This window comes from Rhopalosiphum maidis, chromosome 1, assembly GCF_003676215.2.
Source record: "Rhopalosiphum maidis isolate BTI-1 chromosome 1, ASM367621v3, whole genome shotgun sequence".
In the NCBI taxonomy this organism is placed as follows: Eukaryota; Metazoa; Arthropoda; class Insecta; order Hemiptera; family Aphididae; genus Rhopalosiphum; species Rhopalosiphum maidis.
Window position 1 is genome coordinate 44263923 of NC_040877.1, and position 72089 is coordinate 44336011.

The window sequence follows — 72089 nt, forward strand, 5'->3', positions numbered from 1 at the left end:
ATTAATATCCTATTATTTGTAGTTTTTAAAACTATTTTATATTAATGAAAATGTATTTGAATATTCATCAATACTTTTGTTATTCAACAATTTTTGAGGCGAGTGAAGTTACTTACAATCCTTGACCCTCTCCGGGATACGCCACTGATGAGACCTATATACTTTACTTATAATATATTATATTATTTTTCTCCTGCATATAGTCCGCATCTGCCATCATCAGTCGGTAAACAATGGTATATATTATCAGTGTACACTTTATATAAATACATATATATATATATATATATATGCATGTGCGTGTGTACATATATATATACGCACATAAACATGTATATTCATAGATATATACATACATAATATATATACGTCATAAAGGTATCTATAAAAAAAGAGGGTGTGCAGACAAACAAATATATATTATATTATAATACATAGAAATTTCAAAACTGTTTTATCAGAATATTTATTGATCGATCAGCAAGATACTTGAAAAGGAAAAAAACCACATATTTATATGTACTATGAATTCAATGAAAATATATGAATAAGATTATGAGGCGGACCAAGACTCTGGGCGTATGTAATTTGCACTAAAAAGTAAAAACAGCCTAAAGAAAAAATTATATACGTAATTTGCGCCACATGCCCACAATAGGTAAAAACGTGCGTCGAATAAAAGTAAAATATTTTAAATAGGTAAGCACAAAATTAAAATATAAATATAACATATTCATTATCTAAAGTCTCAACACTGGTTGGCTCATCTTTCACACAAGCATAGTTTATGCTGCATAGATACTACTGTATTGATATTGCTAAATATATATATATTTTTAATATTATAAAATATTATTAAATACCTTCACTATTACTTATACTTATTGTAAAAAACATTACAGATTGTAAAATTCAGAAAATAATATATTTATAAATCTCGTAATGCTTCTCCATAATTATTGTATTAGCGTCGTTCAGACATAACATAACTTAATATTATATTATTATATAGCATATACGAAAACAAAATCAAATCGGGTAAAACTAATTTTACCAAAACTCAAATTTGTATTTTCAAAGGATATTAATATTTAGTGATACCTACCTTAGGGCTTAGAGTAATAAATGCATAATTTGAAGATTTTTAAAGGACTATATAGTAGCCTCATATTAGTGTTCGAAAGTAAAATATCAATAAAATATACAAAAACGACTAAAATTGGCAAATAAAAATGTTAAATAAACAAAAAAATATTTTCAAAATTAAAAAAAAATTATTTTTAAATATGTACCTACTAATAATTATTTATTAACATTTTTGTATAAAATACTTAATTGTATGGAAATTTTACTATCGAATTCGAATAATTAATTAAAAGTTACAAAGAAAAATCTTGATGTGTGAATAACTAATTTTTGGCAATGTTAATCATTGAACTCAAAATATATTATCGGTACCTAAATAATAAATAGTATTAATAAAAACATATTTTCAATATTAGTAAAGTTATTTACTAAATTACTTAAATAATAAAATAAAAAATAAAATGCATGCTTATACAATTGATGAAATTTCAAATTGCAGATATTTATATTATAAATATGTAGTTATAACTATTTACATTTATTATACATTTGAGTAATGAGTAATGAAAATGGAATTTTTTTAACGTTATATTGTATAACTATATAAGTGTAGGTAGGAGATTAAGTTTATAATTTGTAAATTTTTTTTTTTTAATGGAGACTTTAACATCAAAAGTTATGTAACGATGGTTATACATATGTATTATATGATAAAGCATATTGATAAATCAATATTTTTTCCGCCTACCAAGTTAAATAAATTACTTTTATAGCAGTATAAAAATAAATAATATCATGAAATAAGGATTTATTTCAAAATATGAGTGAATTGTACTGTACGATCGAAAACACTTGTACACGATACGACCCTACCGACCTTGAATTATCGCCTAACAGTTTAACAATACTCGTACAACTCGTGTACATGTGTGTATGGGGATGGGCTGCAGTATATTATGGACACAATATGTATATTGTATATATAACAAAAGAAATTCCTTAGTGTTTGTCCGAAAATAATACTTATATATATATACAGCAATGCAGCATATAGGTAGACGGTACTAAACTGGTTAAACTGAAATCATATAAGAGCGTTTTCAAACACGAAAAAATACTTATCCACCCCATTGGATTACTATCATAACGTATTTTTTTACGTAATGGTTTATTAAGATACAATATATACTGGGCGATTCTTTTATCAAAAAACACTCATTATTTCAAAAAGTATTGATTTTTTTTCAATTTTTTTTTTTCAAAATTTTTGGTTTTATACTTTTCTAAAACTATGTACAATTTTATTTTTTTCACTCTTATATTTAATAGTGAAAATACTATCGAATTTTGATTTTCAAATGGTAACCTATATTTAAAATGACATAAAATAGTAGGGATATTTTTTTTTATGAATTCTAACGTTCAAATTATTATTTTTCGTTAATTCGTTAGCGAGATATAGCTTTTGAAAGTTATGCGGTTTTCGGTTTTTATAATTCTTTTTATTTCTGAAGAACAGTAGTCACACGGGTAATAAATAATAATAATAGGTACATTTTTTCACATGTAATAAATAAATGCATAAATATATACGTATTTCATAATAATATGTGCACTGCACGTAGGTCACTATTATAAATTATTCTGTATGATTTGTGAATTATGAAAGGCAAACACCTATAATAGGTACACTACCTGCCGAGTACTTATACAAGTTACTTAGTTACCTATACGTATATCATTATTTGCCACTGAACGAAAAATATTGGTAGATTTAATAAAATCATTATTAATCAACGGTCTATAAATGTTTTGTTAAATCTAGAGTTTTTATTTTGTTAATAGCACAAATAATGAATAATATTGTAGTTTAAATAAAAAAATTCGAAAAAAAATAGAAAAATTGTCGTGCGTGCAACTACACCCTCATGTTCCCCCCCCCAAAGATGCTACCACTGCCCTATACAATGATATCATTAAATTCAAATGTAATACATATACATCCATCAACTGTGGCTCAATTAACACCTAACGTAAAACAGAGTAATGCCTTTTTTATATAACAAAAAAATAAGTTTCCACTGCAACTTTTTTATTAAGTATACACTATTTTTATGTATGACCAGATATGAGCTTGTCTCTGAAATTAAAGTACTTATGTTATTTTAGTGGTTTATTTCTGCAGAGACGATTTTACACAATTTTATTTTATAAATAAATGTAGAAAAAATCGTAATCTGGCCCTTTTTGATTGACCCGTGCTGTAATGCTATAAATTAACATATTATATTTATATGTTAAATAATGTACTTTATTGTTATTAAGTAGTGTTATTCATAAGTCGTGAACAAGAACAAAACACATCTTGGTTGATGGTATCGTGTTGATTTTATTTTTGACAAACACTTAACAGATATAATTTAAAGATCCAATCAAAAAAACAAAACAAAAAATTTATTTCATTTTTCTGAAACATTTTCCAGGTTATTTGGTTGCGACGTACCTGCAGTACTTCCAAATGTTATCCAGTTTGTCTGTAGTTGATATGGTGCTTGGTGAAAACCCGGTCGCAGTTTCAGCCGCAGTCACAACACTAGTCGTAGGTTTAGCCGCAGCTCTAGCCGCAGCTCTAGCCTCACGACGTCTCACGCGTGCAGGTTGCAACTTGCGGTTTCGGCGGGCCTTCATTAAATCCGCACCCGCGGACTTACAATTTTTGCGAATGTTGCGATAGTTTGCACGCGATTTTTGGTATGGACGGTACAGAGTGTACGGACGGTATAGACGGAACGGTGTGGTCTGAAGAGGTTCGCTGGTCTTGATTTCAGTGGTTTCCATCCGAGAGCCTTCATTGGAAATAACACAGACACAACGAAAATATTATTATATTTTTGGTATTCACTAGTGTAGTTTGCTACGTATACCGGGCTTACCATTGTTAAAAATGTTGTGATAGTTTGCATGCGATTCTGGGTACGGACGGTACGGACTGTATGGAGGGTAAGGTATAGCCTGAAGAGGTTCGCTGCTTTTGATTTCAGTGGTTTCCATCCGAAAACCTTCTTTGGAAATAACACAGATACAACGAAAATATTATTATATTTTTGGTATTTGCTAGTGACGCTAGTATGTAGTTTATTAACTATACCGGAAAATATGGCACACCTGTCGTGTTTTTATTAGAATACATATTATTTGTATATTTTTATTTTTTATGTTACTAGAAAGTACCTACCTACGACTTTAGTCGTTAACTTAAATAACGTTAAAACCTACAATAATATCTACCAAGACGATGATACCTTATTTATTCAGGAATGGCGTAAAAACAACATAAGACGTATGAATATATATATTATATAATTAAATATTTAATAAGTATATTATTTTGAATCAAGAGAGCATGAATCTAATTTTTAGTAAATTTATATAGCATTCTATAGTACCTACCAGGTGTTTCATCGATTCCGCCAGACTTTTTTATACTAGGCCACTATAGAGGATAAGGCATATTGATTCCGCCAGGGAATAAAAAAATCTTCCCGAACAAAAATTATCGTTTTACAGATTATAATTTATGGTTATAATAGTATTATTATAACTTAACTTGCTCGCTAGTTGATGATAATCTAACGTGTAGAAACGTAGTTGTCCTACACTATTTTTTCTTGTATCATTATATTTCACAATAATGAATTTAGGAATTATAGCTGGTAAACGACAAAATAACTTGGTTATTAATAAAAATGAAAAGTTTTTTAAAACAAACTTTGTGAAGTATTTCTTTGCCTATAAGTGGAAATATATTAATAAAAATTGTAATGCAAAAGTTATGTTAGTTTGGTTTTGATATCATTAGAATATATAAGAAATAATAGGCACTTTAAAACTTTTAATTATATATAAAAATAATACAATATATCTACATGATAAAAATTGTTATCAAATTGAATTTGTCTTATTTTGTATTTATTATATTTTATTGTGTATTTATTTCATTATATATATTGTATTGTATTAGACTCTGAAAGGATTAATAAATGTATTGATTTTACAATGATGTGTGTTTTTTTTTTGTGTCTGTCATCACGTTTTGGAGTAGTAATAAATAATAATGCTTTGATTTTAACCTCAGCCCCCCTTTGAAAAGGAAAACTCATCTTGTTGATACTTTGGGGGGTCAAAAGTAAAAAATTTCCAGTAGTTTTCAAAAGTGTCAGGAAAAACCATGAAAAAATAACGGAAAATCGGGAATTTCAACGCATAACCACTTTTCGACAAAATCAAAAAATTGATTTTGCTGTATCTAAAAAACGAATCATTGTAAATACTTGAAATTTTCACCAAATGTTAATATTAGTGTTATCTATTTATTATTTAATTTTCAAATATTTAGAATTTTTTTAAACTATTTATAACTCGTTGAAATTTTCGATTTTTCTAAATTTTTTTTCTTGAAATGCCGATAAAAAAAATTTGGCATTCCAAAAAAACTTTAAAATTTAATACAAGGATTATTATAAATTGTATTTATCGTAGTAAAAAAAAGTCAAAAATTGTTAGTCACAATTTTCGTTTATAATAAGCATTTAAAGTTCAAATGTTTACAAAATATATCAAAATCGCGAAAATTCGCAAGGAATTTTTAAAATGAAAATTCATAAATTTTGAGTGATTTATACCTAATATTAAAAACTCAATACAAGGTTATTCATAAGTTTTCCTTCAAGTAACTGTAAAAAAAAAAATCCAGGTGTCAATATAGACAAACTTTTATGAGCGTATGAAATTTAGTTTTTTACGGAATCACGTAAAATAATGATATATTACGATTTAAATATAGGTATACCTATATATTATATATATAATATATATATTTATTATAATAATATAATATATCCTACTAATTATCATTGACTGAAAAATCATCTCCGTTCAGAATAGTTCTTCGTATACAATGATACCTGCTGTCATTGCATTCAAATTTAACACATCCATTATACTGACCAGTGACCTACTCTCCTCCATCTCTACTATACAGCACAGTGATACCTACTTACCCACCTTTTTTTTTGTATTGTTTTAAAGATGTAATTTAAGAAAAAAGTAAAAAAAAAAATTTTTTTATTAATTATTAATTAAATTGTAATATTAGGTATTACTGATATTAGGTATAAATTGGTAGGTGGTAGAATCAATAGGTCCCTACCAAAGCCGAAAAGAAAAAATTGTAAGTCATCAACATCCTATCTCTAGTGATTATTTATTTTATCATTGAACTCTCGTTATTTCACAATTAATTAACGTTTTTGAAATTTTTTTTTTACATAACTTCTATTCAAAATAAAATAAATTTTTTTTAAAAAAATTATAAATTTAAAATTTTTTCTTTATATACGTTATAATATTAGAACTTACTTTTTACAATAAAAACATGCATCTTTAAATTAAAATTCAAAAGCTGGATATTTTTTTAGAGTATTTTGAATTTTAATATACATAAAATTCAAAATTCAGATGATATTAGTTTATTCTACCCGCACCCGACTTACCGCTGTTGCTATCGTCTGCACATGATTCTGGTAATGGTATGTTCAGAAGAAATAATTCATCGCTGGTCTTGATTTCAGTGGTTTCCATCCGAGAGCCTTCATTGGAAATAACACAAATACAACGATAATATTATTATGTTTTTGGTATTCACTAGTGTAGTTTGCTATCTATACCGGAAAATATGGCATATCTGTCGTGTTTTTATTAGAATAGGTAAATGTTACTTGTATATTTTTATTTTATTATGTTACTAGAAAGTACCTGCGACTTGAGTCATTAAGATAAATAACGTTAAAACCTGGAATAATATCTATACCAAGACAATGATAGTTTATTTATTCAGGATTGGCGTAAAAAGTAAAAACAACATAAGACGTATGAATATATGTATATATTATATAATTAAATATTTAATAAGTATATATTATTCTGAATCAAGGGAGCATGAAATAAATTTTTAGTAAATTTATAATATTTTGTAGTACTTACCTACCAAAGGAAAAAATTGTAAAAGTCATTAACATTCTATACCTAGTGATTATTTATCATTGAACTCTCATTATTTCAAAATCTATTAACGTTTTTGAAAATTTTTTTTTACATTATACTTCTATTCAAAATAAAATAAAACTTTTTTAAGAAAATTATAAATTTTAATATTTTTTCGTTATAACGTTATAAGTATTTACTTTTTTAAAATAACAATATGCATCTTTAAATTCAAATTCTAAAGCTGGATATTTTTTAGAATATTTTGATATACATAAAATATAAAATTCAGATGATATTAGTTCATTCAACCCACACCCGACTTACCGTCATTGCCATTGTCTACACATGATTCTGCAGGTAATGGTATGTTCAGAAGAAATAATTCATCACTATTCTTGATTTCAGTGGTTTCCTTCGGAGAGACTTCATTGGAAATAACACATATACAACGATAATATTATTTAAAACGTTTAAAAAGTAATTTATTTAAGATGTATGTATATTATTATTATTATGTTATAGGTAGGTATTTGCGTGAAAAATTTAACTTTTCTGGTAATTGACGTCAATGGCCGGTGAATAATGTACATTTGAGTTAAAAACGTGTTTTTCACAACATTTTATAAACCTGTGTTAAGTAATTATACACTTGGAACGCAGTTTTTAAATTGTTGGATTTAGGGCTTCTACTTATTTTTTCTCAATTCGAGCAATTTAGGTCCAAAAAAGTAGGTGGCGGGTCAAAAAAGGTCCCAAAAGGTGAAAGACCATTGATTTATTATACTTTAAATATTTTTCAATTCTGGAGAAAGACATTAAACATTAAACTAGACTAATGAATGAGTATAATGGATCATAAATTCCTATGATTTAAAGTTTTTTAACTCGTCTATTTTTATTCAAATGTACAACACTATTTAATTTTTTTTTCATAGTAGCCTAGTTACCTATTATATTTTGAATATACAGTATAAAATCTCAGTAATCCGGCCGTTCAATAATCCGATACACCCAGTAACCGGCTATATTAGCTTATAGATACGTAACCGATATGTATTTATATATAAAGTTACTATCGTAAACGATAAACTAAGTAATAACAGATTAAATCCAAATAAACCTATTAGATATTTTAATTTTATTCAATTAACGTTGAAGTACAATAGAGTTATTAACTTTTTAATTTTTCAATAAGTAAAAATGCGTTTTTATGTGATACTATCATTAATCCACCGTTTTCGTTAATTCGGCAGTATATCATATCGTAGTCTGATAACTATCGGATTATCGAGATTTTACTGTAATTTTCAAATTATTTTAATCTAGGCATAATTATTAAATTTGACTTTTTTTTTTAGTTTTATATTTTTTTTTTGTGTCTAAACGCCATCTGATACATTATACATTTATTATTAAAGTAATAAATTAATTAATATTTATGAATTATTATTTTATTTTATTATTACTATTACACATTATCAAATTGTATGATTTATTTTAAAAACATGTATTTTCAGAAAAAAAATATTCTAAATTTCTATTTTTTTTTAAACAACGCTATATACAATTATATTTACAATTTAATTTACTAATATTATATTAAAAATTTATCAATAGTTAATAATTTATTAATATAACAATAAATATATAATGTAATATGATGTTTGGAGCTTAAAAATACGTACATACTAAGAAAAATAAAAATTTTATTTTATTTTTTAAATTATACCTAATTCTAAAGTTACCGATTTTGGGTTTAGAATACATGTTTATAGATTAAAATTATTTGTAAAAAAATGGTTAATTTGAAAATAATATTCAAGGTGAATATTAGAGATAGGATGTTGATGACTTAAAAAACCTTCGTAAACATTTAAAATTTAAGTTAAATTTACTGTTAAAAAAAAATTAAATTAAAAAGTTAAGTATAAATTTAAATATCAGTTTTCATTGTTTTTTTGAATATAAAATTATTGAAAATCAGTAAAATAATAATTTAAATTATTGCTGAGTAAAAATAAATTTACTTAAAAATCTAAAATACGAGAAAAATGTTCAACATTGTTCAAAGTCTACTGAAAACGACCTATAATATCAAAAAATGCTCATAAATGCAAAATAAAATGAATATAGTCTGAATCAATGGAACGAGTTTTTAGCTAAGATAACATTTTAAAGGATCAAAGAAAAATAATGCAAGTCATCAACATCCTACCTTTTAGTGATTATTTATCGCTGCTCTCATTATATAAAAATCTATATCGTTAATTAATTTCTAATCAAAATAAAACAATTTAAAAAAAAAATTATATTTAATATTTTTTCATTATGAGTTTATGACGTTATAAGTTTTTACTTTTTTTAATGACCAAAACATACATTTTTTAATTCATATTCTAAAGCTGAATATTTTTTAGAGTATTTCGATACATAAAATTCGAAGTTCAATTAGTTCACGTGCACTTATAAATATTTAAAATTAAGGTAAGCAGAGTAGAAAACCAAAATTTTGTGATTTTCCATTCTATTTGCCAAATTGCCGTCTAAATTTTTATTTTTATTTATCGAAATTATAAATACTCTGAAAATATATCACTCCCCTAATTTACTATGTCACCGGTTCGCGGCAGGAAAGTTATAAAATGTCATCGGGAGTCCCCTCGTTTACGCCCGGAACAGGCAGTTTACCAATTGCGACTAAAATTACTTTTATATATGTATCAATTGCGCTCTAAACATTTTAGGGTCAATAAACTAATAATTGTAATTAAAACATTTTACAACACATAAGAAAAATTTTAAGTTAGTTATAATTATACAATATAAATAATACAATGAATGAAAACGCTAACTGATTTTGTTGTGAGTATTAATATATGTATATATATATATACACAACATATAATATAAATAAATAAATCATTTTTTTCGCGTTTTAGAAGTTATTTTTTGATCGTTAATTATTCATAATTAAATAAAAACGTTCCATAAAATTCCCGATACTGTTATAAAATATATTATACCTAGTCACTTTAACCAGTAATCAATTGTCAATAAATAAGTTTTAATTTTCAAGCATTAAGGTATGTGTTATACAAGCGCAATTATTGGTATAAATGACCCCAAACAAAAATTTGGTATTAGGCGCAATTGATCCATGCCCTCGGGGCGCGGTACATGCTCGTTGTAAATGGCAGTTTTCTGTAATGTAGCGCTTTGAAATTAAATTTTTTTTCTTTGTCGTGTTGATCCAAACGAGGATGGCGTTGTCGGCCAGCAATTATTCTAATATATCGGTCTCTACATACCGACGAAATATATCGATCGTGTAAGTGCGAAGAGAGACATCGCCGTTCGTGCGTACGTATCACTACTATACGCTATTCAAATTTTTATTAGCGTACATGTGATTTTTTTTTTGTTTATACACCTCGTGCACGACACCCTGTTGTGTGTTGTATTGCCTATGAGTAATCAAGTAGGTTTCGAGCATTCGTCGCGGTTGTCGAATTCCGATTTCACCGATTCGGATCGTACGACATTGACGTCAAGGGATAGGGGATGAGAAAGCAGTATCTCGCGCGGATCACAACAGTAAATAACATTAGGACAACTAACTTACCCATAACCTATTTAATGTACATTTCATTCATCCACACCAGAACATATAAACATACATATACATAATACATTAAACATCATATATATATAATTACCTACATATTATCTATATATTATATATTATTATATGTTATGGCGTGAATCAAAAAAATGTACATTAAATAGGTTAATGGGTAAGTCAGTTGTCCTATTGTTATTTATTGTTGTGGTGCACGCGAGATACTGCTCTTTCATCCCCTACCACCTGACACACACACACACATATATATATGTTAATGTTATATATTACATATCATGTGGTTTACCTATATTTTTTTTTATTGTCCTACCTATATTATAATTATTTTATTTTAATTACCAAACGAGAAATAATTTTAGGGACATTGGGTAATGTAATGGAGCACACTGTTCATCAATAATAAATAAATTTAAACTTACCTATGTTAAATGGATTGTTAGGCATATTTCCTGACGCTGGACTCTAAACACGTCTGGAACAAAAATCATTTTGTTTTATTTTATTTTATTACAACAAAGGCAGAACCCAGTGGCATACTTGCTGAAACGGAGGCCCGGTACAGTGAAAACTAGTATTTACGTTGGCAGCGGGTTTGTAGTTTTGGCGTACGAGAAGCGTTCGGTTAATAAGACAGAACAAAACAACCACTCTGTGCGTTACGATTTACCACCGAACCAGTGCGATTCACATGTGAACCACCCCCGCCCATTGCCGATCTAAGTGGGGCTATTGACAATAGTAATAGCAGTCACTGGACTGGTATCGAGTGACACGCTAACCCCGCGCGACCTATCTGATGGGGATGAGTGGGAGTCGAACTGGTAGAAATATTAGTCACTGGCCGTTTCCCATCGGTTATTGGTAAAAGGTACAAATAAGGTACATCAAAGAATGGATAGTAATTGTGATCAACATTGGCAACAGTTTGGCCACACACGGCATATTATATTACTAGAAGACTCATAAGATTTAAATATATAATTTTTTTTTACTTATGAATTTAAATAGGTGAACCGATAACTATTTCTGTAGTTATTGATTTAAAAATAAAGCTCATAATTAATATAACTATTAGTAAGTTATTTTAAAAATTAGTAAAAGATAAAATAGTCTAAGTTTTATTAAATAAAATTGAAATAAATTTTTATTAAAAACTACATGTTAAGTAATTATTTTTATTATTTATAGATTAATTCAGATATTTATAATTATATTTGTTTCTAGCTATATATATATGGATCCTTATTTCTAAGTCCTCCTTGTTCTCACATTGAAAAAAAAGCACAAGATCATATTATAGTAAATTATGGAAATCAATATGCGCTTTGAAAAATATTGGTGAATCTCGAGAAAAAAATCAAACCATGGCCATCCATAAAGAAAATAATTTAAACCTATTTCAGACCTCAACAATATTGGCTTAACAAACCTTGGCGCTTGGTTGGTAAATAATGGTTGTGAACCGCTGCAGAGTATTCGATAATAGCAGTGCACTCTATGCGGATAGTGTTCTGTGACAAGTGTTAGCTATTGGCGACTATGATCAAACACCAGAGCGCGGTTATCGAACTGAAAAACGGCCAGTACTCTACCTTGTTACTACTAAGACTGATTTGCTACATATATATACAACCGAATCGATGTCTAAGCAATGTGAGGACGCCCGCAGCAGTCGACGTCAGCCCAGCCGTACGGCAGACCTGTTTCGACAGATGAGTATATCGTTGTTTAGATAATTTAAACAACATATACTATAAAAGGCAATAACTGATTACTCTCTAAAACACATCATTGCTCCATTGTGCGTTGGGCTAACGCCCAGTGACACAGGAGTAGTTTAGACGTCTTTCGACTAGCTTGCAACTATATCCGGCCTTACCAAAATTTTTGCCCTTATTTCCGGCACAATTTTTTTCCACTCCCCAGCTATTTGCAGTCGCCGAGGAACTACTTGGTCGTAATAAATTATAAATACAGGGCGGATTTGTATGCATTTGTATATTTTTCTGGTTGATCGTATGATAACTAAGTGAGCACAAAATTCGTCATGATATAACGATTTAAAAAATGAAACTTTTTTAGTACATATTTCGATGTTTTTTTAGACATTTTTGAAATTATATACTATTGTCTATTATAATAATATAAGAAAAAAACATTATATTTTTATAGTTTCGATTAATATTAAAATAAATTAATAGATATACTTGTAAGTATAAACGGTTTTCCTAAATATGACCTTAGATCAATAATCGGGGAAATGAAATAAGTATAGCAAGATAAATTTTTAATAATTTAATAATTTTTTTAAAATATATATTGTACCTATTAATTACATGTATAAAAAATTTAATTTGTTATGCATATTTAATGTTTTCTAGCACATATTTGGTTGGTTTTTAATGTATGTGAATCCGCGCTCTAATTATAATCAATATTATTGTTTCGTTCGAAACGCACCATTTGTCTTTAAATCGTTCTGTATAATATGTAATATTATGATTTTATTCGCGTTTAATGAATAATCATAATATTGATCGAAATAAAATCTTTTTTCAAAGAAAATATGATAACTTTAAATAATATTTTTTTTTTTGTGTGTCCTTTCACTAATAAGTTGTCTATTAGGCCATTTTGGAAACAAACATTGACATAACCGTCATAATCAAGTCACAACATTATTGTGCATCAAAATTCAATTTGGACAAAACTACAAAAGAATATTACAGCATACTTTGTGCACTTTTCTGGAGAAATAAAATTAAAATGTTAATTTTTTTCTATAAAAAAATAGTAGGACTATTGATTCTCAATCCTTCCTTAAAATGGCAACTGCAAATTTTTGTGTTTTTTGTAGCTACAGCATCTGATCTTCTACATGTAGTAATAATAAGAAATATTACCAAAATGGATAGAACATAATATATTTTTTTGATAAAGTATAATAATTTAAATAAAGTTAACAAAGTACCTTACTGATTTAACCCAATTATTGCGTTGTACCTAGATACCTCATTTGCAAGGAACCTAAAAAACTTACAGTCTTCTTTACTGATTAAAATAATTATGGGACATTGGTACACTTAACTTTTATTTATTGGAGTAGTAGCTGGTAGTTTATATGCAATATTGTTCTTTATCAATATTTACTTTTAGAAAATTCGATTTTCACACGGATAAATACACCAATCTTCAAGGTTTTTGAATTAAAATTTGTAAAAACACGTATATTATAAATAATGAATAGTCATTAGGCTAAACATTGAACGGAAATAATAGTTCAAATTATGTCTTCCCTGTACACCTATTTAAAACGGTCTGAACCAGCACGGTTTGTTTGGAACCTTTCGTAATTCTTATCACATATTTGTTATCAGACCATTTGTCGATTACGAGTCCACGCACCAAAATTATACGATGTTCATTTGTTTACTCGCGTTACTGAATCGCTTACTTTAAGGTTACAATCACATATATATAAACACTTGTTTAGATATCTGTGGAGGATACAATAATCGTCCGGCACTATAGAGTTGTATACTACCACAGAATAGGTTAAATTTAATATTAACTAATACTAATACTATGTCCGGCACACAGTAATTACATTGGCGTGTCGTAGGCCTGATTGTAGATAATCGTTGCGTGACTATAACACAGATATATTCTGTGGTACTACACTTACTGATAAGCGTCACCGTGCCAATATATTATCTTAAGTCGATCGTTCTTAGATTGTTCCTAATTAATAACTTGTCATTTTTACGTTTGATACCCACGACGTTTGCTTTCCAATTTATTGATTGTTTCTTTTATTACTGTTGTATACTCTATAGTACTTTCGTTCTACAGTTTTCTTGCACTACTATTGGAATTAAGTGAAGGTAAAGTATGAACATTAAAATATTATTATTGAATGATTCAAAATAAGAATTATTTTAAATATTTCAATACGTGATGTGTAAAAACTGACGTACACTTACAACATTTTAAATATATTGTAGCTGTACATGTATTATACATATGTTTAGTTTATTGGGAATCTTATTATATAAAACGTAAATATCAGCATCCGCCAGGGTGCTACGAACATTCTTATAAAATTAATATTATCTCCATGGGTAACCTACTTAAAGCACGAGTATTTATGCTCAAAACTTGGTATTAAAACAAAAATTAATAAAATATCCTATTAAGACAGTAAATTTTTGATTTATATTGCAACCGATTTATCTATCAATACTGATTTAGTTAATTGTTAACTCGAACACAACTGAAAAATTTTTTGAAAATTTTGGTAACTTTTTAGGACATCTCTATGCTTAATAAAAGTTCCATTTTGATTATATAGTCATACTCATACAGTAATCTTAATTTTCCATTAATTTTTCTTTAGAAATTATTAGTATTTGTTGATAAGCAAATTTTCAGTTTTACACCGACAATAAATTTATATAAAACTTAACAACTAAGAAATTTAAAAACATATTTTATATAACTAGTAAAATAACTTTCTAACTATCAATACGTTTTTATATCATGTTATCTTAACTTTATAGTGTTAATTTTTATCTTAAATATATACAATCTTAAACTGCAAATGTTTACTTTTAAAAAGTGTAGATACTGTATTTTAATGGATGTAAAGAGAACACCAGTTATTTTAAACAATTTTATTTAATTTTATTGGTAAGAAATGTAAGTTGGTAGATTATACACTTAATCACAGTTTTAAGTTTGTCTAATTAATTTATTACTTATTAATGCAGCATTTTTTTTTCTATAGATAAATATGGCTACCAAGAAAAATGCATTTTATATTTTCTTGACTGATTATAGAAATGAAGAAATTAATAAAGGAAATAAACCTTCTAGTTTTCAACAATTAAGTAATAAATTAGCACCGATATGGAATGTAAGTAATCTTTAAATGGTATCTACTGTGTAGTTTGGGAGTGGTCTAGTTTTTACTTATTAGTATATACTATTAAAAATATAATCATTTTTTTTTAAATCTTTGTATTAATTCAATAACAATAATAACAAATAACTTTAACTATAACTCTTGTAAATAAATATTGTATGATTAAATATTTAATGATAGTTTGGCCACTCCTAATATAGTAAAAGATTTTAAAGTTAATTTTGATAATAATTATTATATTAAATTATAGTCTATGACTGATGAAGAAAAAAATAAATATAAAGTTCTTGCACGTAAAAATAATTCAAACCAAGATAATGAAAAGCCGTTTACAAAAATTAGTGATCTACGTAATAATAGCAATGATTTTTCGAATATGCAGAAATATTTGACCAAGATGTTTGAATTTATTCCAAATGATAAGGGTAAGAACTATTATATAAAGCTGTTCTATTAAGTTCTATAAATTATAGTTAAAATATATGTACAATATATTTATTGATATAGAGATCATTCAGTTCCTTAGTAGAAATGAATCTGATTTGTTTTGATAAGTTAAGTTTATTAACATATAAAATTAATAAATATTATAATCAATTAATTTTATAAAAGTATTATTATTAGTTAAAGAGAAAGTTATATAAATTGTATAAGACAAGATTACCTAAGTATAATATATTCAAATTATAAAGTAGACCCAATTATTCTTAAAATTTTTTCTAAATAATTTGAATATCTTTCAATCATTTGAAAATTGTTATTAAAAGGTTTTTACATCCATATGTATTGTCTTCTTCGTACAAATGTACAACATAGCAAGTTTGCTTTTAGTGGAACTGATTTTATTTTGTCAATTTTAATATTACAATGAATTGACCTATTATCAAACTTAAAAATAAGAACATAATTTGTTATCTCTTGCCAATATTTTTAGAATATTTTAGTTTTTGTTTTTACTAAAATTATAGTTTTGATATAATATAATATATAAAACTATAAATGCAATGTAATATTATAATATAACAATATGAATGCAATTCATATTTCTTACGTATATTATGTGTATCTCTAGTATCCAGTTTTCAATTATTTTGCTTATTTTCTTGGTAAATATTTATGTCATTAATTGTTAAAAAAAATAACTAATACAATTATTTTTATTTACTAATAGTACTAGTTTATTCTCAATTATTTTTACTATAAATCTGGAAAGATTTGTATACAGTTTATTAAATCGAATGAAGTTAATAAAATAAAATAATAATTTAATATACATTGATATGAAAAGAAAAATTTATTTTTTAAATATTTTATGTATTTTTGCTGTGTTGTGCAAAAAATTGTTTAATTTAACGGTTCATAGACATTTAATATACTAATCGTAGGCTACTAAACCATGCCTCTAATAATGTTGGAATGAGTTAAAATATTATAATATTAAAAAATTTTATTTTTCAGAATTATTTGAAAAGAAATTTATTTTATTGCATATTAATTGTCATACCCATAACGGAGAACAATATTATTTTCCTGCTGAAATAGCAGCAGTAGAATTTAATTTAATAAATGGTGTTTCTCGTACATATCATAAAATTATTGGTATTTGTAAGTATTTAAAATATCATAGTAGTATTGTGGTCCCCTACTATAGTGTAATGTTAAAACTAAATATTTCACTAAATTTTTTAATTGTATTATATTTATCCAAACTAAATATTTTTTATATTTTTTTATTTTATTGTATTATATCACAAGTATTATGGCTAAAATCATTTTTATGGCTAACATTTTTGATAAAAAATTCTTGGATTTTTTATAGCAATTTTTTTTTTTAATGATACTTGATTTATTTACTGAATTACATTCAATAATTAACTAGAATTGAAGTAAAACCGCCCCAAAGTTAAAAATCTAAGCATTTTATCATTAGCTATAGAGTGGCTCAGAATTTAAAAATGTGTAGTAAATATTTTTTAAACAAAATTTAGTGAACCCACTTTATAATTATTTGCAATAATTTTAAGTATATTTTCATCTGATACATAGTGGTCACCTACCTCCCTTTTGGAATTTTTAATTCTTCTATTTTGTTAGTGAAAAAGATAATACAAGTTTTTCTTAAACATAATATTTAAATTTCTTACATTACAAGTTATATAAACCAATTAATAGTTAATTATTTTGAAAATAAAATAAATTTTTTTTCAAAGTAACTTAAATTATTTATACAGCTAAAATTTACCCAAGAGGTTTTGCTGGAGGTATGAGAGAATATTCCGATCTATTTCATCAAATTTATTGTTGGCATGAACATCCGGATGATTATCAAAATATATTATTGGAATTTTTAACATTTTTAAAGGTAAATGCAATTATTGTATAGTTATTTCTTAACTATTAACTACATTATTTTAGGATGGACAAATCAACCATACTGATTTTCAAAATGGCACATTGGACTTACCATATTTATACACTGCAGAGACAGAAATCGGCATGGATATAATGAAAACTAAAAGTAGTTTGGAAAGACTTTACTCTACGGTTTTCCCAAAAGGTAAATTAATTATGATGTAATATTTTATTTATTTATCATTAACACATTTCAGTGTTTTTTTTACTAGAAAAGATAATTTGTATACATTTTATAAATATTTAATTTTTAAGTCAAATTTTGAGCAGATTTTTGAGTTACGGAGAGATACCGCTTACCTAATTTTTAAATACTTATATCTCATAAACTATTTGTCCGAATTTTTATGTGTACCGAAATACTCTAAAAAATATTCTGCTTTAGAATATGAAATTAAATGTATAAAAGAATAAAAAAAAATAAAAACATTAAGCAATAGAAATATTAATTAAAAAAAAGTTGTTGTTTTATTTCTACTATTTAATATTTTCAAAAACAAATAAATTTTGAAATAATAAGTAGTGCTTGATAAATGAATCACTCAGTATAACCTACCTACTCTTATATTATAATACTCAAAATGTTTTATAAATTTTATAGATGATGCTAAACATTATAAGCCTATATTCAAAATAGGAAGTATTAATCAATTATTGTTGGAAATCAAAAAAAAAATTAATGTACACTTGGATCCACAAAATATAAGACCAGGAATGTCAGTTCAAGACATATTAGAATCTGATATGTTTGGACATGGTCTTGGCTGTACGGTAATGATATATTAAGTACCCATTTTAATTGTAATGATACAATTTTTATTTAAGTAGGTTGAATAATAAATTATGTTTACTTTAATAAATTAATATTAATAAGTGTATATGTTTTTGATTTATTTTACTTTAATTAATAATTAGTAAACATAGTTTTAAAATATTTACAATTAAATGAAGTTTAAACTTGCAGTTCACTTTACAAATAATTTCTACAGAAACAGTATCTTTTAAAATATTAAAATAAAACATATTTCCCTTCTAATTATTAACCATGTTTAAGTTTTAAGTTAATATATAATATTATCTATTTACCATTTGTTATCATCGTTCATCACTAAATATTAGGACCTCATTAGACCTTTCAAATTTCTTACTAATATAAGTTTCTTAAAAATATTTTAATATTATAACAATTGTATATAAGATGTCATATAAGTATATTATTTCATTAAGAGGTATAAATGTTTATTAATCTACCGTAATTTATTTTAAAATGTATTTTACTTCTTCTGTATAAGAAATAAATGCCTAATTGTTGAAATTGTTGCCATTAAAATTGATTTAGATAAAAAAGCACCTTTTGACTTAAACACTTTAATCAAATATACAATTTGTCATATCAATAGCAGTCTTTTTGAAATTCATCTAGTGAGGCTTAGGGGCATGTGCCCTTCTTGTCAATGGACTACATACATTTTTGGAAATAGTCGTTTATTTTTATTTTTTTATAGATATAGTTTTAAAAATTAAATAAATACCTATATAATAGTCGAACAGTTGCTGTTAAAACTTAATTCACATATTTTACTCGTGTATTATCGTATACTTATTTAATATATAATTTATAATTATATAATTTACTGAAAATATAAATAATATGTCCCTATTAAAACAATATCTGGATCTGCCACTGAATCCATCATAAAATTTTTTTTAAGATGTTGAGAAACGTGATTATATTATGCAATGATTTTGGTAATTCATGCATCATTAATTCAATGGGACCATAATAAACCAATAATTCAAATATTTATGCTTGTGAAGATTTTATACCGGTAGAAATTCTTATTCTATAATAACAATAATATATGATATAATATAATAATAATTTATAACATAATATATACAAGTACAATAATTTGTATCATACAACAAATTCATTTAAATGAACTACTATTTATTATTTAGTACCATGAAATGAAAGATATTGCATTCAAATGTTCCAAAGCCCGTGTTATTCAGTGGATGTCTAATATTTGCAAGCATGTAAGTACATATACTAGTTTACAGATTGTACCTGGCAGACACATAGCAGCTCAATTAAAAGATGGCTCAAAAATGGTAATTCAAAAGCAAAATATCATCATTTTTACATAGTATAACTATTATATATACTTTATTCGGAATGAGATCGTACCTCAGCGGCAACCAGTTTTCGTCGAGCGGAAGTCAGACAACACCTGTTTGTCCACCCTACCGAGTCAACTATCTGCAGGCCTGCTTTGTAGTAAAGCCACGCCCATGCGCACAAACTGGCTGCCAAGGTACTATTTCATTCCGAATAGAGTATAGAGTATAGAGTATTGATTCATCACTATATATCAACACTAAATAAATTTTTATTATCTTGTATTGTTTATTTAAGATTATTGAAAATGCAAATTTACCATTCACCAAACAAGATCTAAAATTAATAGATATAAATACTCCAAAGGATGATATTATATTGTCTAACTGTATCAAATCATCAATTCTTGCACAAACACAACAAGTAATATTATAAAATAATTTCATTAATATAATATACGATCTTATATAATATTATATTTTATATGCTGGCTGCTAAAGTGTATGCATAGTAAATGTGTGTTTTAATGTGTCTTGGCATGTAGTTATAACTTTATAGGTGGTAAAACCTGTTCACGTTCTGGTTGAAATTTTATTATATTGTTTATAATAGCATAATATTTTACCACTAACTGGCCAATTTTAATTTCGATTAGACAGCTTAAAAAAAATAAATCATATACATAATCAAAATTTTACACAAAATGGAAAAGTTAACAAAAAACAAAATTTATAATATTAATATAAGTTGATGTAGGTATCCATGCAGTATGCACTTCCAAAACTAAACTTAAGTTATTTTTCCTTAAAAGATATTCTAAAGTTAATTCATGTCAGCTCAATTATTCCATTACTATATTTAATATTAATCTTTTGTATCTGTGTTTTATTCAATAAAATAGAATCGGTTTTGTATTATTACTATTATTATTAGTTATTGTTTTAACAACTTAGCTGATATTAATATTTCAAAAAAATAAATTGGATAACTATGATTAGCACATTTCATTAAAAGTTATCTAATACATTATTTATTAGTATTAGTTACATGATACTTGTGTATGAAAAACATTTGTATATTTTTCCATTTTGATAGTTGTATAACTAATTACCATTGGTTTTATATGTTATTTAAATTATTTTTATTTTTATTTATTTTTAGGATTCTTGCTCAAGTGACGAAGAAAATAATCTATATTGAACATATTAATTCATTTAAACAGTCAATGAAAGAAACAGTTAACACATCTTAATATAAGATTTTTTTTTTATTATCTAATGTTTCATTTGTGTAATAAAAATTTATTTTTATTTAAATTACAATTATCTCCAAGAAAGAGAAGAATTTAATTTATGAAAATAAACAACTGTTTGAATAATATTTAATAATGAGTGTCTTGAAATATTTTATGATTTTTTCAAAATTTTAATTTGACTTAATAAGTTTATCAAAGGTCTGATAAGTTATAAAGCAATTGAAGTATATTTAATTATATAATTATATTAATACAAGTAATACTATATATATTATATATACATAAATTATCCCTTCAAAAATGAGTAATTTGACTTCTAAGTCCATTTTACTTCTGATCAAGATTAAGCAATGACTATGGCTGACTAAAAAGATAAATTTATTACTACTGCGTGCTTTGATATTCCATACATATTATAACAATATACTACGATGTAGGTAATACACTAATACATTCTAGAATATGACAAGGAAAAGCTGGGTTCATAACACTACATGCAATCATGATATATCATACTATATCTTGGGCCTTTATTTTGTACTACAGATATTTTTGATATATTATATAGTCATACAGATATACATAAATACTTCTATTCACCATAATTCCTATTCTGATATGAGAAGTAGGGTGGGGGAAACCGACTTTATAAGTGCCCTGGATAGGACTCTGACAGTTGTGATTTACCTGATTTAGAGCAAGCACCTTGAAGCCAGGGTCCTTCAGGGTTTTGTCATTTGGATTTATAGTAATATTTTAAATTGGAAAACACTGAAATATTTTCATTATCTTTTTATTTTCACCGCGACTTCTATCACTATAGAAAATGATCGCTCTGATTCAGCTCACTAGTCACTACATTACTATGAGTGGTTTTAATCGTTTTAAGTTAATTAAATTTACAAAATTGTTAGTTAAGTTAAAAGTAATATAACTTAGTTAAAAATTAGTAATACAAGTATTACTCATACTTACTATTAGATTTTTATCTTTAAGGATTGTTTGATTTATTCTGTTGGTACTTTTTAGAGGTCAATATTGAAAAACATTATTTAGAGGAATATTAGAATTTAAGGTAAAAATGGTAACTTTTATTTAAAAACAGTTTTTGAAGCAATACATTGTTTTTTGATGTACCTAAAAAAAGAATAATTGTGAATAGTTTTTACTATTAATTGTACTCGTTTGTGTTTTTAATTTTGGCGTTTATTTTCAACCTCTTCTTAAGTTATTAAAGTTGGTGTAAAATGTATCCCTGGGCCCCAGTTACTCCATTTAAATTGTTTTATAAAAATGTATTTTGTATAGCACGTCTGATCATAATATTTTCCATAAACAATTTACATTTTCCATCTATAGTTTTGTCATGAAACATATAATTTACCAGAAAAAAAAAAAAATTAATTGTTATGGTTGAGCAATGCAACTTACATATAAATCTGAATCTTTGTAAAATTTCACTAGTATTCACTATTTTTATGATTTAACCGATGAATGCAAAATTTGTAAATTTTATCATGTAACACACACTATACACTGTGTATTTTCCTAATCCACAGGAGTCAAAATATTTTATTTTTGTAAAAGCAATCAGAAAAATCAAAGATTGCTCCAAAAACATAATTTCCACAAAACAATGATGGGCATATTCATAGCTAATATGCCATTGCCGTTATTTAAGAAACATATCTCACGCTGGTTAATACATGAATATGACGTTGCTAATATGTGAATACAATTTTACCATATTGTTATTATTTTTATGTATTTTTATTATTTGTTATTTTTGATTTATTTAATTAGTTACTGTTATCATCAAATAATTTTTGTCTACCTATATACTATTCATATTGCATTTTTATTTGTATTATTGCATACAATTAGCTTTATAATGTAAATATTATTAATACATGTTCTGTAATGTAGATAACCTTGGGCCTCAACACGAGTTTGTCTTAGTGAGGCCCAGTAATTTCATAGAAGATTTAAAAAAATAAAAAGTAATAAAAACATTTAATGATTTTTGGCTTATTATTGTTATATATTTTAAAATTTAAAACAGCAATGGTTTAAATTTATATAAACAATATAATATTAAATGGTTATTTTTGTATTCTAATAACTTGTAAATTTCTAATATTCTAATATTATATATTTTAAAATACTACACTAATACAAATGTCAAACAGTGAAATAACTATGAAAAATTCCAAACCCATACTTCAGTAAAATTATTTATAAAAAAGAAATAATTGTAAATTATAAATTATTACAATCATGTTACAAGATTTTATTGATCATTTTTAATTAATTAATCACTATGATAAACACAAATTTATGTGCAAGAAATAATTAAAAATTTCACAAAAAGTAGAAAATAAATATATTGAATACATAATAATTAATTAACATACATGTGAGTATATGAGTAGTATAAAATAAAAATTAATTCAAACAATTTAGCATATGATGCAGTGTAATTTTAGTTGTAATTTTGAATTAGTATGCCTTGTTGTTAAGCTATATAAGGTACATAGGGTCAGAAGTTGTTAAATATTTGTCAACACTCCCAACCTTACCTACCTCATAAAGCATAACATTATGTGGCAAACATAAATCTGATTAATAAAACAGTTAACATCAGCTATGAGATAAATTTTGAAGCCTATGTGTTTGTGTATCCTAATTAGGAAATTAAGAATTTACATTTTTTTTTTAAATAAACCTTACATTAAAGTTGGGTTTGTAATTTCTAATGAAATATTTATGGGTGCTCATAGTTGGTAGTAATACAAGAAAACATTTATAAATTCTATACTAATTAATATAATTTATGTATTATTAACTAATCTAAACTAATAAGCTAATATTATACTATAGATAAAATGATTCTTATTTTGACTGCATTCAATGTAAATATACATTTTTTTCTTCATAATCTAGTTTAATTTTTGGAAATTTTGTAAATGCATACTTCATTTAGGTTAATATTAAACCACTTTTGTACGCAAAGAATATAACGTGGATCATTGTCTGACCAATTCAAGTTAACACTATCATTGGGTGATAATCATCGGCAGTAGTCGTTGATCATTAGCGTCAGTGCTAAACCCCATACTTATATGGAGAATCATAAATAGCACTGGTGGCTATCAAGAAGTGGATATATGACTACTTGGTGAGTTTTGGGCAACCGAGTGGTTTAATTATAAAATAAATGGAGTATGCAAATCAAATATACTCTTATGGTCTTTAAATTTAAATTAACAGAAAGCGATTCTAATAATATGAATAAAAAAATTAACACTTTTAATTTACTGAAATCAAGAATCATCATAATAAGAGTAATTTTATTTTAGAGCATAAATAGTAGTTTTGATTAAGATTTGTATGGTAAGTATTTTATTTAAGTATTTTTAAAGCTTGATTCTGGAGTAATTCATTGAAGTTGAGATTCTTGTAATTCTCTCTTATATGTTTTGTCATTTGGCTGAAAAAATACAAATATATTACAATATATGTATTTATTTTATTTCAGTCATATTAAGAATAACTATAAAGTAATCTAATAAAAACAAATTTTATAACATTACATTATTATTGCATGTTTTTGACTTATCATCTGCTAGTTGAAACTCAAATTCCCAAATATTAAAATCCACTTTGGCTTTTGCGGACTTTTTCACTTTGTAGTTAAGCAAATCTCCATTTAAGTTTTCTTCAATTTCTCTTTTACACAAGTATATAGCTAAAAAAAAATGTATACATAAATTAATTTACTACAAAAAATAAATAAAATAAAAGCATACTAATAAATACATAATACTATTATACAGAATTGAAATCAAAAAAGAATTTAAAATATTAATGATAGTGATTTACAAAAAATCTAATTCTGAAAACACATAAGATTCTGGCATATTTATATTTTATACTCACCATAATCATAATCATTCAAATGAGTTTTATAAGTTATTTGTGAGCTTGAAGACTGTAACAAAAAATACAATATAGACATTTTAATGATTAAATAACAAACTTAATAAATTGGGTTACAACATTGTTATTTATTTTGAATAACCCATTTTATAGATTAAGTTAATTATACACTGAATTCCACTTAATGTGATCACATTGATTCAGATCATTTTGATTCTATTTACCAGTTGTTTCCATAAAACATTTTTTTTTATTAATGAGTTTATATTTATATGTATGTTTAAAATTAGATTAAAATCCAATAAAAAAAATATCTATTTTTGATTGTACTTTAGAATCTACTAATTTAATTTTCATATATAGCTTGAAATTAAAATCCATATTCAGTTAATATAATATATACATGATTTTTAATTATTTAAAAATAAATAAATAATGATGTATGTACATATTGTACTTATAACTTTTGGAACAACTGAAAAGTATTGTTTTCAACATATTTTTGAGTAGCTCCTTTTAACTTTTTCAAAACAATTCTTGTTTCTTTTAGTGAAAGTTTGAAATACCATTAAAACGATAAGAACGTTTTTATAACTCTAAAAATGATTCAATTATCTGGTACTTGATGATTCTAATTAAAGGGTAATTTAACATTAGTAACAAAAGAACTGGTTTAGGATTTTCAATTTTGGTTCTAATAAATAGTTGATTCAATAAACCAGTGAATACATTAAGCGGAACTCACTGTAGTTGTTGTGATTTATAGTGCCTTTTTGACTTATTTAAGAAATAAGAAAAAAAAATGTTAATGTCATTTAGTCATTTAGTTAAGTCATTAAATGACCTAACTGAAGTTCAAATTCAGTTTCAAAAATCAGTTTCTATGTGTCAAATTTAGGTAAAAATATAACTATTTATTATTATGTATTTTTTTTCTAATACGTAATTTAAAAATTGTATACTCTGTTGAATTTATAGAATATGATGTCCAATTCCAGTATCATATTTGTGAAATTTGTTGCCAAAAATATTGGCAGCTTGCAGATTATACCAAACAAAAAATGTACTTGTCAGGTCTTATAGAAAATGGTGAAGTAATGCTCAGAAAAATCAACACTAATAAACTTGAAAAAAGTTTCAAGATGGTATTTATTAGTTAATGCAGAAAAAATTAAAATGAGAGTATGTTTAATATTCTTTTGTACAAAATTGTCTATAACCCATAGAGTAGTTTAAACCTGTATGGAAAGCATTGAAAATGATTTATTTATTGGTAATGACAAAATAAAATACCATAAGCCTTCTAATTGCACCCCCGAAAAGATTTAAATATTGTTAAAAGTCACATTAGTAGTATTCCAAAGGTTGAATCACACTACTGTAGTACTGTAGACATGATTTTTCTAAGTTATACTTATAGTCAAATTTAAATTTGACAACCTAATACTGTTTATATAAAGAACAAATGTATGAAAAAAATATGACACCTGTATCTTTCTTTGTCTATAAAAAAGTCTTTCATTCATTTGAATCAAAATTAGAATTCTTTTTATACCAAAAAAAGACCAGTGTTTTCTAACTTAACCAAACTAACTGGTTTAACCTGAAAATTCTGAAAATTTATTTTTGTTTTTTTTTTATGATTCAATTAAATCCATTTTTTTTCTTCAAATGAGACCAAAAGTTGAAAATCAAAGTTTTTTTACAATAAAACACATATCATCGTAAAACCAATACCATTTATTATTCTGCTCAGAATCTAAACTATTATAAATAATAATATTGTTGAAACTATTTTATAGTATATTAGTTTGTCTGATAGTAGTTGGAGGGTCAAATTCAAATATATATATATATATATATATTATATTCTAATGCTTAAAATATTAGATGGTGTTTTTTTTATTATTATTAACTATTTTAAACATTTCTAAGATTATTGATATTAAATAGCAATCAATAGTAGATATATTTTTGTAACAAGAAAAAAAATGGATTAGATATAGTATTTTTCATTTGTTTAATTGTTATTTTATAGATATAATATTGTATAGTGTATAATATTATAATATAGTATGTATTAAGACATATTGTTTCTAAATAATTTAATAAAACTTAATTTTATAATATAATTAAGGGCATCCGTATTATTACATTAATTATATTTTAAATATATTTTATTATGAAATACAAATGTATTCTTTTGAATATTGAATAATAGAAAAAAGAGTTTATAGGTACGTAAAAATAAAAAAAGTCTCTTATCAACATGTTAAAAATATTAAGATTTATAATATTATAATTGTAGTACAGTAAAACTTCCATACAACAAAAAATATTCGTAACATAGAGGAATTCGTTAATTAGAATTACATAGGTATCTATTTCATATTCTATATTGTATTAAAAAAATGATTAAAAAATAAACATCAAATACATATATCGTATTATAAATCTTATTATATATTTATCATATTTATTTATTTAATTTATTATTGAGAAATAATTAGCGAGTTTCGTTTGTTTATTATAACTGATATAACTAATATAATTTGACGTAATAGGTAGAGATACTAATTTAGATGTCTTTGTTTAATACTTACTTTTTTACGATAAAAGCAACCAACGTTCAACAAAGTCAGATAATGATTAACAATTGTGAACACGATGATGTGTGATGATAATAAATTTGCCATGTACTGTGCTTCATCTAAAATTAAAACATTATACTAAGTTTTCTTCTATAAGTCATCTAAAAATGTTTCCAAGGCCAAAATGAACTTACCCTGATTAAAGTCCATTGTGTTTATAAACCACAATATCAAACTGCTCCCTAGAAAAAAATTATTATCATTGCATAAAATTTTACAGTTATTGTAATGTCATAAGTATGAGTTATTTACCTTTCATCTGTATGCGTGGAAATATCAGTTTTGCACTTTTTATAATCGTATTCAAAGGGATACGTTCAACCTTGTTGTTCATGCGATTTATAAGGTCACTCACCTACGAAACAAAAAAACAGTGACATTGAACAAAAAATAAAAATGAAATGAAAAACGAGATGACATTTACTTTTATGTTAATGATATGGTTCAGCATTTCAACATATTCTCTCTTCAATTTCTTGACCACCGGGTTTGGCAATATTTCATCAAATGTAATATCTTGCAATTTCATGAGCGAATCGATGGACAAACCGTTATCTAGAAAACCGATGGTAAACGAGATGGACAAATCGCCATTACTAGCAGACTGTCTAGTAATCCTAAGGAAAAGTAAAAAAAAAATAGTTAAATACTGTCAGTTCGTCATACTATTAAGAAAAACAGCAATCTGAGAAAATACAAGACTCCCAGTTGCTGAATATTATAATGAAGTACTTAACTCGGAAAGTTAAATCTACTGAAGTAGCAAATAACTATCAATAGTTTTTAAAATATCTATTTATTATCTATTTGTTTATTTTTATTTTTATCAACATTGCATTGTTCTAATGTCTTGCGACAGTTTACTTGTTAATTTGTAATAATGGCTTCCATTTCTATATTCCCAAACCGCATAATAGGTAGCATAACGATTAACGATTTTTGTAATTAATAGTATTATAATTCATTAAATATAATTATTACCTATGTTTCAAGTACGCCGCTATCATACAATTAACGCACCCAACAACAAGGTGGGAATGATTAACTTTGAATAAGGAATAGATTTAATTACGAACCGTAACAACGACATTACAAAATACAATAATCTGATTTTGTATACTGAGTAGTCAGTATTGAATAAAAATCACAGCCACTGCACACTAAATTGATAATCTAGCGGTTCCCAACCTTTTTAGTTTCGCGGACCACTAATTTCGTAAAAAATATTTGAGGCCCACCCATAGCATACCTATATATGCTTTCATAAAATTATAATATATATATATATATATACATGTATATATAGTTATTACAAATAAAAAATTTAAAAAATTTAAATAAAAAACTTAATTCAACTTTATCACAAGATAAACAATTTAATGTGATTTTTGACATTGCTTTTTCTTCACGAGAAAGTCAATATCTGGATTAAAACTTGTTAGTTTTTGTCTTAGATGACTCTCGACATTCAGTTTATTCCTATATTTATTTTTTAAATAAATTAAAGTAGAAAAAGCACGTTCACGTAGATATATAAGCTTATCAAGTTTCTCAGTGCAATATTAGCGGTTGCTGGATAGTCTTTTCGAACATTTAACCAGAATGGTTTATGAATAAAATATTATTATGATCAGAAATATAGCAAAAAATGTATAATAATATTATTTTAAATATAATATATAAGATTTAATATTATATCTATGGCTCGCGGGCCATGGGTTGAGAACCGCTAAATCCTAATCTAATATAATGTACGTACTGTACTCGAAAGATAAGTGATAACAACGGTTCATGACTTATGATAGTGGTGTCGGCGGGAATTGGGAAGAGAGGAAGGGGTTATATAATGGTAGTACCGTTGTACAACTATGTATACAATTTAATAAACTCGATGGTAGTAATAGGTGCGTATGGAATGTAAGGTTTGCTACCAAAAGTTTACTTAATTACTTCACATACCTACTCAATTATGACTCATAAAAAAATTATAAACTGTAACATATTATATCCGTCAGTCAGCGTTAAAAAATTAATTGCAAAAAAATATGTTATTATTATTTACTGTCGAGTTGAAATATTTTGTCGCGGAATAAACAAATGTTGAAACGTACAATAACAGACAATCGCAACGTACAAGTACCAAACTTCTCTCAATAACTATGCTTAACATATTATACTTCCACCGACAAAATATGAATACCTAAGCAATATATAATAACTAATGAAAAAAATTAACTATATAATACACACGTTATATTATTTATATTGTTATATTATAAATCACCAATGCCATGTCCTATACCCACCCAATAATACTATAATTATAATTGTATATAATACTAGAATAAAATACGTATAAATAATAGCGTACGTACCATCTTTTTATGATTTTGAAAAGAGAAATCAGTGGCTTCTTGATAAAACGGAGCATATTGCGCGCTTTGGCGGCAGCCGGACACAATCGATGACGAAGAGTTGAGTGGGTGGGTGTCTAAGTCGTCGTAAGTATACGTGTAACGGTACGCGTCAAGCCGTCTGACGGTCGTTCATCGAATGACGAGCGATGGCTGTATAGATTTCATACCCGGGCACCGATCAGCGACCCCGACTGCGTGCGCACCGCCTACTCGCGGGTCGTCACCCACCGGACACCAACGAAAACACTCTCCTTAGACCCTGGGAATCGGTGACGAGAGTGAAATTGTTGCTGTACTGCAGATGGGTTTGAATGTGTCGGTGACGGGTTAGAGGGGAAGGGGGAGAGGACTCTTCAACTGTGTGCGAATTTAATATACGCGGTGTAATACGATGGAAAATTAAATAATATATAATAATTTCAAATTTAAACCGGCTAATTGCAGTTTTTTGACGGCATAATAATAGGTTAATAAGTATGATACGGTATTATTGTTAGGTATGTCGATTTCGTGGATTTGGGTTGTATAATACCTACTGATTGATAAAAAAATTCAAATTTTCTATTATAAAAATATTGAGTTTAAAATTTGATTAAATATAGAAATCTTGAACTAGGTGCGTATCTACTACCTGTATAGTGTATAGGTATACTATGTACTTTTAAAGACTGTAGAACAATTATTGTTTAGATTGAAAAATATTAATAAACAATAAGATAATTAATCTTATTAAATAAATAATAACAAAAAAAAAAAATACCCAGAACCTATAAAATATAATTGTGAAGAAAAAAAGTATATGAAATCATATTATTAAGTTAAGTTTAAAATTGTGTATACCTATTTAGATATATCTATTTTCCGAAAAAAAATTGTATTACCATAGTAATAAGTAATATTATATAAGTTATAATTAGCGATCGATGTACTATATAGTTGATAAAAATAATATTATTAAAGATTTTCTTTTTTCTTTTTAAGCTTAATTAAAATGTTTTTAAGGAGGGGGCTGGCATGGACTTATGCTCGTATGACACATTTTACAAGATATTTATTTGAGGACACTTCCACGTGTTAAATTTTTTTATTTACAATTGATAAAAATAATTTTTTAATATTGGATATTATTTTAGTACATACTAAAAATAACTAAAATAAATAAAAAAATGAAAAATTGAAATGTTGCTTCTTTGAGAATAAATAAGTTACACGACAGTGTTTTAAATTACTTGCTGACGTTAAAAAATTTGCATATAATATTACAATATAATGTTATGGGTTATATCAAAATTACCCGAGTAAACTCGACAATATCCATGTACCTACAACATTCTTAGTTATGGTGTTTAATGTTGAACTCTGTATGTAATATAAGTATCTATAAACAGAAAGTACCTTAAAAAACGAGTTTATTTATTTTTTATTTAACTTTTATATAGTAAACAAGTATACTCGGGTAATATAATTATAAATAAAAAATAAATAAACACATAGAATTATAATTTTTAATTTAAATTATTAAAAATATTAAATTGTATAAAAATTTAATTATGAAACAGAATAAAACAGTGCATTAATAATTCATGTAGGACCATTGACCATGGTAACACATATTGTTATTTAATGATTGTTAAATATATTAGCAAAATAATAATATTACTTACATAAAGATAAGCAAATAGAAAATAATGATGCTAAACATTGATTTTTTTCTTGTTTGATTTTAGAACCGAGCTTATAAAACTACCATCGCGGCCCACTCACAACCTGATTTTTTTAGTGTTTTTTACCCAGGACGAACCCTGGATAATTATTTTTAGATTATTATTTACAAAGGATAAACACTACGCGTTGGGTTTAAATTCAACTCGCGCGTCCTTGGCCCCATTTAGACCAGAAATCCCGTATTTATTACAACTACGCAGATAGGTACGTACTTTCCATTTCACCCGGGCGAAATTGAGGGCAGCTGCACCATCACCTACCACCCTATATCGAGTGGGATGGTTTCTATCTTTATCGATTAGGAGGCCACGAACTCTCGTTTTTCGTCCCACACAATTTGTTTACAATCAATAACAGGTACAGACGTACAGTTGCGGTAACAAGTGGTACGTTAAAGTAACTTTATAATACAACGTAAATATTATTATGGTATTTTTTTGTATGGGTCACATTTATAATTTTTTGGAAAGTTATTAAATTTATTCAATACAGCAAGTTGTACTTATAAATAATTTAACTATATTCTGCTGCTTGTAATGATTTCAAAATTAATTAAAATATGCTCACAGGTAGAAAAACTGTCACGACTAGCTCGCAACAACATAGCGGGTACAATCAGAACTAAGGATCAAAATTTCCGAGAAAAAAAAATGGATCTCAGAAAAATTGGGAAACATTGGTTTCATTTAAAATTTCCAATTATACCTATAAATAATGATAGTTGATAATCATAATTCATAAACCATTAATATACTATAAAGTATAAATTATCATTATTATTATATTTTGAAGTCTGCATAGTGAATGAATCTTGCGGGCTCTATATTTTATTTATTTATAAATTATAAATAATTATAATTTGTAATAATAATCCGGATCCGAATATCTATTAGCTGTATTATGGTATCTTATAAAGTTATAAATTATAACATTTTAACTTTTTAAAAAATAATTTTTTAAGTATGTATTATACGCAAGGGGAACTAAGAAGGTGTGATGCCCAATGCGAAAATGTCTTTAGTGCCTAAATTAAAATATTACTATGATTAATTGCAAATGATTGCAATCATTTACATTCCATTATCAAGATACACGAATATTGCAGTGACATACGACATACGACATAGTATATGACACATATAATATACGATGCATATACGTCTGCAGTTTGCATACTTAATAAATATTATGAATAATATATTATGATAAATATTAATTAATAATTAAAAATTTCTTATCAAGTACCAAATTACCTACTAATCAGTTTTGTATTGATTGTAATAATTAAAAATCATTTTTATTGATTAATATTATCGTTTTTATAGACTCGTCTCCCACATTTGATATTTTGTTGTTATGTATTTTCGGATTTTATAAATATATTGTCAATCGTGTACTATCAGACTATCTATAATATATTTTATTTACAACTTACAAGTATTAATTATTAAAATTTAACAATAATTATCATGTTTAAAAATACAGATCATTTATTTTCTGGGAAATACTCTCTTATACATACCCACTTAAATCTTTGATAGGTAACATTATTTTTACTTTTTAAAAAAAATAATGAAATATCCATATTAATTTACTTAATTGGATTTATTTTATACTTCTATTTATTAAGCATAAATACAATTTTTTAATTTTCCAAAAATTCTGGTTTTTATTTTTAATTTTTTGAAAGCTTCGGCTTATTTCGGAAATGTATTATTTTAATATTCTTTATTTTTTCCATATTTTCCAAAATTTTGAGAAAAAAACGGTTTTTTCCCGATACTTTCCCGATTTTTCCCGGAATTTTTATCCCTAGTTAGAACAATGACGAGATTTCTTTTTCTTCATTATGACTAAGGAATGGATTTTATTGTAAATACATAGTTTTATTGGAACGAAATACTTTAAATCCGATAATCCGATAAAAAATGTGTTTAGAAAAAACGATTTAGATCATTCTATTTGAAATAAACCCAAATTTATTTTACATATTTATGTATACTTACATATTTTCACATTATTAGTAAATAAGTACATATTTTAGTAATTTTTGATTTTTGATTGATTTTTGACAACTTTTGACATCACCTGCTTCGTCTAAAACAACAAGATATGTAATTTTTGATAAAGATATCTTAATAGGAAAAATTCACCGAAGATCTCTGGAAATTGATTATACACTCCTTCTGATAAATGAATAGGTAGTGAATAAGTATTATACCCCTATCACGTCATGTGTTATGTAAAACGGTATTTTAGCCAATACAAAAGTATTCCAAACAGTCCAATTTTTTTATTAGCAAACCTTTAACAACATGTTGTTTCTCATTGCTTTGTTTCGTAATAATATTCATAATTTTATATACCAACATCATTTGTATTACTTTTATTTAATATTTGTAATCATAAAATATTTCATTTTTTGTAATTTTCAATACTAATAGATACATTTTTTCAATATTTATATATTTTGGATTTTATCAATAAAATCTGTTCCTTAATTATGACATAAAAGGAATTTAGTTTTAAAGGGCAAAAAAAGAAAAAGTATCTATTATGAGTTTTAGTCAGTTATTAGTTACCTACTTATTGTTCCTTACATTCCTTAATATTTCGTAAGAAAGATGATAACATAATATTCTTTTATATTCAATTCATTCTTAAAAGTTTATTTTACATTTTTGTCATAGATACCATTAATATTCAATATACATATAACGAAATATATTTTTTATTATTATTATGTTATATTTAAATATTTCAGAGTCAATAAAATTGGAAAGTTCAAACATTGTAACACAATTGATGTTGAAACACCATTATACATTTTTATTGTGAAATATTTAATTAATTTGTAAAACATTTTTAGTAATATCATTATAATATATATTATAATACTTATATATATTACAATATTTTAATGTGATAATATTTTATACAACGAACATTGAGTTTAAAATGTACCTGTATATTAAATAATACACTGCGTAGGTACCTAATAACAGTAATAACTAATAATATTTATTATAATTACTAAACACCCAACCTATGGTAGTAGGTACCTACGTGACAGTGTATTGATTATATTTTGCATCATGAACAAATATCTATCTATAAATAAAATTAATAAACATAAAATTAATCCCTCATGTGCTTATAGGAAAAACACGCATCTGCGAACACTCAACAATCATATTAGTATATGATAAAAATCTGCAGAAAGAAGTTTTTTAATAACGAGAGGAATTAAAACATATTTACACTTTTACAGACATCTATAACAATTGACAATTGAGCGTTTTCATACTTTATCGTTGGTATCAATCGTAAGAAAATATAGTTCGGAGTTATAATAATATCGTACAAAGATTGTGTATGAATTCACCAAAATCAAAAATAGAAGATTTCGATTTATTAAATAAATATTATAATATATACCTAAATAATAATTATTGTCAGTATAGATTGGAATTGACTATAATTTATCGTAATGCTAAGTATATATACAAAATTAAGTAAAATTTTTCTTAAAAAAAAGTGTGTACCCATATTAAACAAATTATTCTTGAAACCTGACCTGTTCAGAATTAAAATTTGGAACATGCTTCTAGTCGTCAGGAATAATTATGAAATAGTACGAGTACGACAATAGAAATAAAATCCCTAAATAAAAGGGTTTAATAAGTTCTCACACGAAGCATAGCAGGTAAGTGGATACATATGTAAGTTACCTCACGAAAAAAAATGACACTCTTACATAAGTTCACACACGCAAAAATATCATACCGAACACAAACTTACTTTTAATTAAATCTAGTCCATATAATAATATTAATAGGTATAGTCCACACATTATTTGTATAGGTGTAAAATAAATAATAATAATAGAAAAAAATCAAATTTTATTTGATCAAACACTTCACAATATAGTTATACTAGCTGTGTTATTATTTTTATGTTTAATAAAGGAAAAAAATCGAAGGTAAATGATCTGTCATTTAATAATCTATTTGAAGCTAGACGAATATAAATATATCAATATGTATTTTCCCACATGGCGATCAAATTTAATGCATTACATTCTATCTAGAATTATCTTAATTACCTATTGGCTATGATAATATGAAATAGTATTAGTCCAGTTATTTAAGCTCCAAAATTGGTGTTTAGAGGAATTAAATCAGAAAGTTATGAAATTTTGCAAAAATTTTGGTTATAGGTTCCTGATTAACTGAAAAAAATCGCCATCCCTTCGAGGTCCGGAAGTGTCCGCCATCTTGGATTTTATGTGCGATTTTTCAGTTTTTTTAAATTATTTTTGAAAATCCTAATTTGATCTAAAAAATACGTCTATACAAAAATATAGCTGACAAAATTTGAACAAATATGGTTTCATTATTTTTTTTTTTAGTTTGAATAGGTTAAGAGCAAAATTTATTCATGTGTTATAATATTAGACACGGCGTGCTATAATACTATGTATAGGATGCAAGTTGGCGACGCGCCGCACTCAAACGCAATATTTACGTTTTTTTTATATATTATATTAACATGTTTTAGATAAACATTATATTTTATATTATAAATTATAATCATATTTTATGTGCACCGCATATTATTTAGTAAAATACAAATATTATTATATAGGACATATAGGTACATTGAATATTTTACATAATTAACACAATATTTTTAATGTAAATTGCTTTATTTACATTTTTTTTTTATTATTAATATTATTATTCTAATTCCTTTTTTACGTTTGGATGATGGACCATATATTATTTCATCATTGTACTCGTCTTCAATAATTTGCTGTTCACAATTTAAACATGAATGGTCAGGCCATGTTTTGTATGCTGCTCCACAATTTTTTATACACGCACGTGTAATTTTTTCTAAAATAAATTTTAGCACTGGCTAATTCCATGAAAATATTGGTTGCAGTCCATTCTTGGTGATGGCTATCGTGTTTTTAATTTTACCAAATTATAATAATGCGGTGCATATATAATATGATTATAACATTTAAATTAATTGTAATATAGTGTATATCAATAATAATGTTTATCTGTAATATACCAATATGTTAATATATATATATAAAAAAAACGTAAATATTGCGTTTTCTAGTGCAGTGTTTCTCAACCTTTCTATTATGGCGATACATTATTAAAATTTTTCATAATTTGTGATACACAATAAAAAATAAACATACCTACACATTATATTATCAATTTTTATTATATATTCAACGGAAACAAAACAAACATTAACCACATCAACTACGTTTAAGTTGTTAGTCATAAGTCTGAATAAAGTGGGAAGGAACTTTGTGTTCGATATAATTTTTTTTTGTGTAGGTATTTACGTACGGGTGTGGGAACTTACGTATGTATACCCAGGGGTAATTTTTACCTGTCATATTTGGTAGTGGCGTAAGTAGGATTTTGTCTAAGGAGGGGATATACGTTGGCAAACATAATTTCCTCTACCAGTGGGGGGTATACTCACACCGTTTCTCAAAAATGTTGAAAATTTATATAATTATTTTTAATAAGTACTTACACATAAATATATAAGACTGTAATTTTTTGTTTTGAAGATTTATTATTCATTGTCATTTTTTTATAAAATGGAGAAAATCATAAGAATACAATAGTATCTAGTGCTTATTGATAAGTATACAAATATACATAATTGTGTTGAACGAAAAATCAAAACAGTAAAAAATAATGCACCAGCCAGTGCTCCGAACTTAAGGGCCCTTTTTTTGGTACTTGGCCGGGGGCCTGGACCTTGGGAAGGTAAAGACTAAAGATCGCTAGGCAACTACCTAGTTTGCCTAGGTGGAAGTTCGGCACTGACACTAACGCGAGTGTTCGATTATAATGAATAGTGAATTATTATGCTGGATTATAAATAAACTAATGCAATAATAAATATTATAAAAATAAGTAATAATTCGTATTTAGTGTTTAAATTTGTTTATTATTTGTATACTATTTAATTATTAGAACTTATTGTTTAGAATGTCTCTCTCTCTCTCTCTCTCTCTCTCTCTTTATGTATATATATATATCTACCTTCGCCTTACAATATGTTTTGAAATAGTAACCAAACGTTTATTATTAAAAGCATAATAATAGTCGTATTGATACAGTGTATATAGTCTTTATTGACAATAATGATGATTGACGGAATTTTACAATTTACAATACGAATTGTTTTCAATCATATACATATTTAACAGTAAGTGGTGTATTGACTACAGCCATCAAACATAATATTTCTAAATTCTTAAAATTTTAATATTATAATAAAATGTAACGTTTTCAATAATTTTATTCTGTATTTCTATAATATATGTACGATATTATTACACCTGTAAAGTAAAAAAAAGACCAATGGGGGGATCTATCCCCCATATCCCCTCCGTAAATGCGCCACTGATATTTGATGTGGGAACTTACATTCGCCCAAATAAAAACCTCAGGTAAAAAACCTTGAAGAAGAACCGCTATCCCCACTTCAATAAATTCGATAAATAAAGTAGGTATACACAAGGAATGGTGTAATAATTTATACATAGGTGTTCATAGATAATCAGTTGAGGACATTTAAAATTAAGGCCCGCGCCTCCACTAAATTTTTTAATTACCTCCTACACACCACACCACCAAAAAATAAATAAATAAATTGTTGACATAATACTTCCAACTTTTACTTATATTCCGAGGGCATGAATCAATTGTGCCTAACACACAATTTTTGTTTAGGGTCAGTTATACCAATAATTGCGCTTGTATAACACATACTAAAATGCTTAAAAATTAAAACTTATTCGTTGAAAATTGATTACTGGTTAAAGTGACTAGGTATAATATATTTTATAAATGTATCGGGAATTTTATGAAACGTTTTTATTTAATTTTGAATAATTAACGATCAAACTTCTAAAACACACAAAAAAAATATTTATTTATATTATATGTTGTATATATATTCTTTACATAATATGTGTATAAAACATAAATAAATTATGTAGAACAATATCTCAACATATATCTTAGAAAAAATTGTCTTATTCGCAAAATGTTAAATTAAAATATATGTATATTGTGTAGGTAATATAAAAATCGGTATCCAGATCATTCTTGTCCGGCATTTTCTTTCTTTCCATATTTGTATAAAAATTTGCATGATTTTGGAAGTTTCACGCAAACTAAACGTAGAACGAGCATAGTAAACGATACTAAAAAATATCAATTTTAGTAAAATATCATATTATGATTCACTAAGAAAAATGTACCTGTATGAATATAATAAACTGTGTGTAAGTACATTTATAATTTATATGTTATATTTTTACATAGAGCCAAAAATATTATTTATTACATCGTTATGCTCTTCAATTAATTTCAAATACTAATTAAGTAATAATTTTTAATTAAAAAAATTAGTTATTATATAATTTATATAAAATAGTAATTCGATAACTCTCTATACTAATGACTAATATAGTTGACGATCAACTCATTTAGATCAATTGTTGATCTTTCCAAGTTAAGAAATCCTGAATACAAAATCTGATTATTTTCGTTTATATTATGTTTTGTATAGCAGTGTTATACCTATAGGCACTAGACTATCGTGATCAACATAGTACTGGGAACACAATAATATTAAACATAGAGTTATAAAAATGAATTCAAACATTTTATTTAAAATTTTTATTATATTAATTGTATTTTAAAAATATTTATTTAGATAGTAAAACTATAATTTTACTCAAAACATATTAAATGCATATAAATTATATTAAAATGTCTGTAACTTTTTTATTAATCCTATGCAAAAAATATGATGATATGCACAATCACAAGGGTAAGGTTTGATCTAGTGGACAAGTTAAATATTTTGTGAGGGTGTATAATGCATTATTCAATTTTTTTCTCGTTCAGTAGCTATAAATATTTTAATTATTACCTTGATTTTATTTTATTTGAAGGCAATAACGACACACAGGTAAATACATCGATAATAGTATACATCGATAAATCATTTTAACCATTAATGATATGTTAGGACTTTAAGTGACACTTATATTATATACCATAAATTCTCAAGATTGGTTAAAATAGTATCTCGAGAATTTATCGTATAATAATTTGAAAAACATTCGTAAGTTTTTATTAATAATAAAAATAATAAAAATAATAATATTATATTATTATTATTATTCTTATAAAAATTTTTGTTATTAGTGCATGTGTTAATATTTAATTTTAACTATACTGGCCAATATAAACTAGAAAATAAAATCAATAGTTTTAAAATTTATTTATTGTCTCAAATCATTAACAGTTTATTAATGTCCTGCAATACGAGCAGTTCCTATTACGTATACCTAGTGTTTTTATAGCTTGTGTCCTAATGTCTAGCGCAGCAATGAACGCTCACGAGAAATGGTGTCGATCAGTTATCGACAGCCTCGATTTGGAAGTCAATCACATCATAATTGCGTTCGGGTTACCGTCACCGATCATCGTTTCATGGGCGCATCGCTCTTTGTGGAAACCACTCCCATCCTCAAAGACGCCGATGGCCCCGCAAGGTTGTCGGGAAGAACGCGAGACGTGTGGCGACGATTTGGAAAAACCACCCGAGACGCGTGGCGACGATTTGGAAAAACCACCCGAGACGTGTGGCGACGGTTTAAAAAAACCAGGCGGGTTCTGGAGAAGAACCAAAAAACGGTTGTCGGATATTTTCCGAGCGGTTTGTATTTGCGGCTGCGCCACGCGCTATAATACACAATAAGGAGTTTCTTATGCGGCGCACAGTGGTCCAAAATGAAAGTACGTCGCCATTATTGAGTCCAGTGTAACCTAACCCAAATTCATTTAATAAATTTTTGTTATTTACGAGAGATGAGGTTAGGTTGATTAATGTTACTCTGGATTTAAATGTGAATTATAGACAAAAATGCATTGCATCATTTGATGGTTTTAATTGTGTTATTTGTTATAATATTAAAATTTTTTTGGTTGTGAGATGTTTATTTTTATGAATTTATGAATTTATGATTGTAAAAAAATTATGACAAATTTTTTTCTGTATAAAATATTGATTAATTGATACTTCGCTACTAACTACTTATTAGATGCATTTAATAAATAATTAAAAGTATCGTGTATTATTATAAATTATTGTTGTTTTGTAAATTAAAATATTATACATATTATATATGACAAACTGATGTTTTCTTTTTACATATATTAAACAAATAATTAGATACATATCTAATTATTAATTATATAATATTATTTGACTTAGTTAACTAACTAAGCCGAAATAGTTTGACACTTGAGTTTACCACAAAATAAATAATTTAAATATGATATAATTATTACTATACGGAAATAAAAATAATAATTTAGTATTGATATGATATTAAAATATTGTATTGAACTTAGTATTATCCTGATTGTAATTATTTAGAAAATCAATATTAATAATTATTAAAAAAAAAAATTTAAAATTTAAATTTTATTAAAAGTCATGAAAAAATCAATAAAATATATTTATCAAGTACAAGTATACGAGTAGGTATCTTATACGCATATGCTACCAATACATCCTTTAAAAAAAAAAAAAAAATTAGAGTTAACAATTTTGCTAAACAAAATATAACACAAACAGTACATACTCACTAACATAGTAATGTATGCAAGCGTGAATTTAGTAGATACTTAATAAATACTATTTATGCACCATCTGCTAGCTGCATCTATTCCCATGTCTAATTACTTATTTCTAGACCAGTGGTCTTCAACCGTTTTGGACTCGTGACCCATTTTTTAGGCCTATATTTTTCGCGACCCAGGTAAGCTTTATAAAAAAGCTAAAATTGCTTAATTCTTTGCAGTAGTACTATAAAACATTTAAAATTGACTAAATAAAAATTATATTTTAGTAGGTATTTTCATTTGTTAATTTTCTAAATTTAATAATTACAAAATTATTTTTTTACCTTACATAATTTTATAAATTTTATTTTTATTTTAAAAAGAAGACTTATCGCGACCCAATTTTAAAGCTTACGCGACCCACGGTTGAAGACCACTGGCCTAAACTACGGTTGTATACATGGGCGTAACTAGGATTTAATAGTCACAGGGACTAGAGTCTTTGGAAACCAAAGTTAAAAATAATTTGAAGGCTAATTGAGGCTCAAAAGTAAAACCTTATAGGGTGGCTAAATACAAATACAGGGGGGCTAAGCCCCCTAGTTACGCCGATGGTTGTAGTTTGAACTATTTAAATATTGTATTATATAAGTAGAATGCTGCTGTGTAATTGTTCGAGTTGTGATATAATATGTAAGAATTATATTGTTCAAAAAACTGTGCACAATCTCTATTCTTTACCGTCTTTGATATTCGTTATCTCTCTATACGCCATATAAATTCTCTGCTTTTACTACGGACCATATAAAGGTATAAGGTATATCTAAGTCCACGGTTTTTACCTATACCACGGCTATAGTATCTATAGCCGTGCCTATACCGCAGTCTTTACAAAAGTACCCATTTATTTAGAGTGATAATCACTTGTCCGAAAAATGATAAGAGTGATAGACCTTTGGACGATTATTCCCAACTCGACCTACAGGTACAAAGTTCATTATCATTACTTTGTTGAATGATAGTCGATAACGAGTTTATTACATGTGAAAATATGTACCTATTATTATTATTTATTACCCATGTGACTACTGGTCTTTAGAAATAAGAAGTATTATAAAAACCTAAGACCAACCAACTTTGAAAAGCTATATCTCGTTAACGAATTAACGAAAAATAATAATATGAACGTTAGAATTCATAAAAATATATCCCTACTATTTTATGTAATTTTAAATATAGGTTGCCATTTGAAAATCAAAAGTCGATAGTGTTTTCACTATTAAATATAAGAGTGAAAAAAAAAATTGAAAAAACTTAATACTTTTTGAAATAATGAGTGTTGTTTGATAAAAGAATCACCCTGTATAAGAAATTATAACATTAATTAATTAATTCCTGAAAAAAAATATTACATTATATAACGGTATAAATATTCTAAATAATAGGCAATAAAAAAAATACATAACATTGAGTTTAATCTTTAATATAATAACAATATAACATATATAATTATTACTAAATTACTCCCGAGAATATTTAAATATTCTTGTTGTCTTAAGTTTCTCCATTTTATTTGTTTATTTATTTAATTATATAAAACAAATTGTCTTTATGTCTTTAATACTATTGTATTGAGCGACACATGGATGGGAATATTCGTCTTGAACATAGGCATGCGCAGACCTGAAGTTCGGGAGGTGCCTACAATGTTTTCCGACCCTCTCTTAACAAGACATGTACATATTTTGATAAATTATTACATGATATCACATATTAATCAGTAGTATTACTACTATTACTAGTACCAAGTTGTATAATATTTCATTAGATAGTTGGATCTAAAATCTATTTTAAAGAAAATTGAAATATATTTTATTTATTATTTTTACATTTGTAGTCAATAAAATCTAACTGTTATAATCATAATAAGTTTTTACCATGCAAATTTGAAGTATTTTAAGTTGTATTGTTTTTTTTTTTTATCCCAAAACATAATTTTTCACAATATATTTTAGAAAAATATAAATTTTATTCTAGTAACATTAGTTAAAATACGAACCCATATATATGCTATAGGACTTAAATTTTAGGGCCCCAATTACATATCGGGGGTGCCCAGGCACACCCGGAACCCCCCGTGGGCACGCGAATTTTCAAATATGTAAATTATACTAATCGTATAATGAGTTTATTTTTCAGCTAAAAACAACTTAAACGAAGTCTGACATCCAACACACAGATCTGCGGAATGTACAAGATAACACCTACGATAAAATTCTATAAAATTCAATTTTAATAATGTAACATTATTAGAATTATCATATAGGTACTCGTAGTTATATAAAAAACAATAAATAAAATAATATCTTTTCTATTAATTTGAACAGAAAACTCTTAATTTCTTATTTTTACTAAGTGTAATCTTAAACAAATCTAATTGAATTTTTATTTTTCTGTTAAAATCTATTTGTGAATTTTCCATTGACATCTTCATCCAATAATTCGATATGTAAAGATGTTCCGTATTTTCAATAGCAAATATAAACCTATTTTTTCCGCGATATTTTGTCATAACAATTACTCTTATTGTTAATTGTACATTTTCCCTAATAAAACATGGGGAAATATTGTATAAATATTTTGACAGTTGTCAAACATAATAATAATTATAAATGTTACATTGTTATTATATTAAACTCAATCATATATTTATTTTTTTATTACCTATTATTTAGTATATTTATACCATTATATAATGTAATTTTTTTCAGGAATTAACTAATTAATTAATTAATGTTATAATTTTTTATATATTCTTACAAGTTTACTAAACTATAGCTTTCAAATTTTCCATCAATCCTAACTTCGGAGATGTAAAGGTCAACATAAACACTTTCTATCAGCTCAACAACTCAATCCGCTCCAAACTTATGCCAATATTTTGTTACTTATTTGCAACTATTTGCAACACGCTTTTTGAAATTTGCAACTCCATACTTTAACAACTACGAACATTTTTATGTCGGCGGAAAAATTTCAAAAATAAACACAATTCTTTTTAAATATACACATATTAGTAGGTAGTTTAATATATTAATATTATTTTATGAGTTCCTAGTAAAGTAGTAACTTAACTACCAAAGATGAAATTTTATTTTGAACCATTAATTAATATTGAATGGAAAACACTAGCTAAGCTAAGCTAATACTTGTGATAGGTTAGATAGCTGATAAGTGGTAACTTATAATAATAATTATTATTTTGATATTTGATAGTATGAACTAAGGTATCTTAGTTCGTTTTTTTTTATAGGTAATATAGGAATGAGTTACGTTAGAATAATCTATGAATTTATCAATGTTCTATCATGAATTCTAACTTTAAATTGTTATTTACTTTATATCATTCATATTTAATGTAACTGTAATATATAAATAAAAAAAATATACAAATGTATTTCATATACATACTTTTTAATACATATATATATCTAAATTAATTAAAAACTTTTTCCTTCTTGTAAAAAAAAAAATAATCTGCTTGTTTTGTTAATAAAAAAAACAAATTACAACATTTTGTTTTCTATTAACAATTATTGTATGTGTCTATCGTCACGTTTTCGAGTAGAAATAATATGCTTTGATTTTTGACTTCAGCCCCTCTCTTAAAAAATAAATTCATCTAGTTGGTACTTTGAGGGGGGAAGTCAAAAGTAAAAAAATTACCAGTATTTTTCAATAACGTCAGGCTAAACCACCAAAAACTAACGTAAAAACTAGAATTTTTACATATAATCAGTTTTTAACAAACCTAAAAACGAATCAATGTAAATACTTGAAATTTTCACCAAATGTTTATATTAGCGTTATCTATTTACGATTAAATTTTTAAAATATTTAGATTTTTTTAAGCTATTTAAGGAAAATTGAAATTTTCGATTTTTCAAAATTTTTTTTTTTTTGAAATGCCGATAAAAAAAGTTTGGCATACCAAAAAATTTTTAAAATTTAATTTAAGGTTTTTTATAAGTTTTACTTATTGTATGAAAAAAAAAATCAAAAATCGTCACAATTTTTGTTTATAAGCATTTAAAGTTCAAATGCTTACGAAATATGTCAAAATCGCGTAAATTTACAAATAATTTTGAATTTAAAAACACATAAAATTTTTGTGATTCATACTTAAGGTTAAAAAACCCAAAAAAAGTTCTCCATAACTCTTTCTTCAAATAATTGTAAAAAAAACTCCAGTGTCAATATAGAAAAAGTTAATGAGCCCATGAAATTTGATGTTTTACGAAATCGCGTAAAATAACGATGTATTACAATTACAATATTTATGTTGTAAATAAATAACGGCTATAATGTTGACACAAAAATATTTATAGTTGTTAAAGTATAGAGTTGCAAATTTAAAAAAGCGTGTGTTGCAAATAAGTTGCAAAATATTGGTATAGGTTTATAGCGGATTGGGCAAAATGGGGGGAGGGGCAACTTCATAGACGTCACCAACTTACTTGTTTTGAGTTTCAATAAATCTTATTTTATCTTTTTGCTCTTATTTTGGTTTCTGGTAAGTTTTTTGAAATATAATTTTGAGTTTTTTAAAAACTAAAAATGTATGTACATAATTTAATACCTAATATCAAGTACCACAATATTTGTTCCAAAATTATAACATAGAGAAGAAGGGGTGATATGAAATAATATGATATAATATGATAATATAATAATATGTATATAATATGATTCGATTTCATATGTCGCATCTTTCAATTCTATACATTTTATAAATTATTAACTATACAATAAATTATTTATAACATAAGATTTTAAACAGATTTTAATAATGTGTAACTGTGTAAGATGTAGGTAACACAAATTATGTTTTTCGGCATGATATTTAATATTAATAATATTTAATAGTTTACATTGGCTAAAGTGAGTGTACAAATTAAAAGCAGAATAATAGACGAGGCGTCAAGTTTAACAGTCAACTAGTCTGCACGAACCAAAATGAAAAAAAAAACGTCACTATTAAAAACTACAATGATATAATAATAATAATAATGAATACTGAGAATTAATCATAGTGCTACAATCTGCAATGTACTTTTAGTAGCTTATGAGTTAAAAATAACCGCTAGAAGATAGCACTGCTAATATTTTAGATGAATCTATAACCAAAAGCGAACACAGATCCGGTCATCTGGACCAAGTTGCCCGACCAGTATATTAGAAGACCGCGAGTAACTTACTCTATGAAAGGAATTAAGAGGACGTCGCACCCACATGTGTTGTCTTCGTCTTACATACGTACGTCATGGCGGTACATTTTCGTTCATCAGTTTCATTAGTGTGCTTTTAGTTTTGATATTAGAGTGAATTTACCTATTATCAAACTTTTAGGTAAGAATGTTCTCTCGATGGTTTTTTAAGTGAATTAAGATTATGAAATATTTGAAAATGCTCATAAAGTCATAAATCATAATTCACTTAAAAATTAAAATATAGTAAAAGAATCAACGAGAGAACAGCAGATAGCCTTCTTGCCTAAAAGTTTGATAATAGGTAAATTCACTCACGTCAAAATTAAAAGCGCACTTGACACTATTTAAACTAGTGAACCAAGTACGGCGCTAGAATTTTTTTCCAGGAGGGGGGGCAGAGTGAAGCAAATATTTTTTTTACTTGGGCTAAGGTTTTTTCAACAATCAATAAGGTTATTTAAATAAAATATAAATATTTTCATATCATATAACATAATATAAGTATTAGCTATATAGTACACATGTTTTTATATTTTATTCCCTTAACAGATATGTACAAACTTTTGAATAGTTAAAAATGTTTTAAGAATAATGTCAAATATTTTTTATGTACCTTATGTAAGAAAATGTTTAATCACATCACAGACCTTTAACAACTATATTAATAATGATTTACAAAAATAATAATTTCTTTATTACTTTAATATTACATACCTTTGTGAATAAATGATTATGTTTTTTACTCACATTTCATAAATATAAATTAAAGTAATTATGTTTAGTAATGAACAGATGAATTTATTTATTTGACTCAACTTAAATGCAATGATTTGGGATACCTTTGTTTGCTCATTTTCTTCTAGTAATTAGTACTCAATATAGGTAATAATAAATAAATAAAAGATTTTTTCTTATTTCACAAACTTCAAAACATATTTCATTGAAATTGTAGTAAATGCTTTCTTTATTAGACAATACTAATAAGTAGTAGGTTAATCCATAATAAAAAGACCAAAAATGTTATTTGTTCAAACTTCGTTAATTCAATTAATATAATTTATAATAAATTCAATTTATTCCTCAATTGATAATGTTTTATGACTTTATCATATCGTACACATTTTTCAATTGGGTGGGCGGGCGGGGGGGCTAGAGCCCCCCTTGGCGCCGTGCCTGTGGTGAACGAAAATTTACCATGTCGTGCGTGAGCAAGACGGAGATAACACATGCGGGTTCGACGTCCTCTCAAGTTGAAAAGGATAATATTATTTAAAATGTTAGTGATAAAATGAAGCTCTTGCGCGTTTGGGTGGGTGGTACACTAGGTAATATAGACATTTTTCATAGGCATTTCAGATGATATCGGCGATACTGTTGTGAGCAATGATGATGTGAACAGTCCAGCGCAAATCGCACCGTCATATCAATGTTTGTGTCTTTCAGTGTTATCGTTTCGTGGTCTCAGCGCGGCTAATCACCACATCGTTATCTCAATTCGTCGTCCTTTGGCTTCTCAGCTGTAGAACCATAGAAAAATTTTAGTAATTTGCTTATACTTATCTATGGTAATTTAACTGTATTGTCTGTAATGCTCTATGAGTAGAATACGATCACTCGTCACTACGTTTTTCATTGTTTTCGTAAGTTTTCAGCACGCGAATAATTGCCTTGTCAAAGCATGAATTGTCATAGACCATAGTCTTCCAGAGTTCCAGTCGTAGTTGTTTTATTATCATAGCACTGACCGTTCATGTTATTTTTTTCCGTTTTGTACGTCCGTAATCGCCCGTTATGTTCTTGTGTGAGGCTCTCTTTCAGCTTCATTCTTCTCTTGTCAGCGCTTGAAATGATGGTTCCCATCGCCCTTTAAAAAGACTAAAAACCAGATTTTCATTATCTGTTTTTTTTTAGATTTAATTTCTTTTGGTTATTGTAAGTATTGCTCCATAAACTGTTATTATTCCTTGTTACTATTTTATTTTTTCATTTTAGGTTGGTGCGTATTGGTGCGTATTCAATGTCGGTGTTGTGACCCAAGAGTTTGGCAGTATGCTCCTGGGCTGTTGGCTTGTTAGTCGCACATTCTCGGGATTGTTACATATCTATATTAGTTTTTATTGTAAAAATTTGTATACCCTGAGACGGTAGCATAGGTGTAAAACCAGCTAATGAACAGCAACTTTAAAAGGTAAACGGCTGACAAGTCGTGTTTTGATTATCAATATGCATATAATTTTTTTACTTTAAGTTATTATATTGCGTCATCAGTTCCGCGATAGCCGCCGATCGGTACGCACGTGTGTATAGTGCGCCTAAGCTAATTAATTAATCTTTCTATAATGTTCATTAATTTATTATTATTGTGTTTTTCTCTCTATCCGGTTAATCAAAGATGTGACATAGACTAAGTTCTATTTACTCTTCTATTTTAACTAAAGTCTGCACACAATAAACGATAAAAATATTACGTCCTCAGTAATATTGTCAGTGTAACGCATACGGTCTCATCGGCGGCCGCCTCGGCGGTCTCGTTATTATACAACAATCTAATTAAGCTATCGCAACCCACCGTCTTCATCATCGTTCTTATCGCGACTGCGATTGACTGATATTATACTATTTAGAAACTCATTAATTCTATTCTATTTACATCCAACTCATTTTAATCAAAATGAACAGTAAAAATAATAATATCGTATCTCCGATAAAAATTGTAAGCAAGAATAGGCAATCAGATGAAAGTTGGACCATACAGCAAAAACCTAAAAGAAACCACTCTAGTTCTTCTAACTCTACGCCGAACTCTCCAAGTGTTCATCAACCTAAACCAAAAAAAAAAATATTCGCGTCAGCAAATCGTTTTGAGGTTCTCGCTTCAAACGAAGATCAGGACTCAAATCAGATGGACGGTCTAAATGACAACCAGCTCAATGATAATACCAAAAATAACGAAGATACCAATAACACACAGACTGATAGTGCAAATACAAATGTTCCGCCAATCAAAGCTCCTCCTCCAGTTTTCGTAAGAGGCGTCGAGAACTTTCCGGAACTATGCACAGTACTTATAGAGCTAATCGGTGTTGAAAACTTTGTCTGTAAATCATCTACAGATAGACTAAAAATTCAAACCAGCACTCCAGACGCTTATAGATCACTAATACGGTATTTAAAGGAAGAAAAAGCCGAATACCACACCTACCAACTTCAACAAGACAAACCTGTCCGAGTTGTAATTCGCAACTTACATCCATCGACGCCTACTAGTCTCATAAAATCTGAATTAGAATTTCGTCAATTTGAAGTAAGAAATATTACCAATGTTTTACATAAAACAAATAAGCACCCGTTACCACTTTTTTTTGTCGACCTGGAACCCTGCAGACAATCAAACGATATTTATAAATTGACATCTCTATTACATACAAAAATTAAAGTAGAAGAACCTTTCAAAGCCAAAACTATAAGCCAATGTCTAAATTGCCAGAACTACGGTCACACCAAAACGTACTGCGGCTATCCTCCACGATGTGTTCGCTGCGGCGCATGCCACCTATCATCCGCCTGTCCAAATCCACGCGATACCCCACCAACATGTGCACTCTGTCACGGGAGCCATCCAGCCAGTTATAAAGGATGTGCGGTATACAAGGACCTCCAAAGACGTAAGAAACCTGCCACTAATAATTTTTTTTTATCAGATAATATTAGAGATAAGTCACGTATTGTAAAAGACAGCCACCCTGCTCATGACACTAATACAAACCCCACCCTATCCTATGCACAGGCCACTTCAGGCCAATCCTCAAATCACCATCTGCCTTCACCGTCAGCTGATATCAATAAAACAATAACAAGCTTTCTAGAGGATTTCAAATCTCTAATAAATCCTTTAATATCTCTACTTACCAAAGTAATAACTAGTCTTTTAGATACTAAAAAATGATTAATAACACATACACAAACAAATCTCTTTTAATTTTATTATTCAATGCAAACGGCCTAAGAAATCATGTAAATGAAATCGAATCAGTACTACAAAACCAACGTATTGATATCGCATTAATTACCGAAACACATTTTACTCAATACTCTAACGTACATATTCCAGGTTACAAATTACTGAAAGCCAATCACCCAGATAATACGGCTCACGGCGGAGTTGCCATATTAATTAAATCCACCATAGCGTTCCAAATTCTCCCAAACTTCTGTCAGAATTTCTTACAGTCATGTGCGGTTTTAATTAATATAAATAACATCCCTGTAACAATTGCTGCACTATACTCACCTCCAAAACATATACTTACAGTTGCAGACTTTAATAACTATTTTTGTACTTTTGGCAACAATTTTATAGTTGGAGGTGACTTTAACGCCAAACATCAAAGTTGGGGATGTCGTACGAATAACCCACGTGGTCTTGTCTTACGAGACTTCACATGTATAAAAAAACTTAAAATACTTGCTCCCCCTGGCCCTACTTACTGGCCAACTTCTGCTCGTAAAAACCCAGATATACTTGACATATTTGTTTCAAAAATCCCATCTAACCTATTTCACTCTACTGATAATATCTTGGACTTAAATTCAGACCATTCTTCAGTCATACTAACACTCAACGCATATCCATTAACTTGCCCGAAACCTCCTAAACTCTTCAATGCCACAACTGATCGATATAAATTTCATGATCTTGTTAATCAAAATATAAAACTTGATATCAAATTAAAATCCACGGATGATATTGATGTAGCAGTAAATAGCTTCACAAATATAATTCAGTCTGCGGCATGGTCAACCTCCTCTGTAGTAAGTCATTGTTCCTCATATCAACCCTCTTTACCAAGTCATATACGAACACTTATAGTGGAAAAACGGAGAGCAAGAGCCCTATACCAACGGTACCGTCTCCCATCTCTTAAACAAAAATACAATAACTTGTCTAACTCACTCAAGAAAGTTTTATCTAAAAATAAAGATATTTCATTTGCAAACCATTTAACTGACCTTTCGGCTAAGGATGGGAGTCTCTGGAAGGCAACAAAACAAACTCTTCAATACAAAGCCTCATTGCCCCCAATAAAAAACCCGGATGGTAGTCCTGCTTCTTCTGACGCTGAAAAAGCTGAACTATTTAAAAATCATCTTCATGAAATTTTTCAACCTCACCCTGAAACATTTTCACTAGCTACTACAAACACTGTACAAATGTATCTAGACTCTTCTCTCCCTATGTCTCCACCAGTTAAACACTTGACGCCCAGTGACTTAAAATATACAATACAAAAATACTCACTTAAGAAATCCCCAGGATTCGACTTAATTACAGCGGAAGTCGCCAGATGCTTACCCAAACGTGCCATCACTCTACTTACCCACATTTTCAATGCTACTCTAAGACTCTCTTACTTCCCCCTTCTCTGGAAGTACTCTAAAATCATCCTAATCCCTAAACCGAACAAACCACCTGACTCCTTAAATTCTTATAGACCGATCAGTTTATTGCCATTTTTCGGCAAAATACTGGAAAGACTTCTGCTTAAACGTATCCTTCCTATTATGTTTGATAAAAAAATCTTACCCGACTATCAATTTGGTTTTCGTGCTAAGCACTCGACTATTCACCAAGTCCATAGAGTTGTTGACGCTGTCTCCTTTGCCCTCGAAAAAAAACATTACTGCACCTGCGCATTCCTTGACGTATCCCAGGCCTTTGATAGAGTATGGCATGAAGGTCTGTTATACAAATTAAAAAAGTTTCTACACCCAACTTACTACATTATACTCAAATCATATCTCACAGACCGTTACTTCCAGGTCCATTTTGGTACTTCTGACTCTAATATAGCAGGAATTGCAGCAGGCGTTCCGCAAGGTGGAATCCTCTCCCCAATTCTGTACAATATTTATACATCTGACCAACCGACCACACCCAACACATTGGTAGCAGACTATGCGGACGACAAAGTCATAATATCATCCAGTCCAGATCCTACTATAGCCTCCAAAAACCTACAAAACCATCTTTCATTAATGGAAGACTGGTACAAAAAGTGGCGTTTTAAAATTAACCAATCCAAATCTGTACATACTACATTTACACTTAAATTAACACCATGTCCTGAAGTAACGCTTTTTGGTACTCAGATTCCCCCATCCCCAAATGTTAAATATCTCGGACTAACTCTCGACCGCCGTCTTACATGGGCTCACCATATCAAAGCCAAAAGATTACAATTAAACTCCCGATTACGTATGCTCAAAACCCTAATTGTCAACAACAAACATTCAAAATTAAATATTAAATTACTTCTTTATAAATCTCTCTTAAAGCCAATTTGGACTTACGGCCTACAGCTATGGGGCAATGCGAAAAATTCTAATCTAGATAAAATCCAAAGGTTCCAAAATATAGCGTTAAGGAAAATAACCAATTCACCACCATATGTGTCAAATCACACACTTCATAAAGACCTGCATATGAAAACAATCCAGGAAGAGGCAAAAAATTACTACAAACGGTTCCACCTACGCCTTAACTCACATCCAAACCCACTCATAAAAAATCTAGGTGTATTAACCATCCCTGGTAACCCTCCTCGGCGTCTCAAGCGTAAATGGTGCAGAGACCTACTAAACCCTTAAAAAAAAAAAAAAAAAAAAAAAAAAAAAAAAAAAAAAAAAAAATATTTGTATAAGTTAAAATAACATATACGTATGTAAAATAAAAGACGAAGTGTCATCAGTGGGTGGCTTCTTCACTCATTTTGTAAATTGTGCTTATACCCATGCATAATGATGTTAAAGCATTTAAATACAATTGCAAAATGGAAGCCTGAAAAGTAGATATATTTTTTGTAAGCATGATTATTATTATTAAGAATGCATAATTATTTTACAAAATGAAAATATATAAATTATTATAAGCAGTATAGAATATCATGTTTTAAATGAGAATATAAAATAAAGTAAATGATATACATAAAATATAAAATTAAAAAGTAAGGCTGCATACTCAATTTCATTAAAAAGCTGTATAAATTTAAATTTTATACATAAAAAAATTAAAAATTAAAGCAGAATATTAAAGTAGAATAATGAAGCAAAAATAATTAATTAAAGCTTGACTTAATCACAAATGATTAGCAACAGATTTACTTCCATATTTGTTAGCTAATTTAATTTTGTTTTTTCCAGCAATCTTAAAATGAAATAAAACATATCTATTTATTATGAAATTAAGTAGCTTATGACAGTTTAGAATGTGAACATTAACAATTTATTTCATTTTACTAATTAAAAATTGCTTGATATCACAATTTTGATCTTTAATAATAAAATAGTATTTTCTGAAAATACCTTCATAATTCAAAAACAGATTAAATGTGATTTCATTACAAAAAAATAGACATCTTTTTTAAATCTTTTTCATTTGGTGAGTTTGGAAAATGCAGCGTTTATACTTATATTAGAACCTCTACTTGATAAGCAAAAGCTACAAAGTTTTAACTTTTGTTTTATGCTATGTATAATATAACTACAAACATTATACAATGAATTTAACTCACCATTGCACAAATTCATATCAGGTTGATCTATTTCTAGAAGTAGCTGAACTTCTTTTAAAGTTGTATTTGTGCTTGAATTATCTAAAACATCTATAAATCCTGATAAAATGTGTCAATCATCTTCATCATAGCTACCTCTAGACACATTTTTAAGATACATAGATACAGATATTAACTTTAAATCATTTTTGAATTGCAAGGCATTAGGAATAATATTTTTAACTCTTAAAACACTGAAAAGATTTTCTAAGCAATCTTGAGCAAATCTAGATTTAAGTAGAAAGTGAAATCCTTTTTCATTTAAATAAATATTTTGAAGATCTAATATTGATGTAGTTGATAATATAGAACCACTTTGAACAAATTAATCAATAAAATATCTAATATCAAGTAATACAATTTTAAACTGAATCCAATAAAAAGTAAATACAATAGAGATAAATATTTTATCCACCACGTACTTCACAAAGGCATGAGTAATTATTTGGAACCCAATTATCTCTCTTCATTTTTGATAGCCACAATTTCTTTCTAGCCAGTTCTTTTGGAAAATATTTCATAAGAAACCCTTTTTCATATGAGTTCGATCACCCAATAGCAGCACACCCAGGTATTTTTACAATACTATAAATTATAATAATAAATAAACAAGTGATTAACATTATTGGTACTTTCAAACGTACTATATAGTTATAGTAAGTATCTCATCAGACTACTAGGTATAACATATTGTATTTAAACAATGAATAAATATAATTATAGGTATACTTACATAGGTGTAAGCGTGTAGTTACTTAGAAAAATAAATTCTAATAAACTTCAAAACGTTAACAATATTATTTACTAACAAGATTATTATAGTAGATAAGTAACCTCCGACATATCACGGTTTGTCCTTTGAACCACACACCACATACTCGTTGCAGAAAATAGCACGAATACTACAACTTTTGATGTTTTTTATAAATTATTTTTTGGTTTTTCTGGAGCTTTTTGACCAGGTTTAACGAGGTCTTACATATACAGAGCCGACTGTTATGAGGAAACGATAAACTATAAATCCAATTTAAAAATAAATGAAAATGAAAATGTCAAAACGGACAAAATGTCAACGCAATAACCAATATTGACGTTTGTATTAATCCATATAAATTGTTGATGTAGGTACATCAAAAATTTTCACGGTTGTCGCCTCTAATAATAATCAAATGGTTTATTATATTTTGATAGATTTTTAATTGTTTTTCCTCTTATTTTATAATCGTATCCGACACACGTCATAATTATTATTTATTCTTCCTGAATGCTTTATAATAATTTATACTTTAAAATGATGTATAAAAAAACGTACTGTTAATACGATGTTTTTGTGTGATAGTTGTTATAATTATTGAAAGGATACCTATATGTAAAATGTATTATGAAAATGTACCAATACTATTAATAATAGTTTTGATGAAAAACCACAGAATAAATAAAATAGATATCAAATACAAACGATTATTTTACAAATGCATTACAAAAAATGTGTATAACTATATATTATATGAAAACTGATGCATAATAGTAACGATTTCGTAGATAGAAGATACTAAACAACAAAACTAAAATTATGCCATAAACATTTCCTTTTATAAATTTAGTTCAATTAATGACTAAGAAATACAAATCCTAAAAGAAAATTCTAATTCAAATTAATAGTAAGTATGTATTTCATACATACATATAATATTAATAAACCACAAAAAAAGTACACACGAATCAAAAATTGAAAATTACCATCCAACGATTACAAAATAAGTATAATATGTATATTGAATAGTGTTTAGTAACCATACCGAAAAATAATTAAATAAGAACTATTCAAAATGTATGAAAGTAATTATAGATTGTCATGCATTCAATTTCGCTTTTGATTTTTACTAACTACAGACACAAAACAATGGAACTGAATCAATCTATATTCTATATCTATATTTATAATTCCTTCAAAACGAAAATATATGTCACTATTTATTTGAATTAAACAGAAATTTGATACCATGAAGAGAAAGAACCATATAATTTTGCTTACATAAGAGAGATGGAGTTCTACCATTTATTAAATATAAATACAACATTACGCTTGTATAAAAATAAATATTATTGAATTATTCATATAAATATATTCAACATGAATATTATGTACCTATAGTATTGTAGTGTATTAGTATTTCTTGAGACTACTTTATCACGCTTGCTCTTTAATAAATATATTATGTACCAATAAATAATTCATGAATATATACAGTAAACTTTTAGATTTTTTCAAATTATTTTTAGTTATAAATCCAATGTATTATTTATATTATTATTTCGATCCATCAATAAAAACAAGATCGATCGATAAAATACAACTCTTTTGCTCGTATTCCTACTTTTTTGAACGAAAATTTCAAATCACATATTTTCGTCCTTAATTTTTGATTACATAAAAGTGAATTTTTAGTTAGTTCTGATAAATCACTTTAAGCTTTTAATAGTAAGATATTCCATTTGAGTATTTCACTTAAACAAGCAACTAGAGTGGGCATCATTCGAATAAAATTTTACTTAGATAAATAATCATCTAAGTAAAATGTTATAGATAATATTTTATTCGAATAACAAAATTATTCGAATGATTATTTTACAATTATTCGAATAATTCAAAAACAATTTTATTCCATTAAAAAAATTACTCAAATAATTTTCAAGTATGATTATTCGAATAATTGTCATAAATTTTATCTTAGTTAACATATGGTAAGTGTTTTGGTAATTAAAACATTTACATATTAAAAAACAATAGTTAGCATTGTATTTTAAGTTAACAATTATAAATCTTCTTTTATTTGAAATAAATGGAAATTATACTATAAATGAAAAAGAAATAGAACTATTTAAAGAAGAAACTAGTGTAAAGAATTCGAATATATTTGTATTTTGTATTAGCATTATGTTTGAAAATTATTCAATTACATTTTTATTCCAATAATTATAAAAAAAAAATCATTCGAATAATCTAGATAATATTTTGCCCAACTTTGCAAGCAACTATACTGTAAGGCCAGCTCTTTCATCTTCAACGATTCCAACCACTCAAAAATCTAATATGTTACTTGCGTAAGGTTTTCGGATATCGCATAATGTAGGTGAAGTCGAATAGATAAATAAGTGCATATTATCCGTTTAGTACATAGATACAATAAATTTCTAAATTTAGCTTAAAAATGAATATGATATAATAATGTTGAAATTGTTAAGAAATAAGAAATTGAATTAATAATATTTTTATTTGTGTATTAACTCGTGGTAGTTTCAATAAACTCTTGATTAATGACTATCTTTATTGAAGTGTGGCATATTTTAATTGGTAATAAAATAAAATATATTTTTTTTTAATTTAAAACGTTCGATGTTTACATCTGTTCACTAAATTTTATAAAAATTATAACCATAATTTAAAAAATAATTAATGTAATTGTTTATATAATGGGAATTTAATTAATCGAATAACTATAAGAGTTTCTTAATAAAATAAAAATAGATGCATGTACAATATACATACTATTAATACCAAGATTGGAATGTGTTTTAAACAAGTGATTTTGCTTAAAAAAAATATTATATAAGTAAACGTTTTGTGACGATTCGACTCAATTTTGTTCCCCGTCGAGAGTCATATGGCCGCCTCGAATAGGATTGTACGGTCGCCAACCACAAACCGAGGCCCGAAAGCCGGAGTACTGTGGATTTTTCTTTTTTATTGTTAAATAATAGATACGGGTTGTAGTGACATTTGGACAGTGATATACGTATAGTCGATAATATAATAAAAAAACATCAATTTGAGAGAAATAAACTATTTGAAATTTATTTGCGTATTTGCTTAAAAGCGCAAGTTGGTGCCGAGAAAGCCACCTGGCACAAAACTCGGTCAGAATAGAATAATAATAATATAATAATGATAATTCATACCTTTTAAATAAGAATAATTAATAATTATAAAAACATGCAAAGTACCGGCCACGGTGATATATTATTGTATATTAAAAAAAAATGATGGGGTTAACCACGAACATTACCAAATACCAATACGGAGTGTGAAGACGTGTCGTCCCTCGGCGCACCAGCAAAACGGCTTCTACTCACAGTAGTTCATCTTATGAAGGCAGGAGAAAAAAGAGTGCCGTGCCTTTGCGTTGTCGGCCCATACCATGATATGTGGTTGTCACGAACAAACAGGCGACAGAGGGGGTCACACACGTGCAGATAATTAATTATAATAATAAGAATATTGATGTTACGTGGTCTATACGTTCCAGTGACCTAATTAGGTAATTAATTGGCGATCGTCTGTGCGGGGAGACCTTTACATCTAACCCATGGGTACTAGGAGTGGTGCGTGGGTGCAATGTTTACCCAGGCGGTGAGGTCATAGACTCGAGGTTCATGTGATAAGTCGCCTTATCGCTCGCAATATATCTATAATTAGGCCTTCTATGGATAATGAGTATATGTGTGTGTGTGTGTGTGTGTGATTTGCGTTGGACGTCACAGTTTAAAATGTTTAAAAAAAAAAAAAAAACGTAAAATTGTATTGGTATTTTTTTCTATGAAAATTTGTTTGAAGTTACAAGTAGAAACTAAGATATAGATAATAAAAGAATGATGTTACGTCTTTATAATGTACTTAAATTTTATTACACTTGAAACAAAGCATTGTAATAAATTAAAAAAAAGAAACAATGTTTTTAATGAATAAATACTTTGACTTGTATTGTTCTAAAAAAAAATGGATTTTTTCAATCTTGAATTTAATTTAATGTAAGCCAAAATATTCAGTTTATTTGTGTTATTTGTATTAATATTTTTTTTTGCTTAACTATATTTAAATTCTTTACCTACTTTAATGGTAATAATATCATTGTTTCCTTTTAATAGATTTTGAATAATATTTGATGATTTTTTTTTTTTTGAAGTTTTGTAATTTGTTCCGTGTAAAATATTTATTTTATTTTTTGTTAATTAAATAAAATTACATTTCAACACATAATTGATAATACGTTGATGCACACACCATTATAAAACATTCTAAACCTATTATATTTTATTCAATCGGCGCAAGACTGCTTTAAAATATTAAACTATATAATATGTGAACCGTAGTATGCATAGTTTTAGCTATACTTTACTTACATTTTCTTTTTTAAAACAAATTTAATATATATATTGCAAACAATAGATAATAATCACTAGTTAGTAGTTAGTATAAAAAAATAAAAATAAAATTCATAAAAATATATTTATTATTATTAATTATAAATATTAACAGGTATATAATTAAAGCTATATACCTACTATAGGTAAGTTTAACATTAATAATATTATAAGTTATAACAAAAATATAATTATACACATTTAATCTTTCAAATTGTATAATTATATCACATTTTGGTTTAATCTTGAATCATAGTATATAATATATAGGTATAGTTTTATGTTTATCCGTTGTGGCATATTATGATATTATATTATAATCTTTATAGTTCATTATAAAAATACAACTCTTATTTAGTACACTGCACTTACATTATCAAAAAAAATGTTGTGTTCTATTATATTAGATTAATTAAATTTTAATTTTGTAACATACAGCCACCAAAATGTTGGGTTCAGTGTTTGGGTGCAATTTCAAAGACAATAGTTTAAAAAAAATGGTTTGGGGAAAATTAATTTTTTTTTAGATTTTCTCATAAAGAATTATTATAATCATAAAGATATTTATGTATTTAATACAACGATAAGACTATATTGTTATGAAAAATAAACATCTATATAAAATCTCTTATATGACAACAGAGTATTAAAATTTATTATACAATTGTTATTATTTTATTAATATTAAAACAAAATATGTAATATAATTATACAAAAAGAAAAATTAAGAGTTACTTTTAAAAATATTTAATTAGGTTAAAATTTTAAAAAATAAGCTCATTAGCAATTATGTGAAGTAAAATTGAATAAGTATTACTGTGTACTGTGTAATATTATCAGAGTTATTATACTATTATGTAGGACTGCACTACTGCAGCCACGGCAAACAAATCCGTAACGTCACGCATAATATTTAAAAATTACCGTAATTAACGTACACACATACGATTTTTAGAAGATAATTTTTTTCATCATAATATAAACTATTTAATATATTATATAAATTTAATGGTCCTTTAAAGGCTGAACATAAAACGATCGCAAGGAATAGTGTATAACACAGTTGCTATAGCCGAAAACATGTTAATTACGTTTTAAACATAATGTTACTGTATTGAGGTCTGTGTGCGATGCCTGCACGTCCTCGTATGCTATGATGTTGCACTGTTGCCTATTGCATTTTAAAAACCATTTTAGACATCGAATGGTTTTACTCCATATTCAAGCATTTCTATCTGAATTATTTACAGTATTTTTATCAGAAGTAGGTCCAAAGTCCTATATATCAAGAAAAAAGATAGCAATGAACTTTAATTTAATTCAGTTATTCAATTTTCACTAACTTTTACTATTTTGTGTTACATTTATCTTATTTTATTTTAGCGTTAGAAAACAAATAATCATTTCTAATATATTATTATTGTTATTTACCTTTTGACCTTTATCATATATAAATTAAAAAAATTGAAATCAACTTCTTATCACATTTTGTATAAACTTTATTTTTAATTATTTATTTTATGAGATGTATTAACTAATTCGTTTATTTTTATTACAACAGTACAATACAATTTTATAAATATTAACTAACATTATAATTATATATGTTTATTATTTTTTTTTTCCATAATTGGTAACGTCATAGCTTTTTTCCTATGGAATCGTTTTATATTCTGGTCAAGTAAAAAATATATTGTATGGAATCGTGTGTCACTCCAGTATCTATGTTAGTGAATTAAATGCTACAACATATTATATTATATATTAGTATATTATCTACATAATAATTCATATCTATACCTATAATAATATTGGGTTTCCATGCTATGTATACATATATATTTGTATTTATATACATAATATATATATATATACTAATATATTATGAAATTGTCAATACGTATAATAGTATATAATAATATTAAATAATGATATCTATATAAATTATTATAAAATACGTAAAAACAATAAATAATTAAATAATTACGAAAAAAAAAGTTCTAAAAGATAATTTGGAATACCGGATACCGGGGTATACCATAAAGAAAGAAATGTATGCTTACCTATACAAAAAACAAATTGTTATTATTATTTATTTACAAATTTAGGTTTAATTATCTCAATACTCGTGTTATTTTTAATCAAATTAGATATTTTTCTTTTTAACGATTTCGGGCTTAATTCTAAAGCTTTTGTAACATCAGACACTGGAGTAAAAAGTTCATTTGATTCATTATCTTTAGATTGATTAATCTTAATAAGAGAGTCAGATTGAGTTAAATTATTTTGTTCAGTAATAGTTAAATCGCTTGGAATACATAGAAGATAAGAAGATATATTCGTTTTTATTTCTTCAGATTTACTTGTCATAATATCGGAAGCAGATTCAGATAGGTATTTGTTTTTACTCTTTAAAGATTGTTGGTATAATTTTGAAGTTTTCAAATTGTCTGGTGTAATATCACTTTTTAATTCTGTGGTAACTGAAACAAAAAATTAAGATTAATGTATTTTTAGTTTTTTCTTAACCCTATGTGATTTTGAATTATTGTTTGTGCAAGATAGTTTGGTTAACCTTTTTTCTTTATATCAATATTATTTGCTTGCTTATCAACTCCAATATTTGAACATAATGTTGTGTCCTAAAATACAGTTAAAACATTTTAAGTATAACATTAAATTGAAAAGAATAATTAACTAGTAAAATTATATGAATAATTGATATTCACTTTAAATAGTACACTAAATTATTATAATAAAATAAAATAAAAATTATTATTATCTAAAATATAAGTTGGCTTAGTAAAAAAAAAAGAGAAAGATCAAGCAGGTGAAAAATTCAGAACTACAATATCAATTTTACAGAAAAAATATGGTAAATGGTTCTCATCATAAAAAATGACAAAAATAAGAATAAGATCAAAGCAGAATCACATACAATAAATAAAATAATATGTAATAATAAGTAAAAAATATACAGGCGGAAAAGCTATAATAATAATGCTGGTTAAGATATAAATATTTGTTTATTAAGCATTAAAATAAAGAATATTCAAATTTACCTTTACATTTTTATCTTGAATATTTATAAGTCTTGTATTTTTATCACTTTTTGTACTATTTACTAATGTCTTTATTTGATGTGACAAACAGTCATACTTTGTTTTCCAATAATTGATAGATGTATATAAATGTTCTAATTTTTTTTTAGTTTTAATATTTCCTCGAATCATCCGTAATAATAATTTATTTAATAAAATACTTTCAAATACCTACAAAATCAATTAATAGTAATAATTAAGTATTTTTTAAATGTAAAAAACTAAAAACTATATTACCTTAATTCCTGTCAAAGGATCACTCATTTTATTTAAAATTGTAGGCCAATATTTTTTAAGATCCGTGAATATCATAATTTCATAATCCTTTAAATCAATTTCATTAATTTCATCAATTTCGTTATTATTCTCTTCATCATCATTAACTTCAAAAAAATTTAAAATAGAATCATCATCTTCGTCGTCACTAATAAAAATTATATCATCCTCATAATCAATATTCTTGATGTTCATATTATATCTTTCAATTGTATCTGTCATTTTTATTGAAGGTAAACTTCTAATTATAGGAGTACTTGTAACTGTAGGTGTACTTTCAATTGAAAATGTACTTTCAATTATAGGAGTACTTGTAATTATAGACGTACTTTTAATTGTAGGAGCAACTGTGGGTGTGCTTACAATTGTAAATGTATTTTCAATTGTAGGAGTATTTATAATTCTAGATGTACTTTCAATTGTAGGCAAATTTTTTTTAAGATCCGTAAGTATCATAAAATCATAATCCTTTAAATCAATTTCATTGATTTTATTATTAACCTCTTCATTATCAACTTCAAAAAAATTAAAATTAGAATCATCATCTTCGTTGTCACTAATAATAACTATATTATCCTCATAATCAATACTCTTATTCATACATCTTTCAATTGTATGTGCCATTTTTATAGTAGGTAAACTTTCAATTATAGGAGTACTTGTAACTGTAGGTGTACTTACAATTGTAGGAGTACATATAATTGTAGTTTTTAGAGCTGTAGGCGCACCTTCTATTTTAGGTATACTTTTAATTGGAGATGTTAAAGTTGTAGATGTACTTGTAATAGTAGATGTACTTATAATTATAGGTGAATTTTTATTTGTATTTGACTTTTGGTTTGTAAATTTTGAAGTGTATTTTTTTACTTTTGAAGAAATTGTTATTCCGTTAACATTTGTGATTAATGAATTTTTATTTTTTTGTTTACGAGTAGTTATAATATTCTTTTGTGTGTGTATATTTGTAGTTAAAGATCTTTTGGATGTGTTACTGTTAGCAGTTGATATATTTTTTTCATTTTTTATACCACTAACCAAAGATTTTTTTCCTTTGCGATTATTTTTAGTCAAAATATATGTATTTTTATTTTTTTTATTTCTCAAAGTATTTTTATTTTTGTGCACATCATTAATCAAAGAATTTTTGACTTTTCGAGTATTAGTAGTCAAATTATTTATTTCTTTGGGTGTGTCTGTAGTCAAAATATTTGTTTCCTTATGTGTATTTGTAAGTAAAGTAATTTCATTATTTTGTGTATCGTTTTCCTTCTTCTCACTGACAATCATATTTTTTTTTTTTGGTGGTCTTCCTCGACGCTTTTGAATACATTTTTTTAGCGAAGAATAGTTTGTATGATTGTCCGTTATGCCATTTTCAATTATAATCTAAAAAACAGTTTTAGTATATAATTCTAGATCAATAATATATATATACATAAATAAAGAAAAAACCACCCAATATCATCAATTGCTTTTTTTTTTAACAATTTAAATTGATAGTTTTAAATACATATTATATTTTATAAAAGTAATCGTGAATTATTAATAATAAATTGTATTTTGTAAAACTGTAAAATGCATCTCTAATTTGATTAAGTATGTTCAATATTTTTTTACCATGACTTAAGTAAGTTGAATTTATTAATTTAAGTTTTATTTAATATATTATTTGTAATTGTTGGTAAAATGCATGTCAAGATTTACAAAGGAATTTATTTAACTTACTAAATAAGTCATAATAGGCTCTTACTTCTTTAATATTAAATACTTTAGGATTAAATTTAATAAGATTGTACTGATTTTATGAGATTGAAAATAGATATTTTCAAGCAATTTCTCTAGATTAATTAATTTTATGGATACTTATATTATGTATACTTGCAGTTAATTATTTTATATTTTGTATACATGAAAAAAATCAGGCACACTTAAATAATCATCATGAGTGTATGCATGTAATAGTTTTATATATTACTTGGAGAAATAAATACTTTGAGGTAAAATGAATAAATTTATCAAGTGATTAATTACAATGTTATTATGTAGTTCTAAATTTTGTAATGGAGATTTTTTATACTTAAATAATGTGGATTGCCACATTTTTATTTTACAATAACAATATATTACATAATATTATTTACATTTTAATATTTTAATGAATAAATATTTGAGAAATTAAAGAATTTAAAACCATGACAGAATGATTTATTATATATTATGTAATTTTATACTTGTTCTAATTTCAGGTCTACTAAAACACACAATAGTGCATCACACAATCTATATCAGAAGAAACTACATGCAATTTCAGCAAAGTTGGACAATCATGTGTAAAAATTATAAAATAAAAAAATTCCTAACATACATGTAGACAGTCCTATGCTGACATTATTTAAAGTTGTGAAACAAATAAAATATTAATTTATTAAATTCTCTAATTCAAAATACAAGCAATTTAATGAAATTGTTAAAATTTTATCACTTTTATAATGAAACTCGTTTCCGGTGTATAGAAACCACCTTCGAGGTGGTTGAGTGAAAATCGTTTCACCGAAAAATCGATAGGGAATGGTCTAGAAGAAATTGGTCACTAAAAATGTGATTAAGTCAATTACCGTATTTGTGAGTTAACAGTTTTTCTATAACTAATGTAATGATGTGCGCATAAGCCATCATATCTTTTTTAAATTTAAAATTATAACAACTATTAGCCATAAACGATAAGATATTGTACACACACACACATTATATTATATAAGGTTTCCAGTCTGCGCGTTATCAAAGGCGAGTGTAAGAGACTACGCAGATCGTTCATGCAATAAGACATAATAATAAATTATTAGTTATAAACGTTTATAATAAATTAAAGTACGTATATTAAATTGTGTTAAACAAAAAAATAGTTAAATAAAATAACCATAATTAATCAAAGAAAAAAGGTCTAATTATTTTAATATATAAATCAATCACCTCACGTTACATCTTGAACTGCGATTTCAACAAGCAAGTCGATACAGGAATCAGAGAGGTAATATCACCAAGTTATAATTATTTAATAAGTAATGGATTTAGAAGCATATAATCGTTCCCGATTAACTTAGTGTCTTTTTCATTTATTACGCTAATCAGTTATTATTATTATTTATATATAAAAGTTAGTTGAATTACATGTTAAAACTTAAATTAAGTTGTCAGATATCATCAGGAAAAATTCATTTAAACGAAATTAAACCTCCCAGATAGGCAATTCGACTATGTTGGATCACGGATGGTGTACGTGCAGGGCCGGCGCAATGGCAGTGCAACCGGTGCACCTGCACAGGGCCCTGCACAAATTTGGGGCCCCGCAGAAAACAAATCATTACTGAATAAATATTATAATTTAGAAAATATTACATTATTAATGAAAATATTATATTTTAAACTACAGTTGAAATAATAGTTAGGTGATATCTTAGAGAACAGTACTTGTGTGCTATATTTTTATTAATACTGTACTGGTGATTGACATAATAACTTATTAATATGCTTTTAATAATATTATTATTATTGTATTTATAGTTATAGCTATTATTGTTGATAAAAAATAATTATGGGTATTTTCGTGGTGTCGGCTGTACATGCATTGATTAACTGAAGAGTATAAATAGATTATGTTGAATGTTGTCATGTTGATAATATTATTTTGATCTCATTACTTACTTGTGTCTACTGATATTGTTTCATTTATGAATTTATGATTTATCTGTCATTTGCGCACACGCATTACAAGTGTAGAGACACGCGAATAATATTATAATATATTAATATTTTTAATATTTATACAACTGGCAGTCACTATAGGTAAATAACTTTTTTATTATTAATATTATGATTTTATTTATTTAATTTATACAACAGTAAATAAATGTATTGCATTTTAAATTATTTAAAAAGTAAACATTCTTATTATATTTTTGTATGTAATCTGGAGTGTATTTATGTGTTTATGACACTTATTAATATATAATATTGATGGGAGAGTGGTCACCTTCATTTTATGTCAGAATATTTTAAAAGAATAAAACAATTAAATTAAATTAAAATAATAATAGTATATTTATAATCATTCTGTACGCCCGGCTCAACTCGGCAAAAGGGTGCAGACAGACTACTAGACCACTGATAGGCATAAGACATACTAAAAAACATAATTATTATAATCGATCTCTATTGTCATTTGTCAACGTGGTCGGTCCGAATCGTCGGCCGACGTACTCCGACAACGTACACAAAATAATATAATAAAAATAGATCGAATTATATAAAAAGTCGCCGTGCGTCGTGTAGACCACGAAATTAATGAAGAACTATCTAAGAAGCACTATGCCACAAACAAGACTAACTGGACTTTCAACAATATCCATTGAAAAAGATATAGCTGAAACTATCAATTATGACACACTTATAAATGATTTTGCAAACGAAAATTAAAAAAAAAAATCGTTCTAAAATATATAATCAATAATAAATAATATAATATATTATTTTATTGTATACATTTATTTTATATATATAACTAAAAATAAAGAGTAAATATTAAAAATTAATCGTTATGTATTATTTTATTTCAACTATTTTGCACGGAGCTCCGAAATTTGTAGCGCCGGCCCTGTGTACGTGTAGCAAGTGAAATCAAAATTTGTGTAAACTCGAACTTCGAATAGTATAAAGTTCCTATATAAAGACCTGTTAGATTATTTAACATATCGTACATATAATATTATGATATTTGATAGTTGAGTGTGAATGCATTTACAGTGCTGAATCTCGAGCACTTAAACCGTTTCTGAGCCGTGACGAATTTTGCATCCAGAACTGTTTCACTTATGCGATTCGTTGAATTGTGTGTAATGAAACTAGGATATTCTTATTAATTGTCTTTTTAATGTATATGTCAACAATTACCGATTTATGTGCATTATTACATACATATTTCATAATATGACTAATATATTATAATATTATATACTATTTGAATGTATCAAATTCATTCAAAGATTTAAATATTAATACATATATTGTGTTTCATTAGGTAGGTACCTATTTTTTCAACAATATAAGAATATAATTATTTAAATTTAATAAACCTGTAGAATTATACTCAAATATTAAATATAATATATTATAAACAATTCAGGCCATAAATTAAAACTTATTGATGATTATTAATTATTAAATAATTTATTTACTCTTGAGCAAAGTTTTACAAACACGTGGTGGCTAATGAATACTATTAATTGTTTAATATTACATATTATTAACAAAAATACATTATAACGTTTATATATTGATTTTTATTAGTTGAGTGTTGGATAACTATTACACTCCAAAAGCCTAATTAATTTACCTAACAAAAATCTTACCACAGGAAAATGTTACATATTATTTAATGTTGGTATTTGTCTGTTCTTATTGTCTATCTCTATATTATAAATTATACTACTATGATTGAAATAAACAATCTAATACATATCTCCTTTCATGATGTTAAATGTTGCAAAAAGAAAAGTATCCCAATGTTGATAGTAGTATCAGTGTTTTAATAACATTGCATTATTTGGTGTACAAAAACATAAAATATTATTGTCATACACCCAAGTACACGAATAGAAACACTTTTATATGATATACAGCACAACCCGTTAAAGCTACAGAGAATAACAAAACAATATAAATACGATATATTATAATCAGGCACGTACACAAAAAAAAAATTCGGGGAGGGGGGGGTTTACAAAATTTAAAAATACAAATTGTGCCGCAACACAATAAAACAATTTTTTCCTCGTTGATCGAAATTATTTCCGGGTGGGGGGGTTGACCCCCCCCTGTATACGTGCCCGATTATAATTGATAAATGGGCTCCGATTCAAACATCAGTGCTTTACGTGTAAATTTAAGCAAAAAAATAGAATAAATATCTCGTACATCGATCGGCGTTTGTGATCCTATGTGAGAAAATAAAAAGCGAAGAAAAACGTCCGGAGGACCGTTGTCGGCAGTCGTATTCGTTACAGTGATCGCTACAAACGCAAACGGCGAAAAACTGCATGTACACGTGCGGCTTTCAAAAGACGCACATTACGCGAATATGAAAAGAACGGATTGGAAAAACTCTGGAAAAGTCCAGTTAAAATCCTGTGAAAAGTGAAAAATATTCGAAAAATCACGCTAGTAGAAATAATAATAATTAATATAATCGACCGCATGGCGCACAATGCACATAGAGCTTTTTTCTATGCGACCGCTGCGCATTTTCTATATAGTAAACGAACTATTTTTCACGTTTTATTATATATATGATAATAAGAAGAAGATACAATAGATGTGATTATTTAGATATTTAGAATAACAATAATAGTAACAATGCAAGAATAAGTTTTTAAATTTTTTTTTTACATTTTTAAAAATTAAAAATACATTTATTACATGCAATTTAAAAAATAAATGATTAAATTTAAATTTAAATATCTTACTTGTTTTTGGTTATTTTGTTGTTGTAATCTAGTGTACGAACAATTTTCAAAATTAAAACTTGTATCTTTTGAATTATTAATTTTGATTATTTCTTCCGATTTAGCATTTCCATATTCATGATCGGGATCAAGTGGATCAATAATATAAATTTCATTCATAGAAGCACAAAATCTGACTAGCTTATTATCAGGTGAGTGAATTTCTTCATCAAATTTGTCCAAATCATTTGATTTAAAACAGATATTTTTCCTAAAAAAAAAAATAATAATTAATAATATTAATACAATTATTATTACATGATACAATCTTTTAAAATAATTTCCAATATATTTTATGAAAAAAATAAATATTTTGTTTCTATAAATATCTACAATTTAATTTATCTAAATATTTTCGAATCTAGACTGAGCTAAAAATGTATTAATTTTACAATGTTTTTTTAAAACTTTTTTTTATGTCTATTAAATTACTAACTTTTTATGTTTACTGTTTTTATTGAAAACCTCCTAACACTTTATACCTGATAATTACGAATAAAAGGTGGGCAAGTGGGTATCGTTTTGCTGTATAGTAGAGATGGAGAGTAGGTCACTATGATGAATGTGTTAAATTTGAATGCAATGACAGGTATCATTGTATACGAAAAACTATTCTGAACAAAGATGATTTGTCAGTTTAGGATAATTAGTAGCAGGCACGTAAATAAGGGGGGTTTGGAAGTTCAATATATATATAACCAGATAATATCTAAAAATACATTAAAATGTCATTGCGTATAGTATAGTAATATAAAATACGTAAAAGTTGTAAGTTACCGCGAATAGTTTTTTTAAATCATAACAAAATAATTAACATTGTTAGTTATTGATTAAATACTTAAGTAATTACGTTCAAATTTGAAAGTAGTTTCAGCAAAATCAAATTAATTTGTCTTACAACAAAATATCAAAAATCTTTAGAGAAAGAATATTAATTTTACAGGCAAATAGCCAATATCGTGAAAATTTGAAAGAAATTAATGCGAGTTCCAAAAAGATTATAATGTGAAGTAAATACTAATATGTCTGGTGAAAATTTCGAGTGCCTCTCAGTGGCTATTCGTTTTTGAATATCTAATATAAAAAATAAAATCGTTTTATTAGAAGTTTTTATTTTACGCGTGAAAAATTTCGTAAAATTTTAACTTCAGATGCTCACCAAAAATTAATTTAACTTTACAGTAGATATTTTTATTAATACCTATAAGTTGAAAACACAAAGAAATATGTATTACATTTTTAAACCTTAGAACCTTAGTTATAAATATTAAACATTTCATGAATTTTTAACTGTAAAAAATTTTACAAATTATTGTAAAAAAAAATAGAAATTAGAATTTTTTTTTGTTCTTCAAAGAATAAATTGGTCAATATTTATATTTCAGACGTTGTATACTTGTATACATTTGAGAAATATGCTCAACTTTTTTAATTTTCCTAATAAAAAATTATAAGTATTTCAAGTTTTTTTGACAGAACGAAAACATTATTAGCGATAATAATTGAAAATACAATAGAATGCATTATTCGTACGTAAATAAACTCCAGATAATCAGCATTCAAATGTAAAACAAAAAAATAAAAAATTTATCATGCCCGTAAATGGTTTAGTCGAAATATTTAAAAAATTTAATTGTTTATAGATAATGTTAATATAAACATTTGACGAACATTTCAAGTACCTTCAACCTAATCTTCAGCGTTTGAGGCAGTAAAAATATGTTTTTACTTTGAGGGAGTGTCAAAAACAAATTTTCGCACTACTTTTCAAAGTTATCAATGAAATTAAATGACTTTCCAGAAAACTGATTTATTTTTGTAAGCACAACAACGTTTGAGGAATCTTGTGTTAATTTTTCAATTCTTAGATGTAAAAAGAAAATCTTTTTTTTTTGTAAACATTTTAAATTTAAACACTTGTAAATAAATATTGTAACGATACATTTTAAATATTTTTTAATAGGTAAATAAGCGATTTATGAGAAACTTTATAATACATTTTCAAGCATTTTTATTCAGCAAATAATTTAAAATATCTATAAATAGTCCGAAAACAGTTAAAATATTTTGATAGAAAATAATAATATAGACAATTGGTGAAAATTTTAAGTATCTATAGTGATTTATTCTCCAATTAAAAAACAAATTGATTAAGTTGAAAATTG

General features: G+C 26.4%; 4 protein-coding genes across 7 annotated transcripts in view; 1 reads left to right on the forward strand and 3 right to left on the reverse strand.

Annotated features, from left to right (window-relative positions):
- Positions 1 to 3570: 3570 nt before the first annotated feature.
- On the reverse strand, positions 3571 to 11392 carry LOC113561128. The gene is made up of 6 exons (XM_026967364.1): positions 11309 to 11392; positions 11191 to 11243; positions 7456 to 7554; positions 6639 to 6734; positions 4020 to 4148; positions 3571 to 3932 (listed from the first exon to the last, which is right to left on the reverse strand). The coding sequence occupies exons 2-6, from the start codon at positions 11213 to 11215 to the stop codon at positions 3571 to 3573; spliced, it is 711 nt and encodes a 236-aa protein (XP_026823165.1). The 5' UTR covers positions 11216 to 11243; positions 11309 to 11392.
- Positions 11393 to 14379: 2987 nt separating this feature from the next.
- Positions 14380 to 21477, forward strand: LOC113549461 (protein maelstrom 1-like). Its single transcript, XM_026950778.1, has 10 exons — positions 14380 to 14655; positions 15558 to 15686; positions 15946 to 16120; positions 17154 to 17300; positions 17927 to 18057; positions 18111 to 18252; positions 18709 to 18878; positions 20070 to 20222; positions 20527 to 20652; positions 21391 to 21477. Exons 2-10 carry the CDS (start codon positions 15564 to 15566, stop codon positions 21427 to 21429), a joined length of 1206 nt encoding a protein of 401 aa, XP_026806579.1. The 5' UTR covers positions 14380 to 14655; positions 15558 to 15563; the 3' UTR covers positions 21430 to 21477.
- A 3354-nt stretch (positions 21478 to 24831) lies between these two features.
- On the reverse strand, positions 24832 to 30543 carry LOC113549765 (regulator of G-protein signaling egl-10-like). Of its 2 annotated transcripts, none has more exons than XM_026951228.1 (8): positions 30450 to 30543; positions 28499 to 28691; positions 28327 to 28429; positions 28209 to 28256; positions 28027 to 28133; positions 25424 to 25475; positions 25078 to 25232; positions 24832 to 24974 (listed from the first exon to the last, which is right to left on the reverse strand). In XM_026951228.1, the coding sequence occupies exons 1-8, from the start codon at positions 30503 to 30505 to the stop codon at positions 24924 to 24926; spliced, it is 765 nt and encodes a 254-aa protein (XP_026807029.1). In that variant the 5' UTR covers positions 30506 to 30543; the 3' UTR covers positions 24832 to 24923. The 2 variants fall into 2 exon arrangements, with proteins under 2 accessions (XP_026807029.1, XP_026807030.1); XM_026951229.1 differs by lacking the exon at positions 30450 to 30543 and adding an exon at positions 29056 to 29128.
- A 30669-nt stretch (positions 30544 to 61212) lies between these two features.
- The window catches only part of LOC113548820 (bromodomain-containing protein DDB_G0270170-like), a 15581-nt gene continuing 4704 nt past the window's right edge, over positions 61213 to 72089 (reverse strand). Inside the window, exons 2-7 of one of the 3 annotated variants that reach the window (XM_026949898.1) lie at positions 69886 to 70135; positions 63329 to 64753; positions 63053 to 63262; positions 62566 to 62632; positions 62354 to 62473; positions 61213 to 61268 (exon numbers count right to left, since the gene is read on the reverse strand). In XM_026949898.1, coding sequence (XP_026805699.1) covers positions 61249 to 61268; positions 62354 to 62473; positions 62566 to 62632; positions 63053 to 63262; positions 63329 to 64753; positions 69886 to 70135 — 2092 coding nt within the window. In that variant the 3' untranslated portion in view covers positions 61213 to 61248. Of the gene's footprint in view, positions 61269 to 62056; positions 62474 to 62565; positions 62633 to 63052; positions 63263 to 63328; positions 64754 to 69885; positions 70136 to 72089 lie in introns of those variants that run through there. The other 2 variants (XM_026949897.1, XM_026949896.1) reach the window with 2 other exon arrangements.

What these genes read in the sequence shown, in the direction of transcription:
- LOC113549461 (XM_026950778.1), top strand. Translation starts at nt 15,564, where the DNA reads ATGGCTACCAAGAAAAATGCATTTTATATTTTCTTGACTGATTATAGA. An exon ending in ATTTATTCCAAATGATAAGG is followed by an intron (nt 16,121 to 17,153) that starts GTAAGAACTATT and finishes TTTATTTTTCAG; the next exon opens with AATTATTTGAAAAGAAATTT. An exon ending in TAAAAGATGGCTCAAAAATG is followed by an intron (nt 20,223 to 20,526) that starts GTAATTCAAAAG and finishes TGTTTATTTAAG; the next exon opens with ATTATTGAAAATGCAAATTT.
- LOC113561128 (XM_026967364.1), bottom strand. Translation starts at nt 11,215, where the DNA reads ATGCCTAACAATCCATTTAACATAG. An exon ending in TGTAGACAATGGCAATGACG is followed by an intron (nt 6,735 to 7,455) that starts GTAAGTCGGGTG and finishes TTTCCAATGAAG; the next exon opens with GCTCTCGGATGGAAACCACT. An exon ending in TGCAGACGATAGCAACAGCG is followed by an intron (nt 4,149 to 6,638) that starts GTAAGTCGGGTG and finishes TTATTTCCAAAG; the next exon opens with AAGGTTTTCGGATGGAAACC.
- LOC113549765 (XM_026951228.1), bottom strand. Translation starts at nt 30,505, where the DNA reads ATGCTCCGTTTTATCAAGAAGCCACTGATTTCTCTTTTCAAAATCATA. An exon ending in ACCATATCATTAACATAAAA is followed by an intron (nt 28,430 to 28,498) that starts GTAAATGTCATC and finishes TTTGTTTCGTAG; the next exon opens with GTGAGTGACCTTATAAATCG. An exon ending in TTTGAATGATTATGATTATG is followed by an intron (nt 25,233 to 25,423) that starts GTGAGTATAAAA and finishes ATTTTTTTTTAG; the next exon opens with CTATATACTTGTGTAAAAGA.